General features: G+C 44.8%; 3 protein-coding genes across 9 annotated transcripts in view; 2 read left to right on the forward strand and 1 right to left on the reverse strand.

Moving 5' to 3' along the window:
• Positions 1–1,616: 1,616 nt before the first annotated feature.
• On the forward strand, positions 1,617–18,709 carry DNAJA4 (DnaJ heat shock protein family (Hsp40) member A4). 6 transcript variants are annotated; one of them, XM_084816759.1, is made up of 8 exons: positions 1,617–1,982; positions 7,031–7,168; positions 11,522–11,702; positions 13,581–13,685; positions 14,637–14,864; positions 15,767–15,997; positions 16,919–17,019; positions 18,157–18,709. In XM_084816759.1, exons 2-8 carry the CDS (start codon positions 7,037–7,039, stop codon positions 18,370–18,372), a joined length of 1,194 nt encoding a protein of 397 aa, XP_084672885.1. In that variant the 5' UTR covers positions 1,617–1,982; positions 7,031–7,036; the 3' UTR covers positions 18,373–18,709. The 6 variants fall into 6 exon arrangements, with proteins under 6 accessions (XP_084672885.1, XP_084672887.1, XP_084672884.1 ...); XM_084816761.1 differs by having other exon boundaries at positions 1,617–1,805; XM_084816758.1 differs by having other exon boundaries at positions 1,617–1,644.
• A 721-nt stretch (positions 18,710–19,430) lies between these two features.
• SKIC8 (SKI8 subunit of superkiller complex) lies at positions 19,431–31,146 on the reverse strand. Of its 2 annotated transcripts, XM_084816765.1 has the most exons (12): positions 31,059–31,146; positions 29,997–30,044; positions 28,004–28,049; positions 27,887–27,914; positions 27,178–27,283; positions 26,282–26,454; positions 25,748–25,896; positions 24,501–24,594; positions 24,165–24,258; positions 22,122–22,214; positions 19,843–19,921; positions 19,431–19,748 (listed from the first exon to the last, which is right to left on the reverse strand). In XM_084816765.1, exons 3-12 carry the CDS (start codon positions 28,013–28,015, stop codon positions 19,659–19,661), a joined length of 918 nt encoding a protein of 305 aa, XP_084672891.1. In that variant the 5' UTR covers positions 28,016–28,049; positions 29,997–30,044; positions 31,059–31,146; the 3' UTR covers positions 19,431–19,658. The 2 variants fall into 2 exon arrangements, with proteins under 2 accessions (XP_084672891.1, XP_084672890.1); XM_084816764.1 differs by lacking the exon at positions 29,997–30,044.
• A 31,303-nt stretch (positions 31,147–62,449) lies between these two features.
• CRABP1 (cellular retinoic acid binding protein 1) overlaps positions 62,450–71,277 on the forward strand; it is a 14,103-nt gene continuing 5,275 nt past the window's right edge. Inside the window, exons 1-3 of the mRNA XM_084816769.1 lie at positions 62,450–62,646; positions 63,736–63,914; positions 71,232–71,277. The exon at positions 71,232–71,277 is cut by the window's right edge and continues 68 nt beyond it. Of these exons, the coding sequence (XP_084672895.1) occupies positions 62,577–62,646; positions 63,736–63,914; positions 71,232–71,277 (295 nt within the window). The 5' untranslated portion in view covers positions 62,450–62,576. The remainder of the gene's footprint in view (positions 62,647–63,735; positions 63,915–71,231) is intronic.

Here is a 71,277-nt window from a genome sequence, read left to right on the forward strand (position 1 = left end):
AACTTCAAAAAACCCAAGATTATGGCAACCAGCTTGATTGATAATTGGCAAATAGAGGGAGAAAATGTGGAGGCAGTGACAGACTTTGTCTTTCTAGGCACAAAGATTACTGCAGATGCTGACTGCAGCCAGGAAATCAGAAGACATTTACTTCCTGGGAGGAGAGCAATGACAAATCTTGACAAACTAGTTAAGAGCAGAGACATCACACTGACAACAAAGGTCCGCATAGTTCAAGCAATGGTCTTCCCCGTAGTAACCTATGGCTGCGAGAGCTGGACCATACGGAAGGCTGAGCGAAGGAAGATAGATGCTTTTGAACTGTGGTGCTGGAGGAAAATTCTGAGAGTGCCTTGGACTGCAAGAAGATCAAACCAGTCCATCCTCCAGGAAATGAAGCCAGACTGCTCACTTGAGGGAATGATATTAAAGGCAAAACTGTACTTTGGCCACATCGTGAGAAGACAGGAGACCCTGGAGAAGATGCTGATGCTAGGGAAAGTGGAAGGCAAAAGGAAGCGGGGCCGACCAAGGGCAAGATGGTTGGATGATATTCTGGAGGTGACGGGCTCGACCTTGGGGAAGCTGAGGATGGCGATGGCCAACAGGAAGCTCTGGCGTGGGCTGGTCCATGAAGTCACGAAGAGTCGGAAACGACTGGCCGAATAAACAACAACAGGAAGTTATTACATGTATATCCCACCTTTCTTCCAAAGAGCTCAAGGTGTCACACGTGGTCCCCCACTCCCATTTTATGCGCACAGTAACCCTCTGGCGACATAGGTTGGAGTGGGAAAGAAGTGACTGGCCCAGGGTCTCCAGGGTCATAGCTGGGTGGGATCTGAATGGGAGCCTCTCCAGCCCTAGTTGAGTATGGCATAGGAATTCAGTCTTACGGCCCGATCCTGGGCAGGTTTATTCAGCAGGAGCGTACTAAACTCCACGGGGCGTACTCCAGAGTACACACATGGGGTTGCACAACCCCAAGGTCATATCCCACAACCAGAGAAGTGCAAAACGGCTTGCATTATTATTTTTGAAGCGGTTCGCAAAACACTAATCAATTATAAAGAAACACCCCTTTTAGTTTTCAAATGCTCTGGGGAGAAAAATACTTATTGTGAGTCATGAAAGAATAAGACCGCAGCGCATGGATTCAATATATATTTAATTACGGACTGATGCGGGGGCGGAGGAGCGTCTCATTCGCAGCCACTGGGCGGGCGGCGAGTTACGGGCATCGCGGGCTGTCCTCCAGCGGCGGCTGTTGCACGGGGCGCCTAAGGACGCGAGAGGCCGGGAAGGAGCGCGAGACGCTCGCCGCGGGCCGCCTCCCGACGAGGTCCGAAGCCCCGCCCACTCGCGGTCGGGAGCGGCAGCCGTCGCTCAGCAACGCCCCGCGTCCTGGGCGGGCTCCCCGGGCGGGGGCGGGGGCGGAACTTGGCGCATCCAGCCCCGGCTTCGCCCTTTCGCGCCGAACGCTGATTGGCTCCGTCGCGCCGCCGCCAGCCGGGCCGCGTCCAGATCCTTCTGGAACCTGCCGTGACATCATGGCGGCGGCGTTCCAGAAAGTTCGCGGCGGCTCCTATAAAAGCGCCGGGGCGGCCGGGCGCCGCGCCAATCGCGGGCAGGCTGAGGCGGCGGGTGAGGCTCCGAGGCGGGGCCGGCAGGGGGCGCCTCAGGCGGGCTGGTTCTCCTCAGGCTGGGGACGTGGGGGCGGGCGCGGGGGCCTCCTCGTGAGCGACTCGTCGCTGTCCGCGGTCACTCTGACGGCGTCGCTGGCGCAAGCGTTGGCCGGGCCCGGGGTACGCGCGGCGTCGCGCACTGGCCTCCGGCTGAAGAAAGGCGGGCGCGGGCGGCCGGGCCCTTCCGCAGAGGGAGCGGGACGTCGCCGCCGGCGCGTCGCTGCCCGAACAGGCGGCGCATAGTGGCGCTGGGGGCCTGAGCGCCGCCTGGGACGCGCGCTCCGTTCCGCGGAGTTGGTAACATTTTTAGCAAAAAATACTTGGTAATGTTTATTTACTAATATTTATTTACCAATTTGTTTGGTAATAAAGGGAGTTGGTAACATTTTTAGCAAAAAATACTTGGTAATGTTTATTTACCAATATTTATTTACCAATTTGTTTGGTAATAAAGGGAGTTGGTAACATTTTTAGCAAAAAATACTTGGTAATGTTTATTTACCAATATTTATTTACCAATTTGTTTGGTAATAAAGGGAGTTGGTAACATTTTTAGCAAAAAATACTTGGTAATGTTTATTTACCAATATTTATTTACCAATTTGTTTGGTAATAAAGGGAGTTGGTAACATTTTTAGCAAAAAATACTTGGTAATGTTTATTTACCAATATTTATTTACCAATTTGTTTGGTAATAAAGGGAGTTGGTAACATTTTTAGCAAAAAATACTTGGTAATGTTTATTTACCAATATTTATTTACCAATTTGTTTGGTAATAAAGGGAGTTGGTAATATTTTTAGCAAAAAATACTTGGTAATGTTTATTTACCAATATTTATTTACCAATTTGTTTGGTAATAAAGGGAGTTGGTAATATTTTTAGCAAAAAATACTTGGTAATATTTATTTACCAATTTGTTTGGTAATAAAGGGAGTTGGTAACATTTTTAGCAAAAAATACTTGGTAATATTTATTTACCAATATTTATTTACCAATTTGTTTGGCAATAAAGGGAGTTGGTAATATTTTTAGCAAAAAATACTTGGTAATGTTTATTTACCAATATTTATTTACCAATTTGTTTGGTAATAAAGGGAGTTGGTAATATTTTTAGCAAAAAATACTTGGTAATATTTATTTACCAATTTGTTTGGTAATAAAGGGAGTTGGTAACATTTTTAGCAAAAAATACTTGGTAATATTTATTTACCAATATTTATTTACCAATTTGTTTGGTAATAAAGGGAGTTGGTAACATTTTTAGCAAAAAATACTTGGTAATATTTATTTACCAATATTTATTTACCAATTTGTTTGGTAATAAAGGGAGTTGGTAATATTTTTAGCAAAAAATACTTGGTAATATTTATTTACCAATATTTATTTACCAATTTGTTTGGTAATAAAGGGAGTTGGTAACATTTTTAGCAAAAAATACTTGGTAATATTTATTTACCAATTTGTTTGGTAATAAAGGGAGTTGGTAACATTTTTAGCAAAAAATACTTGGTAATATTTATTTACCAATATTTATTTACCAATTTTTTTGGTAATAAAGGGAGTTGGTAATATTTTTAGCAAAAAACATTTGGTAATATTTATTTACCAATATTTATTTACCAATTTGTTTGGTAGTAAAGGGAGTTGGTAATATTTTTAGCAAAAATAAACATGCAAGTGGAAGTTCGTTTCCTTGTACAGAGAGAGAGAGAAACTCCTTAGTTACCGGATTTTTGCTGTTAATAGCCGTTATATCGTGGTATTAATGGCATAAATGTTGACCAGGATACTAGTTTTATTCAGTGTACTTTTTTAGGGAAAGAAATATTGATGAGAAAGGGCATTGCCTTTTTTAGGAGGAGAGAGAAAGTTCTCAATTAATGAATTGTTGCTCTTATCAGGCATTATGTAATGGTGTTAACGGCATAAATGTTGACAGGGACGCACGTTCTATGCAATATAGTCGGTAAGATTTTTTAACAAAATGAATATCGATGTGGAAGGCTTCCTTTTACGGAGCGAGAGAAACTTCTCAATTAATGAATTATTTCTACTAGTGATTAAATTATAGTAATGGCATAAATACAAGTTCTATTCAGTATTGTTACTAAGATTGTTGTTGTCGTTCAGTCGTGTCCGACTCTTCGTGACCCGATGGACCATAGCACGCCAGGCCTTCCTGTCCTGCACTCTCTCCCGGAGTGTGCTCAAGTCCATATTCATTGCATCGGTTATGCTATCTAGAGTTACTAAGATATTTTAATAAAATTAATATTGGTGAGGAGGGTAGTTTCCTTTTCAGAGAGAGAGGTTTCCCAATTAACGAATTATTGCTGTTAATAGTAATTATATGTGGTAAAAGTCCAAACTGGGCTTGGAGGTCTGTGGCCAGCTGCCCTCCAATTAAGCTCTGGACAAACTGGTAAGATTCAACTCGAGTTTATTCGTGTACAGTGAAGGCAGCTCTGTGTCATAGAATCATAGAATAGTAGGGTTGGAAGGGGCCCACAAGGCCATAGAGTCCAACCCCCTGCTCAATGCAGGAATCCAAGTCAGAGCATCCCTGACAAATGGCTGTCCAGCCTCGTCTTGAAGGCCTCCAGTGTGGGAGAGCCCACCACCTCCCCAGGTAATTGGTTCCATTGTAGTATTGCTCTTACAGTCAGGAAGTTTTTCCTGATGTTCAGCCGGAATCTGGCTTCCTGTAACTTGAGCCCATTCTTCCGTGTCCTGCACTCTGGGATGATCGAGAAGAGATCCTGGCCTTCTCTGTGACAACCTTTCAAGTACTTGAAGAGTGCTATCCTATCTCCCCTCAGTCTTCTCTTCTCAAGGCTAAACATGCCCAGTTCTTTCAGTCTCTCTTCATAGGGCTTTGTTTCCAGTCCCCTGATCATCTTTGTTGCCCTCCTCTGAACCCTCTCCAGTTTGTCCGCATCCTTCTTAAAGTGTGGTGCCCAGAACTGGACACAGTACTCCAGATGAGGCCTAACCAGTGCTGAGTAGAGGGGAACTAGTACTTCCCGGGATTTGGAAGCGATGCTTCTATGAATGCAGCCCAAAATAGCATTTGCCTTTTTTGCAGCCACATCACATTGTTGGCTCATATTCAGCTTGTGATCGACAACAATTCCAAGATCCTTCTTGCTTGTAGTGTGGTTGAGCCACGTATCCCCCATCTTGTAACTGTGCATTTGGTTTCTTTTTCCTAGGTGCAGAACGTGGCATTTATCCCTATTAAATGTCATTCTGTTGTTTTCTGCCCAGCACTCCAGTCTATCCAGATCACTTTGAATTTTGTTTCTGACTTCCAAAGTATTAGCTATCCCGCCCAATTTTGTGTCATCTGCAAATTTGATCAGCATTCCCTGCGTCTCCTCCTCCAAGTCATTCATAAAAATGTTGAAGAGCACTGGGCCCAGGACTGAGCCCTGTGGTACCCCACTCGTTACCTCTCCCCAGTTTGAGAAGTTCCCATTGAGAAGCACTCTTTGAGTCCGATTCTGTAGCCAACTGCGGATCCACCGGATCGTTGTTTCATCTAGCCCACTTTGAGCTAGTTTGCTCATCAGGATATCATGGGGCACTTTGTCGAAAGCTTTGCTGAAGTGGAGGTATATGATGTCTACAGCATTCCCATGGCCTACAAGGGAGGTGACTTGATCCAAAAATGAGTTCAGATTTGTCTGGCAGGACTTGTTTTTGACAAATCCATGTTGGCTTCGAGTAATCACGGCATTGTTGTCAAGGTGCTTCCAGATGGATTGCTTGATCATCTGCTCCAGAATTTCCCCAGGGATTGATGTCAGCCTGACTGGTCTGTAGTTCCCAGGTTCCTCCTTTTTACCCTTTTTGAAGATAGGGACAACATTAGCCCTCCTCTGTCAACCCAGAGGCAGCCCAGGTCAACACTCACCAGTTACATTTATCATCATAATGTGGCTAAATAAGTGACATCAGCCGAGAGATGTTTCTCAATTAACGAATTATTGCTGTTAATAGTAATTATATAATATTAAATATTAATGACATAAACGTCAACAGAGATACAAGGTCTATTCAGTGTTATTTTTTCGGAAAACAAATACAAGGAGGATGGTTTCCTTGGGAGAAAGAAAAACTTTGCAATTAACAAATTATTGTTAATTGTGATTTTATAATAATGGCACAAATGTTAACCATACAAGTTCTATTTGGTATGATTAGTACATAATTTTAGTAAAACATGGATGAAGAAGGTCATTTCAGAAAGTGAGAAACTTCTCAATTAACAAATAGCTAATTGTAATTATATAGAAGTATTAATGGCACAAATGTTAACGATATACATTCCATTTGGGTTAGTTAGACATACTTTTAGTAAAACAATATTGATGACTAAGGTTGTTTCCTTTTCAGAAAAAACAGTTACTTCCCAATTAATGAATTCGTATTATTGTTAATAGGAATTATTATAATGTTACAATGTATTTCAGATAGCGGTGGGGCTAAAGGAAAAGTAACTAAAGGCGCAATCTATTGAGATAAACAGTCACCTCTGACTTCCTCTGAAGTCAGAGGCAACTGCCTGTCCAGCGCAGGGCAGATGAAGCATGGGGGTGGGGATTCCTTCCGTGGTCTGGCTGCCCTGCAGTTTTCTTTAGATGCCTGATTTGGGGCATCTAAGCGTGGTTTCGGGGAGGGGGCAGGAATGGGGCTGGAGCCCGGATAGGAAGCTGTCTAGAACAGCTTCCGCAGTCTCTTCCCCACCCCCGGGAACGCCCCCTTTTTGCCTTGTCTGTGTTATGAGCACGGATGGGCAGCTGCAGTGGTTCTCTCTGCCTGGGGGGGGGGGGGGTGTTTCCTGGCTACGAGCTCAGAAACCGAGAAATCCTATCTCCTGCAGACGCTGTCTAGGGGCCATAGAATTGCTTCCTACGCTAATCTTCGTATTACTTTATATATCATTTTAGAGCATATAAAGTGTTTCACAAATGGTATCTTGTACTCTTTTCAACAACCCAGTAAGGCAGGGCAGTATTGTGGTTAACGGGGACTGAGGGAGCAGTGAATTTGTGACTGAAGCAAAATTCAAACTGGGCATCTTAAATTTTAAACTTGGTGGCTATATGGTCAATTGAAGATTTTCCTGACTATTCGGTGGGGTACATTTTCCATGAAAATGTTTAACTGCTTGACCGGCTGAAGGTTGTAGCCCTGGTTTTTAGAATATAAAACTTAACTTCAGTATAGGTTTGGTGGGAAGCTGTTGGTAGGGATGGAAGAAGAGATCTATGGTGAAGAAAAATGCGTGAGCACTATCCTCTGATTTACTTTATTTTATTGCTTTTCTTATCCTCTCAGGCCACCATGGTGAAGGAGACAGGCTATTACGACACCCTGGGGGTGAAGCCCAGCGCCACCTCAGACGAAATCAAACGTGCCTACCGCAAGTTGGCCCTGAAGTTTCATCCTGACAAGAACCCCAGCGAGGGCGAGCGGGTATGGCCTGAGATTGGGGTGGGTGGGGCTGGGTTCTAGGGAGACAGGTGCATGTGAGTAGGGCAGTGTTGGCCAAAGTGAGACCTGCAAAGAGTCACAATTGACCAGTTTTGCATGCCACCTATTTTATCAAGTGCTTTTGGAAATTGAGCAATATACTATCCCCAAATGCATGTGCTATTCCTCTTATTTATGAATTTTAAAGCATAGGTCACAATCACGTATATAACACAGACAAACCAGTCCAGGTGAGAATCAGGCACTTAAGGGATACGCTTGCAGATTAACATACGTAATCAGCTTACATTGTGTGTCTCGCTGTTTAGATGCCAAGGCCAGCCTCCAACACTTCTGTGACTGGGGAGGAGAATCCAGATTACAGCCCTCCCTTGGACTAATTAACATGGGGCACCATCTAACAGGAAGATCTGCTGCTACTGTGTACTTCAGGGGAGGGCAACTGGTGACCCTGCAGTGAGGGGTTGGCCTACAACTCCCCTCTCCATTGGCTATGCTGGCTAGAGCTGATGGGAGTTGTAGGCCAAAACATCTGAAGGGCCACAACAGCCCCACCCCTAGCATATGTCCACAGCTTCTCTCCATTTCAGCGGAGATTGCACAGGAAAACTTTCTGATTGTTTGGGCCCTGTGAGTCAGATCTGCCTTGTCTCTGAACTGTATTTTATAGCATGCAAAATCTGCCGTCTCACCTTACCTTAATGGAAGATCGATCCCCTTCTGAATAAGTCTACTTGAAATCAGTTAGTATTTTTCAAAGTACAAGTGGTGATGTCGTCATGACATGGCTAAAAAAGTAGTGTTGTGACAACTGAGTTCAGTTATTTTCCAGTAGAGACAAATATGTGTAAGAGGGAGAAACATATGGAATAAGAGCTATTCTTCCCGTATGGTTCTTTCTCATGGAACTTTCAAAGAACAGCATTTGGTAGAGCAGTAGCAGCCGGAACATCTCAGACCTGGGGCATGAACATTTTATGTCATTGTCCCTCCAACAGTCTCCATCAGTCACCACTGATGGTTATTTTAAAAAATACGTTATTATTTTAGAAAATAATGCTACTGTTTACGATATATTAATGTTGCTTGTTAGCCACCTTGGAAGCCTGCATAAATATTAAATTTAATTAATAGGTATCAGACATGAGTAGTAGAATATCCAGTTGGTTTAGAAGGGAGTATGATTTCATAAACTTTGATATTCAGGCCTCTCCTGCTTTAAGAAATCCATGAGGATAACCCCAAAGGGGTTAGTGAAAAAGCAGTAAAAAGATTTTGAGATGGCAAATATGGATGGCACAGTGTCAAGCTTCACCAAAATGGAATCTGTATAAAAACTTAAATTCTGAATTTAGAGTTTTGCGTGAGTTTGGCTTTTCTTTTTCATGCTTTAGGAAGTGAGCCTTCTGTTAGAAATGCTGAAACCTGGAGCAAGGTCACAAAACACAAGTTTTATTTTAGAAAATAATTTTTCTAAACAATGTGCACACAGGTCAGCATTTCCAACATTTGTTTATAACTGAATGAAAAGCTTTCAATTTCAAGTGCATAAAACCTATCAAATCCTGTATGTGTGCATATTTTCATTTCAGCACTGGTTAGGAATGGTTTTTTCTCTAAAAACCACACAGAATTTGTAGAGTAGCCAGGAACATTCCATCCCTGGTGTTTTAGAGAATGATTTTGTGCTTTGCTTTGGCCCCACAAATTACACAGGCAGAAAGGTTTTATTTGAATCAGTTAGTAGTTTTGATACAGTGCTTCAAAACAGAAAAGGTGGACTTGACATGCCCAGATCCGATTGTTGCTTGTTTGGATCAGTGAGCAAAGGTAACAGGCAAGTTTGTGGTATAGTTAAATAGCCGCATCTACAGTGGTAGCTTTGGATTCACTTATCAAGCTTGTCAAACATTGATTGCACATAGTTTTGATTCTGAATTCCCTGCTCCACTTCACCCAGTGGTATGCCATACTTTTGAGTCCTTTTTAATCCTCAGTTACTATGATGCCTCTATTGTGTCCAGTACAGCATTATATAATGCAAATCATCTAATTAGCATTGCTTTTTCAAAATTAGTGATTCCCAAAAGTTTAGTGTTGCCCTTTGAAAGGCTAATTTTCTCCATGCCATACGCACACTGCCGTCCTGCAAATATTACTGAAGGAGATTGAGGAGCTTCCACATTAGGAATATGAGGTTATTGTATATGAGTTCCTCCGCATTTCATTTCCGTGACCCAGATTGTACAGATCCAAAATAAACTTCAATTTGCATTTATTCACTATGAGGAAAGGTGTCAGAATTAACAGAATGTCCTATGATGCCCATACATAAGTTAATCATCAGTTGGAAATAGGTTGGCCCAAAGGTTCAGAGAGAAGGCTGTGCAAACAGGATGTTTGAAAGGAGTACATGCCTGTACAGACAAGAATGATAACAAATACACAGAATGGGGCTTGAGAGTAGAACTAAGCCTAGAAAAGGCAATGTGCACATAGGTCAGCTTTGGGATTGGAAAGGTAAATGGCAGTTTTTAGGGCTGCAGCCAGTTCTTTGGATTTCCACATGCACCTTACCTAGTCAGTTGATTTTATAGCCCACATTATCCACAATTCTCAATATTAAATGTAACAAGATTGGCCCAAGTAGTGCTCCGTGGGTTGTGTTTTGAATTTTTTCCATCTGATGCATATTGGGTTGATTGCACTGTTTCTTAGTGCAGCACAGCATATATCTTTGAAGTTATATTTGAAGGTTAGTTGTTTGCTTAATTGACATGAGTCAGATATTGTCCCTAGCCTATGTGTTGTTGTTTTGAAGTTCTTTAGTAGTGTTGCACATCCAACTGTAAAAGCATAACACTAGATAAGACATAAATGGTTGAGCAACATGATGTGGGTAGTAGAAAATGTAGGCGAACTGGCCAGTTCTACCAGGTCTGCTTAGGACTTGGATACTAAAGTTTATGGGCTATAGAAGCAGTGGAAGTTTCAAATGGAACATAATTAAACATGAACAGCACAAGGTTCTCCAATCACATGGGGGGGGGGGGGTAAGCAGGATTGTAGTATTTTGCCTTCTGGTTCTGTGGAAAACTGCTCTAAAAGTGTGAGAACTCTGCTTGCCTGTAGTTACATTAGTGTTCAGCTACGCTAAAGATTGAGTAGGAGAGAAAACGCTGATTCCTTGTGCTCACAGTGCCTCTACCACAGTTATAAAGTTCAGTTTCTGGGTTTTATCACACTCTAGTATGAATGACCAAGAAAGATAACCCTGTGGGAATTTATAAAACAAGGCAAATGAGCTGTGATGTGTGACCTTGTTGGGAGTAGAGGAAAACCTTGCCCCTGACATTCAAATCGCCAGATACAAGGTTCTCCTCCCCCCCCCCCCCCGGTAGTTTCTCCTATGTAAGCAAATGGCTGCTCTTGTGGGAGGAAATAAAGCGCTGCACTTGAATACTGTTGCAGTGTGGTGCTGAACCTGCCCATATTCCTTGGTGTTTAGTGGCTTGGCTTCCAGCAGTAGGCACCATGTGGGGGAGCGCAGTGTGTGTCTGTAGGGTATACACACAAACACTGCGCACCCCTAAATTTCCTTGCAGTATAGATGACCTCCCTTGCCAATCATGTCTGATATTTTGTTAGTTCCTGGGTTCCATCTCCTTAATTGCCACCAGAAGCAGTATCCTGGAAGGGTAATATGCATGCAGGAATAAGCTGGGTCCTGTGTGGTTCCTGTTAAGTTCTGAGACGCAGAGCATGCTGAAGTTGGCAAGAACTATTAGGGGAAAGAACAGAACCTGTTCTCACATTTCATAGAAATTGAGACCACAAAGAGCTACTTAAATTGTCACACACAATGTCGAGCGCGAACGAACCTTTATTTTCCTCCCATACAAGGGAATGGAAAAAGTAGAATGTTGTATTTGGGGGTGCAGTTATGATAGGGGCAAACATGTTCCCTGTTGGTTGAGCTCCATGAAAAGGGCCCTTACTTGGTTGCATTGTGTCGCTCAACCCACCTGTGTATCTTTGCAATGTATGGACATGTGCATTTTCCTCAGTTAAAAACATTCGTTTATTCTGTATAAAGTAAACAGTGCTCATCATGGTGGTGGATATGTTGCTAGTAACTTATAATTTCCTTTACAGCATTCATTTTGGCTCGCTCTTGGCGTTAACCCCTGCAAAAAAGATTAAAAACTCAGGTTCTACTGTGTGAAGAATGCTGTTTATGCTGTGTATTAGTGATGTAGTCAAGTCTCTTAACTGATGTTCAGAAGTTTTCTTAACTGCTAGCCAGTTATTCAGAGGGTCTCTTTCTCTTCTTAGTTTAAGCTCATATCCCAGGCTTATGAAGTTCTGTCAGACCCAAAGAAAAGGGACCTCTATGACCAGGGTGGGGAACAAGCTATTAAAGAAGGAGGCTTAAGTGGCGGCAATTTCTCTTCACCCATGGACATCTTTGACATGTTCTTTGGTGGTGGAGGCCGAATGAATAGAGAGAGAAGAGGTACGCATGTGTCTTTTTTTTTTTTTAAGTTGCATCAGTTACATTCTAGTGTTGGAGTCAAAAATGTGGAGTGGTATAGTATTGTGTCCAAGCATAAAATATATAGTTGCCTATGGCAGCTGCAATTTAAGATTTCAGTCAAGTGTGGATGGAACCTGACTCTGTCTCAACATGGTACTTACTATTATTAGTGAGTGAGCGGCCTTTTTCTTGGCCTTCTTTTATGTTCCGTTGCATGCCTTGGTTCCATTGTGAGATTAATATGGCAACAGTGTCGCGAAGCATAGTATTACTGCAGTAGTTACACTGGTGCCCTTCTGAAGCACTGTTACTCAAGACTATCTTGGGTAGTGCTTGGATTCAGGTGACAGAAAAAAATAAACATAAAAATAGCCAAGCCAAATACCAGAAGTTCACAGTATTTATTTATTTGAGCATGTATATCCTGCCCTTCTGGTACAAAAGCTCCACTGAAGGCGCCTGATAACATTTAAAAACTAAAACTCTATTAAAAAAAAACCACGCTATATAAAACAATCACTACCTTGGTTTCATTCCCATACAAAACCTTATTTTTGAGGGCTATTGGGTTCCTTTGGATGTGTTTTTATTTTTTTGGAGGGGGTGTGTTTTGCTATTAGAATTGTGTTGGAAATATAAACACTGTAAATATGAACACAGTGTGTTTTAAAAGTAGTAGGGCTAGTTTTGGGGATGCTTCTTATTTCTGTACTACACAGTGTGTTGTGGCTGACCATGTGAATTGGTACAGAATAAATACTAATTTCATTCTAGTCCATAGCTTAGCCTTAGGCTAGTAAATCCTATTCATGCATTAATTGGTTTATGCATGAAGGGGACTATAATCGAGTCTCAAAAATAGTCTCACCACAGTAAGGATGATGCTGCAAGCATGATGAGCAAGAGTTTGTCTTCCAGTTTTAGTGCTGCAGGGATAGCTAAGGATTGTTTGGACAGGTGTTTGGCATTCCCCATCACCTTCATAGGTGGGAGGAAGTTGGTATTGTTTGGCAGCTGTGTGGCCAAGGTGGCCAGAGTATCTTGGCCACACGGGACCAAACAGAGCCCCCCACCTCCCTGGGTCAGCCTTTCCTGCTCTAGAGCAGGACACCACTGCCTGAAGGCACTTGCTAAGTCTTTCAGCTGTGGGCCTCAAGAGCACAGGCTCCTTCCTCAGCCTTTTCCGAGGAAAAAGCAGGGTGGGGGATTCATGACTACAGCTTTTGGCTTAGTCCTTCAAAACTTGTAGATCCCTGGCTATAATCATTGGGAAAACTGGGCGATAACCATATTTTAATTAACATTTTGCTTTGGTTGCAGTCCTGCTTGATTTTCAAGAAAATGACCCTTGAGTAGAGCACATGGTTTACATGCCAAAGCTCCCAGGTTTGATCTCCAGGTAGGATAGGAAAAACTCGTGCCTGAAACCCGGAGAGCTGCTGCCGGTCAGTGTTGACAGTACTGGGCTAGATGGACCAAATGGTCTGACTCAGTCTACATCTACTTCCTATGTTCCTAACTGCAGTAGCATGCCTCTTTGCCTAGAAAAAGGCTACATGATAAAATGAAATAAGGGAGATGTTGTACAGTTTTGTCTGGGTATGGTATTGATGTGCAGAAGGATAAAACTGCCAAAGCTGGATTGGTAGCTCACTTTAGGAACTTCTGGAAAACTAGGTGTATTAGAAAAACAAAACAGTCGTGTTCCAGAAGCAGTTTTCTCTTAGAAACAGTCACATACTACTCTAGGGTGGAGTGTGGCTTGTTTATTTTGAAAGGAGGTAGGCTGAAAAACTTAAGAGTGCACCTTGGAAACTGAGGTCTTGTATTAAGCATCTGAACTCCTCTTTTATTAAGGTAAGAATGTTGTCCATCAGCTGAGTATATCCCTTGAAGACTTGTACAACGGAGCTACAAGGAAGCTAGCACTTCAGAAAAATGTGATTTGCGACAAGTGCAAAGGTAACGACTCTGATTATATACCCGGCAGGACTTGAATGTAGAAATTGGACTGTGGGCCACTCCTGTCACTTCTGGTGAAAATACGGAACATTTCATGCAATGATATTTTAAGGCACCAGCTGTCTTTAATACATTAAAGTCAAGCAGATTAATTTTGTGGATATGAGTCATCAGGAAGTACTTAGACTGCTCACTGACCCATTCTTAAAATGAACCTCAGGAACATGTCACAACTCTATATTATGTCATGTTCCATCTTCACTCCATCTGTGTTACTGTAAACTACCCTGTGTACCCCTCTTCTGGTTAAAGATACCTTTCTCTTTTCAGAGAGCTTTGCATACAAATTTAGGCTAATAACCAGGTTTTGTCATTACAAAAATGATTAGTATAAAGAAAATGAATCCTTGGTAAAAGTAGGCCGTTCTTAATAATGTGTACCCCTCAAGTCTGTGACATGGATCAACAGTGGTTTGATATATTTATACCATAGATTCATCTGATGGGGGGGATTCCCACTAATCTACTTCTCAGACTAGTTGCTTAAATATTTTGCAGTTGTACTAAAGGCCAGGTGGAAGTAAACAGATGACTGGTCAAAATTCAGAGTAAATGAGCTAGAACCTGATAGGCCAGCCTAGGAGTGTTTAATCAAAGAGTTTCCTTGCTCTTTCCCAAACACTGCCTGATTATGCTTAGACCTGTTCATAACTGTGAATAAATTAGAATAACAGCTCTGCAGATCCAAGCAAGCACAAACATAGATACATACAGAAAAATTTGGCATTTGTTTGATGGATAAGGTGTAGTCAGAGTGCTGTTCACATGGTGTAGTCTGATGTGAGAGCATACATTGACATTGAGATTAGTAATCGGAGTTTTGTGAGCTACTGTCTGCCATCAGCAGACATCATGAATTCATATGTGTATGTATATGTGTTTCCTCCCAAGGCTACGGAGGAAAGAAAGGTGCTGTAGAAAAGTGCCCTGTGTGCAAGGGACGAGGAGTGCAAGTGCTCGTTCAACAGATTGGGCCTGGTATGGTGCAGCAAATTCAAACAGTTTGTCCAGACTGTAAAGGCCAAGGCGAACGGATAAATCCCAAAGACAGGTGTACCACCTGCAGTGGCAATAAAGTGGTTAGAGAGAAAAAGATCATAGAAATTCACATTGACAAAGGTAAGAATCCCAACCAGCTAACTTACCCAATTAGCAGACCATGGGGGAATCTTCCTTTCTCCCCAGGTGATGTGGCAATGAAGCCCTACCAGGAACAAGACACTAAGGAGTCTCAGTGATACTCCAAGACTGGGAGTTCCGTTTTTTCACATAACTACATAGTAAAAGCCAGTTTGAGAGACCATGGAAATAGAATCATTTTTATTTTGCTGTTGGTCCATAGGAAACGCAGAGCAGCTTTAAAATAAAAACACAAAACAGCTTTGTAATGCTTCCAGAATTGTCCAAATCTGAATTTCAATTCCACACAGGAATTGCATGTGCATTCCTGAGTATTGGTAGAATACAGCACAGAAACAATTTTGATTTGATCATACGTAAGATTGCATCATTGGTCTTTGTTGTAGTATTTTATCAATACATATGGTGTGCCCATTTTTAAGGGGAAAGGACACAGTGAACTGAAAAAATCCTGGAAGCTGTGGTAAATTGCACTCTCTGCACATAATTAAAATATGAAAAAGTGGTGGATTCTTGATGCATCTGTAATGCTTTGGAATCAACACCAGATAACTTGGAACTCCAAAATCTGGGGAGAAATTTGGCTGAGGAGGGTTTTGGAAGCCTCACCACTAATAATCCTAGGCTAGAAGTTACAGGATGTCTTTTGATCAGTTTGTCACCTGTAAAATAAGAGTATTAATTGGTTGCCTTTGACCAGGGTTTTGTGTGGCTCTGCTGGCCACTTCAAGAGCTTTGTGTTAGAATCTCTGATCTGTAGGAACTCAGATGTAGGTTTGTATATAGAGTTCATGGGGTGCAATAGAGGTTACAGGATATATTTTGACAAATCCTCTAAAAGTGTCTGATCTATTTAGTACTGTAACTTACTGTCTTCATAGGCATGAAAGATGGTCAGAAATTAGTGTTTCATGGAGAAGGTGACCAAGAACCTGACTTAGAGCCTGGAGATGTCATCATTGTGCTAGATCAGAAAGACCACCAAGTGTTTCAGAGAAGAGGCAATGACTTAATTATGAAAATGAAAATTCAGCTGACAGAAGCGTTGTGTGGATTCAAAAAGACCATTAATACACTGGATGACAGAGTCCTTGTTATAACTTCCAAAGCAGGTAGGTTCGGCAGTCTTTGCAGTCATAGAGGTAGGGAAAATGTAATGAATATGGTGGGAAGATGGAAAGGCATGGATTAGTTTTCTAACTCTGAAACATTAAAGCAGCTCCAAGCTAACTTCTCTGAGGTAAGTTTCAGGAAATGTTCATGCCTGATTTTGACTAGCAAAATATAGATTCCACCATCTGTTTTGACTTAGATGGAGATACCAAAAGTCAGGAAGCTCTTTTGTGTTGGTAACTAGTTAAAGAACAGGAAGTGGAGAACAGGAATAAATGGACAGTTCTTACATGATAGAGGTTTATAAAATTATGCATAGTGTTGAGAAAGTGGATAGAGAGAAGTTTTTCTTCCCTCATGATATTAGAATCTGGGGTCATCCAGGAAGTTGATTTAGGGAAGACAAAAGAAAGTACTTCACACAGCATAGTTAAACTATGGAATTTGCTACCACAAGATGTAGTGATGGTCACCAACTTTGATGGGTTTAAAAAGGGATATACGTTCATGGAGGATAAGGCTATCAATGGCTACTCTACTACTATATGCTGCCTATGGGATCAGATTCCGCATGCCTACGTATACCAGTTGCTGGAGTACATGGGCAGGAGGCTGCTATTGCACTCGCGTCCTCCTCGTGGGTTTCCCATGGGCAGCTGGTTGGCCACTGCATGAACAATGCTGGACTAGATAGACCCTTGGTCTGATCCAGCGTGACTCTTCTTACGTTGTGAGCTTCCTAGCGGCATCTGGTTGGCCATTCTGGAAACAGGACGCTGGACTGAATAGGCCTCTGGTTTGATCCAGCAGGGCTCTTATGTTAAGCTGTAATGAAGGTCTCTCCAAGGAAGTAAGATTTGGGGGGAAAGCCGCCTCTTATGGTTACTTAATTTAAGTGTACATAATGATTCTTCCAACAGGTGAAGTGATAAAGCATGGAGATGTCAAATGCATCTTAAATGAAGGAATGCCAATTTACAAATCTCCATTGGAAAAAGGTTCCTTAATCATACAATTCTTGGTAAGTAAGCCAGTTGCTTTTAAAAGGGATACTTCAGACAGAATGTTTGCTAGTGTAGTGAACGGTGGCTTGTTTCTAGCTATCTGTAAACTGCATGAACTGTATTTCTAACTGAGCAGGGCTTGCAGAACCATCAGAATGGGCTTTGCCATCTAACAACCACACAAGCAGACACAAGGCAAAGCATGCTAAATCCTCATCGCACGCACACACACCAGTCACAGAGTGATCAGCAACAAAGGTCTTCACATTGGGTACCTCAGTTGCTCAGTTTTATTTATTTATTTCATTTCTATACCACCCAATAGCCAAAGCTCTCTGGGTGGTTCACAAAAATTAACTAACTTAACAGTTATTTTCTTGTGTCCTTGTTTATGCTTGGGAAGGGGAGTAGCTGAGGTGCATAATAATGGATGGGATCTGCCAGAGCCTCATGCTGTTCACAGCGGACAGGGGTACTGCTGTGTTTTGTGGTGGCACCCAAATTAAGGACTACTTCTGGCATCTTTGCCTGGTGCCTTCATTGATTAAAGTGCTGCGCAAAGTCCATCCTGTTCTCTCATGTTTATAATGGAATCTAAAATGCTTTTATCAGGGTTTTCACCTGCTGGCTCTGCATATAATCTGCTGTCTTAGTGTGTTTGAGGGAGGTGGTATTTATGTATCACTTTATATCAGGGATAGACAACCTGCCCTCCAATATGTTTTGGCCTACATCTCCATCAGCCATAGCCAGTAGTGAGGGATGATGGGAGTTGTAGGCTAAAATATCTGGAAGGCCACAAGTTGCCTGCCCCTTCTTTATATTGTAAGCCACCCTAATGAAAGGCAGACACCCTTTGCCTCTGTGTGAGCTTGGTAGAAAGTAGCTGAGGCACAAAAGTGTGTGTGAGCAAGCTGGCCCTTGATATTAGGTGCTGTGTTTGGCTCCTGGGCCTCTAGTTGCCGACCCCCACTGTAAACCCATGCTAAAGCTGAAAGAATAATTGTGAGAGGATAGATTCATGATGACCCACCAGCCTTTATTTTACAGTAAAAGGCATCTAGTAGATAAAATGTCTAGGTATTACTGTTCTAAATGCTGAGTGTGAGCTTTACTCAGAACTTGCTACTTAAGAATCTGCTTTTCTATCACAGGTTGCATTCCCAGACCACCACTGGCTTTCGAATGACAAGCTACCTCTCTTAGAAGCTCTGCTTCCTCCACGTGAAGAAGTAACGATTTCAGAAGACATGGATCAAGTTGATCTTGTTGAATTTGATCCGAGAGAGCGGCCTTATCATAATCACAGGGAAGCCTATGAAGAGGAAGAGGAAGGCCCTCGAACTGGCGTGCAGTGCCAGACATCTTGAACTGTGAGCTGTAATGGACGTGTAATATGACAGCTTCAAAAGCTTTTAAAAGCTGTTTCTCATACAGCACACCGAGTTGCTGTATTTTCATTTTTGTAACGACTTCATATTTAAGTATTTATGTAAAAATAGATCTGTGTAACTTAAGACTTGAGTGTGCTGCAGGTCAATTGAATTGGCACTTTCAGTTACTTTAAAGATACACAACTTTGAAGAAAGTACATTACTTTTCTAGTGTGCTACTTCCATTAAGCTGAAGTGGTACTGGTGTTTTATGTGATGTTCTCTGAACTTACACTGTAGCAGAGGTATTTCTTCAAATAAAATATAAGGACCATTCTGTGTGCTGTGATCCTTTGTCATAACAATGGGGTTTATGTTTTGTTGCTTTTTCATCCTAGAACAAAGTGAACTCAAAAGACATTGAACTGATCATCTTTGACCTCCAACAGGCCTCTAATGTTTTAAATAAACACCTTCGTATGGGCTCAAAAGGGCTAAGTAAAACACACACACCATTTTGGGGGAATTGAGAGAGAAAAACTTTGGCTAACATTAAAGCATCCCTACTTGTTTATGAAAAGCCAAAGGAAGAAGAGAAATGTAAACTGGCATTCTAGGGGTAAAGTGGGGTGATATTGACTATCTTGTAGAGAAGACTACACATGTTGCCCAGCTCTGCATATAGCAACCCTGCCTTTGCCCCTTCTCCTCCATTTTGGAATGAGGGGCAGTAAGTATGCAAGAGCATAGGGGAGAGAATTCATCCTGCATTATTTGTGATAGATAATGTGCACAAGAATATTCCTAGAAAGGCAGGAGAATTGGAAGCTAGAGCATTAAGAGGGCCATGGAAACTGTCTCAATTTCAGTTATTCACTACCGTTCAAATAAACTGACTTCATCCCTTTTGTTTCCCTCCGGAAGTAAAAAGGTTGAAGTTATCTGTAAAATAGGGGATAATACCTTGCAGTTTGTTTGTGGGTGCAGTCATTTTCCATCAATAATGGCCAGCACTCCCCCCTGCACATCACTAATCAAGGAAATAATACCATAATATCCTACTGGCAATTAAGTAATTTATTTTGTTTTAAAATAACATACATATACAAACACAAAATGGAAAAATTCATATAAATGCAGTTATACTTTGATTATTTTCTTTTGTCAAAATCTAAAGATTTTCTTGACACAAAAAAATAATATTGAATTACCAAATACAGAAACACTTGGTAACAAGCTACACACATAGCCTTCAAAAGCAACCCTGACTGATTCAAGGACATTTAAATTGGACAGTCATAAATGTGGATTTCTTGGTCATCACCAACTGAAACAATTTTTGAGCCATTTCCGTTGTATTGCACACCCCAGACCTGTGAATGAAAAACAAAAACAACCCCCAACAAGGTTAGTAGAAATACACAATGACAAGTATATGCTGACAAAACAGCTGCACAAGTCTCATACCTGGTCTTGATGATCAAAGAAGGTATGAGCACACGTCCTTGAAGGCACGTCCCAAACTTTCACGGTTTTGTCTGATGAACTGGAAAATACATTAAAATACCATTTGTTTCATTCCTATGAGTGCCAAGGATCCAGCAATATAAAATAGCTGCTGCTAACAAATAGTTGCTTCTGCAGGCAGTCTACTCACTTGTGCAGTGTAAAGCACAAACCACAAACTTCTCCCCTTCAGTGAACTGAAACATGGCAAGTTGTGCCTCTTGGTATACATATATCCCCAAGTGTTAATACTATTCAATCACAATTCACAGGTATATTTATCCCCCATAACATTCAGTTCCTAGATGACATCATCTAGTGCAGCAGCCTCTTCCAACTGAGGCCAGGCCGTGGGACTAGATGGCCTCTCAGACTTGGTTTACACATCACCAGTACCCATGGGTTTTTTAAATCATGGGTAGCTGTGAACAAGCCAGACCAAAGAAGCCACCTCCCGAGTGCTCGACCACTTCTGGTTTGCTAAACATCCCCCATTCCCAGGTTGTTTGCCGTGATTGTCCAAACCCAGCACTGGGGGAGAAACCACCCAGAACTGTCGTAACCCAACAACAAACCGTGAATTAAAATGCTGGGTTGTTTCTCCCTCAACAATCCAGAGCACTGGGTTGATACGTCACAGCAAATAACTCAAGGTTGTTTAACAAAGCGGAGGCAGCATGCTCGCTCACCCCTGCGCGGTTATGACTACCAATTGTTTAAACAGCCCATCCATGGTCGTAATGTACAAACCAGGTCTTGGCCTGATGCAGCAGGGCTTCTCCTAGTTTGTGCATGCATGCTCAACACTTAATGAGTGTGCCACCGCAGACAGAACTTCCACATCAAAACACAGTACTTTTCCCTGGAGTCAGTTCACACATTCTACAATATATTTGATGACTAGCAGCTATCAAGTAATGTAAAGGACATGTGAGAAAGCCAGGGCACTGGTTATAATAGATAGCTGTTAAAGATAGCTAAAAGTAAAAAATGCAGAGCTGTGATACAATCCCATCTCAAAATTCTGCACAATCCCACTGAAATAAGTAGGAGTCCTGCTCATTTCTATGTAGCTCTCAGAAAAATTCTAGACGGATTCTAGTGCACCAACAACTGATACCACACTTTCATCCCACATGAATACCACGGTCATGACATCTCCAGCACACCAGTCTTGCAAACAAACTGAAGAAAACATGGACAAGAGCTTAGTTATGCTGGTAACACATCACCATTTATGGGGAAACCATGCATACCAAATAAGCAGAACTCTAGAATGATGGACCACATGGTGGATAAATGAAGGCCAACAGTACTATACAGTAGAAAAAAAATGTTCTGTGAAGCAAGATCAGCCAGGTAGAGAAACAATATACATGAGACTGCTGTTAGGAAGCAATCCTATCAAGATCGATAGTCGCCTCCGACCCCAGGGGCAACTGCCTATCCAGTGCAGTGCGGGAGGAGTAGTGAAGAAAGGATCTCCTCCTCGCTCCCCTCGCCTGGCTTTTGCGGCTAGACAGCCAATTTCAGCTGTCTAGCTGCAGGACCTCGAAGTGTGGGAAGTGGCGGGCGGATGACACATAGGATGCGTCGTACTGGATTTCCGACTTGCCCACCCCTGGGAATACCCCGTTTTCACCACTCCGCACTGCTCATACAAGTACAGAGCCAATCCACACTGCCCACGCAGTGACGTGGGAGGGGGTGGGGGTGGGTTCTCTCGGAACTGACCTATCCTATGGCCGTGTAGCCGCTAACTAGCAGCCACAGGATTACGCCCTTACCTACCTATATTATGAATAATTTCTAACATAGAGTTTTTCTGTCATATACCCCAATAATCACACTCTGTCTAATACTAACATTAATTTGCTAAAGCCACTTAATAAAAAGTATAGAGTAAGAAAATGAATTTACCAATGACCAGATTTGCAACCACATGCATTTATTCCATGAAGTTCTATTTATAAACAGGCTTCCTCTCCGCTACCCATCCCAATGAACAATGATGTTGTAATACACCAATGCAGTGTAACATGGTGTCAGACAAGAATCTGAAAGACCTGAAGTTCACTAGATGACCTTGGACCACTCATCATCATTTAGCCTAACCTAACTTATAAGGTAGTTATGAGGATCACAGTTGGAGATCGTGGGGAAGAGAACAAACAATGTTCCTTGGAGGAAAGGTGGGATAAAATGTAATATAAACAAATAAAACCAGAGAACGTACATACCTGGAAACAAAATGGGTGTCATCGGGACAAAATGCTACATTTAACACCCAAGACGCATGGCCACTAAGTGTCCCCGCCAGGTTTGCATGCTGTCTGTGGAATTGAAAAATAGGTCCTTGTTTAGAAAAATACCTTGTTGCAGTCATCTTCCAACTATAGTGCCAGGAATCCACAAAAGCTTATCAGCACAGAATGAAAAGGTACAGTTTAATGAAAAGGTGCAGAAAAGGACAAACAAAATGATCAAGGGACTTGAGCAACTCACCTATGAGGAAAGGCTGCAGTGCTTGGGGCTTTTTAACTTAGAAAAAGGCAAGATAAGAGTGTGGAGGCCACACATTGTCTTGAGAAAGTGAACAAGGAGGTTTGTCATTTCCTATCTTCCCCTACAATGTAGGTGGGTGCTCAGTACATTTCAGAGCACACTTCATTCAAGGTCCAAGAGGCCAGCATCCAGCTTGAATAAACTGCATGTCCTATGCTGCAACCCATACTTTCCTGCCGTTTAAAGGGGTTCTCATGGCAAACAGCACTCCCCGAGTGAGGAAGTTTGAAAGTCACTTAACGTAATGAAAATGCATCATTCATCATTACTTAGACAAAGAAAACTTGCAAGCCCACAAGAGTAATTCCTTATAGCAGTCACATTAATGGCAAACTTTGACTGATTTGGAAAGTGCAGACAGACCCAAGAGATGCTTCCATGAAGTGAAATGGATGAAGGTCAAGTGTTTCATGGTACAACGTTTGGTACAGGGCTAGATCAGCCTCTACCAACCTGGCGCCCTTCAGATGGGTTGGACTACAACTCCCAACATCCCCCAGTCGCATTCCAATACATCGAGGGCATCAGGTGGGGGAAGTCTGGGCGAGATGGACAAACAGTCCGACCTGGGATACGGCTATTTTCTATAGGATGATGGGCAATCGCTTAGTTGGCTTTAAAAGGGGATTAGATAAACTCATGGAGAAGGAGGAGAGAGTCTCTCAGGAGCTCTTAGCCATGATAGCTACACAGAACTTCCATGTTCACAGGTGGAACACCAAGGTGTGTCAGATTCCTGGAAGCATCTGGCTGGCAACTGTGAACAACAGCATAGATTAAACCTCTGAGCTGATTGACTAGGACAGGGTGGGCAACTTGTGGCCCTCCAGATGTTTTGGCCTACAACTCCCATCATCCCTCACCATTGGCTAGGCTGGCTAGGGCTGATGGCAGTTGTAGGCTAAAACATCTGGAGGGCCATAAGTTGCCCACCCCTGCAGTAGGATGTTCTCAACACACATCCCAGGTAAAGAGAGTGTCTCTTTGTGGGGATTCAGAAAACCCAGAGCATAAGAACATCAGAAGAGCCCTGCTGGATCAGACCAGGAGTCCATCCAGTCCAGCATTCTGTTCACACAGTGGCCAGCCAGCTGTCGACCAGGAATCCACAAGCAGGGCACAAGCACAACAGCACCCTCCTGCCCATGTTTCAACTGGTGTACATGGGTATACTGCCTCTGGTCCTGGAGGTAGCACATAACCATCAAGACTAGTAGCCATTGATAGCCTTCCCCTCCAGGAATTTGTCTAACCCACTTTTACAGCTATCCAAATGGGTAGCCATCACTAGATCTTCTGGTAGCCAATTCTATAGTTTAACTATGAGCTGTGTGAAGGAGTCCTTCCTTTTATCTGTCCTGAATCTCCCACCAATCAGCTTCATGGGATGACCCTGGTTCTAGTATTATGTGAGAGGGAGAAAAAAAGTCTCCCTATTCATGTTCTCCACACCATGCATAATTTTGTGCACCTCTATTATGAGATGTCGTTCTCCTCACTCGCCTTTTTTCCAAGCTAAATGATCTCAGCTGTTGTAAGCAGGGAAGAAGAGATACAAAGGAGGAAAAAGGTGGATAGAGCGAAGTGGAATGCTGTGTTGGTATCGAAGCAGTTGGGAGCACAAAGAAGATGGGTTTTAGAATGACATTACATTTACAGTGAGATTAGCTTTACAATTATGTTACCTTTTTCTCTGCAGAGAAAGGATTCATACTTACACATCATAAATCTTGATGTAGCCATCGTCTGAAGCCGTGACAAGCAATTGGGAGTCAGGGGAAAATGTCAAGGAACGGATAGGCATAGCATGACCTGAAATCAAGAGAAGGCCAGTTTTGTCCATGACAACCTCTACATAGTCACATCTCCTACTGTCCCACTCCTCTGCAAATCTGTCTGACTTCCTTTTTTCCTGAACCGTTTTGCCAGCGTGGGAAAGCAAAGCACAACCTATTCCCCTCCACCATCAGAAGTGCCAGTAAGAGACATGAAAACCAGGAAAGGAGGCAGGGCAGAGATGGGTAACCATCTACTGCAAACATTCAGAGCCTTACCTTCCAGCGTATGCAGAAGTTTTCCGGTCGCAATGTCAAAAATATTGATAATGCCATCTATAGCTCCACTGGCTAGATATTTCCCATCTGGGCTCTGCAAACACCACAGATCGACATTACGATGACTGCCCTCTTCCCCTCGCTCCAGGTACAAGCAGAGGCAAAGGGGCTGCAGGGCAGAATCCAGAAAACGTTAACTACACCTAAGCTTTTTCTACATCGGCGGACTCCGTTCTAGGAGAAGGCGAAAGCTGGCCACCCTTGTACCCTGCGTTACTGAGTATTGCAGAGGTGGGCAATTTGTGCCCCTTCAGCCGTTCTGGCCTACAACTCCCATAATCCCTCACCACTGGCTACACTGGCTAGGGCCAGTGAGATGTGTAGGCCAAAACATCTGGAGGGCGAAGAACTGCCCGCCCCCGCTGTACCGCAAAGGGCAGCGGAGGAACAGCTTGTGGCCACGTCACGCAGATCCACGGATGGGGAAGCCCTCAGGCTGCTGCTTGATATAAGTAAGAGCCGCAGCCGGCGATGGGTCAGACTGGTCACCAGCTTGCTAGCATGACACAAGCTTGCAGAGCACAGGAGTACTGGTGAGACCTCTCTGCACACCATGAGGAACTTTTAGGGAAGGTTCGTCTCGGTTCAATGAAGTTCTGACTTTCCTGCAAGAAAAGCCAGGTATGGACCCATAATCAAGGGCACCATTTGAATGGAGGCCCAAAACATACCAGCGGTTGACTCCAGGATACGTCAGAACATGCCCAAGGATCAAAAGATGGTGGAGACACACCTATACATGCCACAGTAATGATGATGAAGGAATTGATGGTTAATGAGCACACATTCTCATCCCATTCATTTAATCTGGGCTTAACTGCATTTGAATATCTCTGGATTTCCATGCCAATTATTTCCTAGTGTGTATTCCAAAGAGTGCGAGACCATACAATTTTATATATCTCTTTTAGATTTAAACACACACCCTTGTGAACAAAATAAGGAGGGTTTTGTTCCAATGTATCCTTGCTGATCAGTATTTTCCCTCCACTGATGCTACAGCAGAGTGGAGGTCTCAGGCCTGATCATCTCTTCCCTTTGCATTCATGCATGCATAAACAAATAAAAAATAGCTTTTAAAACTCTCATAATTCATTGCAGGGCACCTGGGATGCATTTAGCAAGTGGTGGTAGTAGAGACTGCACCAAGCGCTTCTTAAAAGACCAAAAAAATACAGGTATCTTACATATGCAATACTCAGGATGAATTTGCCTCTAGTGTCCAGGGAATACTCTTTTTTTCCAGTCTCAACACCAAAAATGTTGACTTTCCCTATGTGACTTCCTGTTGCAACATACTGAGAATCCGGTGAAAAAGCCAATGACCAGGCATCAACTGTGTGAAAGGAAAGAGGAAAAAAATGTTAGATTAGATATCTCATATCTATATAGGTTCACTTATTTATACAGTGTGATATTAATGCATGACAGTTATGCAAGAAAGTGGATTAAGATTTGAATGTGTATCCCCATCAAAGAAATAAACTGTTCATAAAGTATCCTCGTTCACATACAATTGCAATTAGTCATGACTAACTTTAACTGGATCAGAGTCATTGTACAGATTGCTCACCATCTAAGTTTTAATTCCATGAGTCACCCCGATACTTTTAGTGGAATAATAAATGAATCCATACAGCTGTAGTTAGTCTACTGATTAAACCTCATACTCCAAGAACAAACAAAGTTTGCATAGGAAACAGAGAATTTTAAGATTTTACCTGGTCCTGCATCTATTGACTTGATCTGTTTGCCTGTGTCTAAATCCCAGATACGTATGTGAGCATCTAAAGAACTAGACGCTGCAATGGTACCAGTGTGACTAATATCCACTGACACCACTCCCAGCTGATGACCTTCTAAAGTCCACTTGAGGTCTAGCTTTTCCTCGTTCCTTTGCAAAATAAAAGGAAAACTTTAATCATAGTCATAATAATGAGGAATTTCCCCCACATGGTACACCAGAAATCACATTCTGAAATTCATTTTTTCACATTTCTCCAGCTCCAAATTTTGCCCTCCCATACTTCAGAACTGCACATGAAAAGGAGCTGAACTTTTAAAAGCTGAGATAATTACACACCACCATGTCCCACAAAGACAATGGGAAGGACCTTAGCTCAGTGGTAAAGGCCTCAGGTTCACTCCTTGGCATCTCCAGGTACAGTTGGGAAAGACTTCTGAGATCCAGGAGAGCTAAGATGGACCAATCACCTGCCGTACTATAAGGCAGCTTCCAGTGTCCCTATTACTTGTAAGCATATCACTGTGAGCAGGACTGTGGACAAAGCACTTTCAAAACCCCAAGTCACTGACTAGGCAAGGAAAATTAACTTCTGTAAAGCTTCCTTGGCCAAAGGAAGGGCATGGCTTAAAAACCAGATGATTAGCTGCATCAAAGTTATATGTGTGTATTTATACAGCATTTACTATAGAGTAAACCAATATATATCATAGCTATATAAAAAAAGCATCAAACAAGTTCACAGAAGACACATATATCAGCAACTACAAGTTATGAGGCCAAATGGACCGATACAAATTTACACTGTGTTCCTGACCTCTAGAGAATTCAGTTTAACCAAAATAAAATATATTACTTCCCCCTGGAACTTACCATTTCCAGACTTTCACCAGGTCATCCAGAGAGCCTGAGATTACAGTCTCCGAGCCATCATTTCTATTTTTCCCCCAAGCGACCGACCAGATGGCATCATCATGTGCTGAGAAACAACAAGTGAATTGACTGCACAATCCTATACATGCCTACGCAGAAGTAAGTCCCATTGAGTTCAATGGTGCTTACACCCAGCCTGAAAAACATGGGTATATTGTTATTTCTTGAGTCTTTCTGGTTTACAGAAAAGCTTCCTCACGGTGGTGTGCCTAGTGTCACAAGGGGCGTACATTTTGCCTGAGCATTAAGTAACCTTTCTTGGACCAAAAAAACAAATGAGCAGTTTTTAGAAGGATATACAGTTCCCCTTTGTTTCTCTCAGACAGTGGGAACAAAAGTCAGACTATCTAGATTACATTAATGTAGAGTGCAAGGGCATGCTTGTATGTGAGATCAGAAATCATGACAGTTTAAGAATTAATCATTTTTTACCCACTTCCTTGTTTTGATCTGTAATTTTATGTCCCTGTATTTTCAAACATATCAGGAATCAAGTTTCTTCTTGCCATTGTTTCTCTCTCTCTTTCTCAATACTTAAGTTAGACTTCTAAGAGAACACAATGAATTCCATCTCCTGCTTATACACATGATTTACTATCTTTTTAAAATCACACACAACATACAGCCTTGAGTAGTTCCATCTCCTTACCTTGTTCTTGCTTAAAAAGAATACTGTACTGAAAAGAAAAATAAATAAATGACTATCTGTTATAAAAAAAAGAAAAGTTAGATGAGAAAATTGTTGTTATGACTCTAGTGTTCTTACTTGAGTAGTCATTTCTTCATACAAGCTGAATATGTATGGAAATAGTCTGCAGGGAAAGAGGAGACATTTGGTTTAGAGATCACACCAAAAGGCAGGGAAAACAAATTCTAAGTAGATACAAAAATACGAATCAAGTTGAATAGAAAATAAAATTGTAAAGCACTCATACAAGGGAAGCCATTACAAAAATCAACAAATGATAAGTAGCAAGGTATTTACATTGTATGCAGCAAAAAATTCCTTACTAAGGCAATAAAGGAATGAGAATGTAGCAGGCAACAGAACAAGCTACAAATCAGTCACAAGAACATAAGAGCCCTCCTGAATCAGACCAAAAGCCTGTCTAGTCCAGCATTCTATTCACACAGTTGCCAACCATCTGCCTGTGGGAAGCCCACAAGCAGGACATGAGTGAAATAGCACCCTCCCGCTCACGTTTCCCAGCAACAGGTACACACAGGCATACTGCTTCTGAAACTGGAGATAATACATATCCAATACTGATAAGTTGCCACTGACAGCCTTAGACCTGGTTCACATGATCAAAAGAAGCCATTCTGGCTTAAATAAGGGTTGTAGAATTATTTGAGGGTTGTTTCCCCCTCAAACAAGCCATGTCGCCTGGGGTTGGACGACACAAACCATGCCCAGGCAGGTAATTAGGGAAATACTGTCCAACATGCACCAGGGCTTAAAACAACCCGTGGTGGCTTCTTTGATCATGCAAACTGGCCCCTCCATTAATTTATCTAATCTCATTTTAAAGCCATCCAGACTGTCACTACATCTTGTGGTAGCGAATTCCACTGTTTATGCGCTGTGTGAAAAAAATACTTCCATCTGTCTGTCCTTAATCACCCACCAATCAGCTTCACTGGATTACCCCATTTTCTAGTGGTATGTCAGAGGGAGAAAACCCTCACCCAACCCATGTCCTCCATGCCATACATAATACCATACACCTCTATCACGGGCCCACCCCCCAGTTCAAATTTCAGCTCTGCTATAAATTCGCAAGATGGCCTTAGGCAAGCCAGTTTCTCACAGCCTCAACACTCCCCACTGCATCTGCAAGAGGGACAGTAATACTGACCTACCTTACAGGGTTGTTTTAAGGGTTACCGAGATAAATTAAATATAGGGATAAAGTAAGTATAGGGATCTGAACACTCTACAGACCTGTATAAATGCTACATATTCTTATCCTTTAAATTAACTATATATTAAAAGTATGAGAAAAAACAGAGGAAGGAGGGGAAATCAGCACTATCAACAGCCCAATTCTGAGAAAGCAATGCCTGCTTTCTCAGAAGTATTTTCATTGTTTTCAATGGGCACCAGGTAAAAGTGATTGCACCTCAAGTGGAAGGTGGGTTCTCCCCCTCCCTGGAGCACCCACTTTGTACAGGTGTGCAAGGGACAGAGTTATGGCAGGTACCATAGGGTGGCTATATGTGTCCTACTTTACAGAGAACACCCCTGTATTTGAAGATGTAGTCTATCTGATGGGCTGTCCAGTCCCAATCTAGGTTAAAGATTAACAAGGAAGAGCATGCAGGCGCCTTGAAATTGCCCATCCATAGTTTGCACCCTGGGTTGTATCCAATGTTAGCCCTACTTAGAGTTGACCCATTGCAATGAATGGAACCTAAGTTCAGGTGCCTGCTGACCTCTTTGAATGTTTAAAGTGGGAATTAAAGACTATTATTCCGGCAGGCTTTCCCTTTTTAGAACTCTCATTCTTCTTTGTTGACTATATACTTCTTTTATGCTCTACTGTTTTTTATTGTGGGATTTCTTATTAAATTGTTTTTAACGCTATATGCCACCTAGAGTACTTTGTATATAGGCAGGTTATAAACTGAATAAATAATAAATAATAATAAGTTAGTCATGACTAACTTAAGTTCCACACATTTGAATGGGTCTACTCTAAGTAAACCTAACATTGGTTCAACCCCTGCTTAGCAGACTGCACAGGCACACAGCTCACCTGATTTGGTCACGGTCTTCCCTGCTATGGGGAGATGGTCTTGTATTTCTATTAAAATTATACAGTAATGATTTCAAAATTTCCACCCACACCGATAAATTAGCACCTGCAAGTTTTCTGCAGATCTGTGTCCTCTTTTTTTGGCAGTGCATAAGTGGCCCACCCTACAGGTGCAGATTATCTCCTCCCCTGCCCTTGCCCCCCCCCCGCCAGTTGTGCTCATTAGTGTGCCCTCCTAGCCAGAATTCCCTGGGGGTGAATCCCAGTGGGCTTGCTCCTGCGTAAACACACAACAGGGTTGCATTACAGCAGCCTTCCCCAACCTGCGGCCCCGCCAGATGTGCTGGACTACAACTCCCAGTATCCGCCAGCCAGCATGTAACCCAACACATCTGGCAGGCCGCAGGTTGGGGAAGGCTGCAGTTCAAGCTCATTAACAAAATGACACGGCAAGCCAGTAAACAAATAAAAGGGAAGGAAGGATAAAGCAAGAAAAGACGAATGGATGCAAGGTTGCCTAGAAGTAGAGAAAATATACTGATTTATCGTCGCCATAAAAAAAAACAGTGACAACCACCACCACCACCGAACACCTCGGGTTGGATCCAGATCTAAGGCGCAATCCTACGCATGTTTAGAGAGAAAAAAGGGCCTTCGACTCCCTGCAGTCATCCTTCCTTGCATCCCTCCAGCGCTTGAGTGGAGGAGGAGAGAGACCACTTGAGGCCATGGCTCAGTGGCAGAGCCCCTGCTTTGCAGGCAGAGGGTCGCGGGTTCGATCCCCGGCATCCCCAAGCAGGGCCGGGAAAATTCCTGCCTGAAGCCCTGGGGAGCTGCTGCCAGCCAGTGTCGACAATACTGGGCGAGATGGACCAGGGGCCTGACTCAGCAGAAGGCCGCGTCCTGCGGCCCCTTCTGACGCCAGAGAAGCAGGCGCGCAGAAGGGGGGCGGCTGTTGCCATGGAGACCCGGCCTAGCAGGCCCAGGCCAGGCCTCCCGGGCCCAACCCCCACCTCTCCGCGCCCCGCCCCGCCCCGCCCCCAATCCGGGGGGCCGCCTCACCGGCCTCTCCTCCGCGCCCCTCATCCAGCGCCCAGCAACGCTCAGCCGCCGCGGAACCCCCTCCTGCCCCGCACATCCGGCGCCTCCTGATGACGACGCGCCACGGCCAGAGCGCCCTCGCGTCGTCTCGGCCCAGGGAAACCATAGAGAAAGGGACGCTCAGATGCGCCTGCGGAAGGGCTCTTTACCGCCACCTGGTGGCAGGGAGGGAGGGTGCGGGGTGCGAGTCCCATTTGCAAGCGGCGGAAAGACTCCCGCGGACTTAGCGGCGAGGACGAGGGGAGGAGGGTGCCGCTGCCTGTTTGTTGCAGGATCCCACCTTCTCGTCGCCCGTTTCGGTCGTTCCTTTGTCTGCCCCACTTTCCGTTCTTTACAAAGTGCATCCAGTGACTGGCATTTTCTTTACTCCGGATTACCGAATCCGGATCAAGTTATTTATCTTCTGGTGCTTTGCCCCGGATCACTGAGTCTGGATTTTTATTTTATTTACTTAAAAATACGTTTAGGCCGCCTTTAAGAGCAAAAGCCCTCTCCACGATAAACATGAGTTTATGTGATAAAATCTTATACAATAAAAGGACAAATATAATACTGTCAAAGGTTCTTTATCTTCTGGTTGTAGATTTGAGATTACTGGATGCAGATTCTTTATCCTATCACCAGCTGAGGCTGGACTCGACCCTATCTGGATGTGGCGGATCTTGCCTTAGTTATTCATGCCTTGGTTACATACAGGCTAGACTACTGCAATGCATTTTATGTGAGGCTCGCTTTGAAGACAGTTCAGAAGCTTCAGCTAATGCAGAATTTGGCAGCCTGGATGCCAGCGCCGGCACAGCATTCACTTCATGCTACACTATTTTGTGCCATTTGCACTGGCTACCTGTTGTTTCCAGGCTGAATTTAAAGCGATGGCTTTTGTTTTTAAAGCCCTGAAGAGGTTGAGACCATGTCACTTAAAGAACCGCCTGCCTTAAGAACCGCATTAAGATCTACTACAGGGGCCCCACTTGTTTACCTACAGTTAGCAGCAACCTCCCCTTCATGGATCACTGCCTTGTTGTGGCGAAGGGGCTTGCGTAACTCAGTGAAGCCATAAGCTATGCCGTGCAGGGCCACCCAAGACAGACAGGTCATGGCAGAGAGTTCTGACAAAATGTGGTCCACTTGAGAAGGACATGGCAACCCACTCCAGTGTTCTTGCCAAGAAAACCCCATGGAACGTATCACAAGGCTAAAAGATATGACGCCGGAAGAGGAGCCCCTCAGGTCGGAAGGTGTCCAATATACTACTGGGGAAGAGCAGAGGGAATTTCCAAGTAGCGCCAGAAAGAGTGAAGCGGCTGGGCCAAAGCCGAAAGGACACTCAGCTGTGGATGCGTCTGGTGGTGAAAAGAAAGTCCGATGCTGTAAAGAACAATATTCTTTAGGAACCTGGAATGTCAGATCAATGAATCAAGGTAAGCTGGAGGTGGTCAAACATGAGATGGCAAGATTGAACATCGACATCTTGGGAATCAGCGAACTAAAATGGACAGGCATGGGCGAATTTAATTCAGGTGACCATCATATCTACTACTGTGGGCAAGAATCCCTTAGAAGAAATAGAGTAGCACTCATAGTCAACAAAAGGGTGGGAAAAGCAGTACTGGGGTACAATCTCAAAAATGATAGAATGATCTCAGTACGAATCCAAGGCAAACCATTCAACATCACAGTAATTCAAGTCTATGCCCCAACCACTGGTGCCAAAGAAGCTGAGGTTGATCGGTTCCATGAAGACCTCCAACACCTTCTAGAACTAACACCAAAAAAAGATGTCCTCTTCATCATAGGGGATTGGAATGCTAAAGTCGGAAGTCAAGAAATCACCGGGATAACAGGCAGGCATGGCCTTGGTGTACAAAATGAAGCAGGACAAAAGCTAATAGAGTTTTGCCAAGAGAACACGCTGATCATAGCAAACACTCTTTTCCAACAGCACAAAAGACGACTCTACACATGGACATCACCAGATGGTCGATATCGAAATCTGATTATGTCCTTTGCAGCCAAAGATGGAGAAGCTCCATACAGTCAGTCAAAACAAGACCTGGAGCTGACTGTGGCTCAGATCATGAGCTGATTCTTGCAAAATTTCAGCTTAAATTGAAGAACGTAGGGAAAAGCACTAAACCATTCAGGTATGACCTAAATCATATCCCTTATGAATATACAGTGGAGGTAAGGAATAGATTTCAGGGATTAGACCTGATAGACAGAGTGCCTGAGGAACTATGGACGGCGGTCCGTAACACTGTTCAGGAGGCAGCAACGGAATCCATCCCAAAGAAAAAGAAGTGCAAGAAAGCAAAGTGGCTGTCTGATGAGGCTTTACAAGTAGCTCACGAAAGAAGGGAAGCGAAAAGCAAGGGAGAAAGGGGAAGATATATCCAACTGAATGCAGAGTTCCAGAGAATTTATTCAAGAGAAAACTCTCTTGAAAAGACCCTGATGCTGGGAAAGACTGAAGGCAAAAGGAGAAGGGGACGGCAGAGGATGAGATGGCTAGATAGTATCACCGATGCAATGTATATGAACTTGAGCACACTCCGGGAGAGAGCGCAGGACAGGAAGGCCTGGCGTGCTATGGTCCATGGGGTCACAAAGAGTCGGATACGACTGAACGACTGAACAACAACACAACAACAATTCTGCCTTTCTCTGCGGAGCTCCAGGGCAATATATGTGGTTCCTCCCACCCCCACGCCACATGCACATTATATCTTCACAACAACCTTGCAAACCTTTGGCTAGAATCCTATACCACTCACCTGAGGTAGGCCCCATTGAATCCAGTGGGACTTAGTTCTGAGTAAACATGCATAGGATTGTGCTATGAATGGCTGTTGTAAGAACCACTGAAGTGAATGAGACCTGCTTCTGAGCTCATATGCATAGGACTGTGCTATGAATGGCTGTTTTATCCGGATTTTATTTGCTGCCTTATTCTGCTATTCTTGCAGCGTTTTAAAGTGTGTTTTCATATATTTAATAGTATTTCAAATTGCTGTTGTTATGAGCCACGTAATAGCCATGGGGCTATTACAAAAGATGGAGCATATATACTGTTAGACAAAGAAAATCAATCAGTTTTGCCTGTGTCAGGGCTCTGCCTGTCAAATGTACATTTTTATCCCACATTTCAAGTGTCAGAAGAGCACTTGTTTTATGAGGGAGGGAGGGAGCCGGAGACGTTCTCCCTGGGTCATGTCACACTATGAGGTTGTGGTCGAACCTGATGTGGCACCTCGCAGAGATGCCACATGCTGCACCAGAGTGGCCTTTACTCTTGAACGTATGAAATCATATGGAAAATTCATGGCTGCGTCTTTCCAAAATGCTTCAGTGCCTGACATTTCAGCAAAGTGCCAGAAAGATCTTTAGGGTAGGTTTGTCTTCATTCGTAGTCCTATTTTCCCCCAGTGAGCTAATGGTCCTGTTCAGATGTCGAAGGGAAGTCATGGCTTCCCATTATGATGAGCCTCCACGACCGGGCAGGGGCTCATATGCGTCCCCCTCCTCCTTGGCATGCGGGAGGAGGAGATCAAACACTTCTGCTTTTGAAATAACCGCCATTCCCCATTGTGTGTGATCTTGGGGAATGGGGGTTAGTTTAAAGTTGTCAGGGTCAAATCATGGTTTGATATCCTGGTTTGTTACCTAATCACAGCTAGAACAAACCACAGTTCCTCAAGGCTGGATGCAAGGGGGAACTATGGTTAGTTCAAAGCAGAGCAGAAGTGAATGCTTTTGATCCCCTCCTCACACAGAGGAGGCCAAGATGCGAGGGCACTGGGAGTCCACAAGCTTTGCAAGTAATGGGTCCCAGGTCTGATCCTTAGCATCACTAGGGAAGGCCGGGAAAGTCTTCTGACCGGAAACCTGGAGAGTCATTGCCAGTCGGCGTAGACCTACTTTCTCCAACCTGGCCCCTCCAGATGCGTTGGACTTCTAACTTCCATCATCCACAGCCAGCACATGCTGTCTGGGGGGGATGGGAGTTGGGACTCCAATGCGTCTGGAGGGAAGACTGGTGCAGAAAACACTGAACTAGGTGGAACTATAGCCAGACTCAGTAGAAGGCTTCCTATGTCCCTAAGTTTGTATGCCATCCATCAATTGAGCATAGAATCATAGAATAGTAGGGTTGGAAGGGGCCTATAAGACCATCGAGTCCAACCCTTATGCTCAGTGCAGAAATCCAAGTCAGAGCATCCCTGACAGATGGCTGTCCAGCTTCATCTTGAATGCCTCCAGTGTGGGAGAGCCCACCACCTCCCTAGGTCATCGGCATCTAAGAAAACAAGGCAATTTGCAAAAATAAGTGCAGGTGATGCTTCTTTTATTGCTGAATGTTAACAGCAAAGGCCAGACTGGGCTCGGTGGACTGATGGCAGCCTCCTGTGTTCCTACGAGCCCAAGGCTCGGGCAGGCACATTCTTGCGAAGACAAGTCCAGTGGTGTAGTGGAGCCAGGGCTTGCAGGGACGCAGCACTGGCATTTTTTTAATCAGCAGGGACTCTGATGTCATGTGCCACCCCCATCAAACTTCCCTGTTTCCTCTGAACATAGCTGCGACCCTCACAGTGACTGGGTTTGCATGATCACGGAGGGGGAAATAAGCCACGGTGGGTTATTTCCCCCCCCTGTGCCTGCCAATCGCATGTTGGGGGGATTTGCATAACTCCCCTCACTGGTACAGCTTGCCTTGTCATGAAGAGCTGGCAAGGGTGGCATGTTGCCATGGTTAACAAAACAAAAAGGACAAAGTCCCCAATAGCAGTATCAGTATGAACACTCCTGGTATAAGAGACCTACAGCACAGCACTGGGCCAGTTGGTTGTTGTTGTTCAGTCGTTAAGTCATGTCCGACTCTTCGTGACCCCATGGACTATAGCACGCCAGGCCTTCCTGTCATGCACTCTCTCCCGGAGTGTGCTCAAGTCCATATTCATTGCATCAGTGATGCTATCCAGCCATCTCATCCTCTGCCGTCCCCTTCTCCTTTTGCCTTCAATCTTTCCCAGCATCAGAGTCTTTTCCAGGGAGTTTTCTCTTCGCATTAGGTGGCCAAAATATTTGAACTTCAGCTTCAGTATCTGTCCTTCCAATGAGCACTCAGGGTTGATTTCCTTTAGGATGGACTGATTCGACCTCCTTGCAGTCCAGGGGACTCGTAAGAGTCTTCTCCAGCACCACAGTTCGAAAGCATCAATTCTTCGGTGCTCAGCCTTCCTTATAGTCCAGCTCTCACAGCCATATGTTACTACTGGGAAAAACATAGCTTTGATTATGCGAACCTTTGTCGGCAAGGTGATATCTCTGCTTCTTACTATGCTGTCTAGGTTTGCCATAGCTTTCCTCCCAAGGAGCAAGCGTCTTTTAATTTCATGGCTGCAGTCACCGTCTGTGGTGATCTTGGAGCCCAAGAAAGTAAAATCTGTCACTGCTTCCATTTCTTCCCCTTCCATATGCCAGGAAGTGATGGGACCAGATGCCATGATCTTAGTTTTTTTAATGTTGAGTTTCAAACCAGCTTTTGCACTCTCCACTTTCATCCTCAACAAGAGGCTCTTTAGATCCTCTTCGCTTTCTGCCATTAGGGTGGTATCATCTGTGTATCTGAGGTTGTTGATAATTCTCCTGGCAATCTTAATTCCGACCTGTGATTCATCCAACCTGGCGTTTCTCATGATGTACTCTGCATATAAGTTAAATAAGCAGGCTGACAATATGCAGCCTTGTCGTACTCCTTTCCCAATTTTGAACCACTCGGTTGTTCCATGTCTGGTTCTTACTGTTGCTTCTTGGCCCTCGTACAGGTTTCTCAGGAGACAGGTAAGGTGGTCTGGTACTCCCATCACTTTAAGAATTTGCCAGAGTTTGTTGTGATCCACACAATCAAAGGCTTTAGCGTAGTCAATGAAGCAGAAATAGACATTTTTCTGGAATTCTCTTGCTTTCTCCATGATCCAGCGAACGTTGGTGATTTGCTATCTAGTTCCTCTGCCTCTTCGAAACCCAGCTTGTACTTCCGGTAGTTGTCGGTTCACATACCGCTGAAGCCTAGCTTGTAGGATTTTGAGCATAACCTTGCTGGCATGTGAAATGAGCACAATTGTGCGGTAGTTTGAACACTCTTTGGCATTGCCCTTCTTTGGAATGGGAATGTAAACTGACCTTTTCCAGTCTTGCGGCCATTGTTGAGTGTTCCAAATTTGTTGGCATATTGAATGCAGCACTTTAACAGCATCATCTTTTAGGATTTTAAATAGCTCGGCTGGAATACTGTCATCTCCGCTAGCTTTGTTGTTACTAATGCTTCCTAAGGCCCACCTGACTTCACTCTCTAGGATGTCCAGCTCAAGTTCAGTGACCGCACTATCATGGCTATCAGGGACATTCAGATCTTTCCTGTATAGTTCTTCTGTGTATTCTTGCCACCTCTTCTTAATCTCCTCTGCTTCTGTTAGGTCCCTGCCTTCTTTGTCCTTTATCATGCCTGTCTTTGCACAAAATGTTCCCTTGATATCTCCGATTTTCTTGAAAAGTTCTCTAGTCTTTCCCATTCTATTGTTTTCCTCAGTTTCTTTGCATTGTTCATTTAAGAAGCCAGTTGGTTACCAGATTAATAATAATAATAATAATAATAATAATAATAATTGCAAGTGCAGTTGTGCTAATTGGTTTACAATGATACACAATCAGTCAGGATTTCAAAGTAACTATATCAGTTATGGTGGTCTATTTAACAACAATTCCATCAGCTATGTCTACAGAACCCCGGTGTATCTCCATTTCGACTAAATGTGGTCTTCATCAGGCATTGCTATAGTTCTGACAAGCTCAGTAACAATTTACAGTAACTGATAACGCTACCCAAAAAAATTCCATTTCCTGAATAAATAATTTCTAACAGTGGTATGCAAGCAGGCCCAGTAACTGGGAGGACATGAATTTTCCCAGTAACAATATCTTGTTCCCGGTTGAAATGCAAAGTATTTTGGGATGGCTCAGTCTTGCGTGGGCAGTTCAGACCCATTCGCTTTACAAAAGAACTGCTCCTGGTGGAAATGAAAACTACTGGAATTGCTTTGTTGGTATGGATCAACACAGCTGCCAGAATTTTGGGACTCACCTGGGGGGGGGAGGGGTGGCTGTGCTATGGGGACTGTCATGATGAATGCCTGCACTTTGAAATTTACTGCTGCAACACTGGATGGGTTGCATGGTTTCCTGTTGCATTTGAACTGGGCAAATGTGTCAAGTGAAGCAAGGTAGCTTGTATTTGCATTTCTAGTAGTTGTGTTCACCCTTCCCCTCTCAAACAGCTGTAAATTATGGGACAGAAACGGCCTTGGTCGCCTTGGTGGATGATATGAGGAGGGCTCTGGATAGGGGTGAATGCTCCTTCCTTGTTCTCCTCGACCTCTCAGCGGCTTTTGATACCGTTGACCACGGTATCCTCCTGGACCGCCTGGAGGGGTTGGGCATTGGAGACACCGTATTGCAGTGGTTCCGGTCCTTCCTCTCCGGCAGGTACCAGAGGGTAGCTCTGGGAGAGGAGGTTTCGGACCCGTGGCCACTTACTTGTGGGGTGCCACAGGGTTCCATCCTCTCCCCGATGCTATTTAACATCTATGTGAAGCCGCTGGGGGCTATCATCAGGAGGTTTGGGGTGCCATGTCATCAATATGCGGATGACACGCAGCTCTACCTCTCATTCAAATCTTCACCAAGGTTGGCCGTAGAATCCCTGTCCAAATGTCTGGAGACGGTGAGTGGCTGGATGGGGAGGAATAAGCTGAAGCTGAACCCTGACAAGACCGAGGTACTTTTGGTGGGAGACAAGAGGAGGCTAGGGGATGTTGACCTGGTGTTGAATGGGGTACGGCTACCCTTGAAAGACCAGGTCCGCAGCCTGGGGGTCATTTTGGACTCCCAGCTGTCCATGGAGGCTCAGGTGTCAGCTGTGAGCCGGACAGCGCTGTACCAACTCCATCTGATACGGCGGCTGCGCCCCTTCCTTCCCGACCATCTGCTCCCATCGGTAGTACATGCCCTGGTCTCCTCTCGTTTAGATTACTGTAATGCACTCTACGTGGGGTTACCCTTGAAGACAGTTCGGAAACTGCAGCTGGTACAGAACGCGGCGGCTCGCCTGATTAAAGGCAGCCGCCGGCAAGATCGCATCACTCCAGTGCTGAAGGAGTTGCACTGGTTACCAGTTGTTTTCCAGGCCAAATTCAAGGTGTTGGTTTTGACCTTTAAAACCCTATATGGTTCCGGCCCAGCCTGTCTTAAGGAGCGCCTCCAGCAGCACCAGACAGGCCGCTTAACAAGATCAGCCTCGGATGGCCTTCTCTCTGTCCCATCAGCCAGGACAGCTAGACTGGTGGGGACGAGGGAGAGGGCCCTTTTCTGTGGTGGCCCCCACTCTGTGGGACTCCCTCCCTAGGGAACTCCGTCATGCCCCCTCTTTAATGAGCTTCCATCGTGCATTAAAAACGTGGTTGTTCAGGCAGGCATTTGGGGTGGGTTAGAGTATTTTAGAAAATGTTTTTATTGTAGAATTTTATTGTTTTAAACTGTTTTATTGTATGTTGTACATCGCCCAGAGTGTCTGGGTGACCAGCCAGATGGGCAATTAATAAATTTAATAATAAATAAAATAAATAAAAAATTACTCCAACAGCAAAGTGTGGAATCTACTTCAGCAAGATGTGGTGATGGCCCCTTACTGAGATGGCTTTTCAAAAGGAATTAGGCAAACTCATGGCAGATGGATTGATTTGGAGCCTCTGGCATACTTCTTTTTGACAAAACGTTTTCAAAGCAGCCTTGCAGAGCAAAATGGGGCAACACTTAAAAAGTCTGAACTTAATTCTTCTCAATTCGTCTTAATTCTGACACTTTGGCTACAGTTTCAGCCATGCTCTCCTTTGGGTCTTGTAGGCCTCACGGGCAAATTATTACAGTAATTTCTGTCATTTGGAACCTATAGCGGAGGCAGCTTTTGGCCACACTGGGTCAACAAGGATACAGAGAGTCCTCTCACCAGCTTTTGGTCTTGATGAATAAAAGAAACCCTCCTGTATAGAGGCAATACACCTTTTAATACCGGGTTCCGGGGCAAACAAGAAGGGAACAGCCATTGTCTTGTCAGCCACTCTTGGAAACAAGATGTATCATTGGTCTGATCCAACAAAAATTCTTCTTCTTATAGATAAAGACCTCAGCCATTTTGAATGAATGCTTTGGCTTAGAGGATACACCAGCCAGGAAGCAAGACAAGAATTTTCAACAAGAACAGGAGAGCCACAGGAAACTCCAGATTCCAACCAGATACTATGAAGTCCAATGCCACCTCACCGTGTAGCAACCTTATGATCCTGCTCTTGCCATCCCTGCTATGAACATCAGCTCCCACCCTTATCAAGAACAGTCCTGTGGTTCAAGGATCAGGAAGAGCAGGCTAGTCAGAGCTGTCCAGCAGAGAGCACAGTGAGAAAGGTGTTGCTTTAGCAAGGAGTAGAGGCCAAGTGAGTAGCTGTATAGCGAATGCTGATGTCCCACCCCTTCCTGACTTGACATTAGGGCCCTGATCCAGAGCAAGTTTCCTCCTCATGAATAGGGCTCAATGATATCTGACATTCTGCCAGACTGGTACTGCATCTTCAGCTCTGGGCCTCTGGCCTGATACAATGCTGCCTTTGTTCCTGGGGACCTGGGCGTGATCCTGCTGGCTCTGAAGCAAGGGGATGGGACCAGTGCAAGTGCTTAGGTTCTTTTAATCCCTCCACCTCCTTGCCTGGGGCATTGCTCCCAGTGGAAAGGCTATCAGCATCCTCTAACTTCCACCAACAACCACTAGGAATGTTGGCAGGATCCTCCTCCTCTTCCAAGGCCTCTTCAAGTTCCAGGCTTGTCCCACCAGGAAGGTGGTGGGTCACGACTCCTATTCACATGCGTATGGAATAAAGGCTTACAGGCATCAAATTTTGAAGCTCAGATGTTAGATTTCCCCACTCTTACAGCAATACCGAATAAAAATGTAGAGCAGCCTTCCCCAACCTGGTGCCTTCCAGATGTGTTGGACTACAACTCCCATAATCCCCCAACCAGCATAGCTGAGGAGTTGTATTGTGAGAGTTGTAATCCAACACTTCTGGAAGGCACCAGGTTGGGGAATCTGGGGTGGAGTTTAGGCATCTAAATGTCAATCGTCGTGTTAGTTTTGGGATTGTAGGGAAAGATACAGTTCAAGAAATTAATAATCCTCATGCAGACTGTCCTTTGGAATGGCTCACCATCATTCGTCTTATTCGCTTCTATAGTCTGAACACCTGTGTCGCTTCATATAAAACAAGTACACTGTCTTTGCTTCTACCACGCTGGAGGATGTTACCAGATCCTGCCTCAGTGCAGCCAGGAGCAAAATCTCCATCCCACTACCCTTGGCCCAATAAGCCAGTTGACATCTCTTTGTTGGAGCTCTCTTCTTTTCCTTCCTTTCACCCACCCCAGCTGCTTAGTTTTCCACTGGCTAATTGTAGTCATTCATGGTAATAGCGGGGCTATCTCCAGAAAAATGAGCATTAACGATCCATTCCATTCATTAAGTGCCATCGAAAGAGTCCATGGCAGCAGCCCTTATGGCCCTTGTGTAGCCAATGAATGCTGAGGGGTTATTAGGAGGAACCATTCTTACCGAGGGATAAACATTCCTATGAGACTGGTTCCTCTAGGCCTTAGTGAAATTGCCTATGAAGGACTCTGTGTTCTTTATCCCTCTGTGCCCATTTTGTTCTTCGCTCCTGTGCAATTTCATGAGCTCCAGCTGAACCTATTGACCCTGGACAACCCCTATTTCTTCTTCCTTGGAAGTCACTGTCCATATTTTACCTGGGGGATGTGCACACAGGCACTAAGTTTGCGTCTCTCCCTGCCAGCCCTGTGCCAGCGCCCTCGCCTCGGTCCGTCAAGACAGCTGTCGCCGTCGTTGTCCAATCTGTGTGCCCTCTTGGCATGGCTGGATCTCTCTTGCCAGGAAGGCAGATGACAAGTCAGAGGTGTCTGATGTCCTCAGCACGAGAGTGCTGCACATTCTCCAGTTCCAAGGCCCGAGGAGTGATGCACTGTCACTCTCTTCCCCCACCCCCTGGCATTTCTTTCTGCATCTGTCATTCACTTGCTCTTGCTGTTTGCCCCAGGTTGGAAAAGCCCTAGTCACCCCTCACGGACTTCCCCTAGAAAGGAATACGGCCTCTTGGTGGGCTAGGCTCAGTTCGTATCCACCTTTCTGGCCACCGGCTGCTCTTCCCTGCACAATATGTCCTAGCAGGCAAGGCATTGCACTTTGGTCCATTCATTCCCCTTTCTTTCTTTCTTTCTTTCTTTCTTTCTTTCTTTCTTTCTTTCTTTCTTTCGTAGGTCCTTCATTTAGATAACCAATGTAACTATGCCCAAGGTCCATGGCCACTCCCCAGGCAGCTCTTCCCTACAGAAGCACTCGTTGGCATGTATTGGCTCAAGAACTACCAGAGGTCCTGCCTGGCAGAGTTGCTGTGTCTCCCTGCCTCTGTCAGAAGACCCCTGAGAGCTGGAGATCCTCGGGGATCACCAAACGCATAAACTGGATAATGATGGGCACTTGCTACACTCTCAGTTCCTCCAGTTCCCTTGAATCAGTTTTTTAGTTAAAACCTGTATGAAATTTGGCAGGAGTGGTGTGGCCAAACCCCCCCCCCCCAAAACATTAGAATATAACATACATACAAAATATTCATTCAGTGTGTGCTTGAAATAAAACAAAAACAGATCACTAAAAAAACAACAACAACCTCTTCCAGCCTGCCTGCCAGGCAATGTGTGCATTCAGCCATAGAGAGGCTGAGCCGGTGATTCCTCTGAATAAGGGTTGTTTTGCACTTCAAAGAAACCTGCAGCAGAGCTTAGGGATAGTGACCTCCGCTTCAACACACTTTCCCTTCTGAATTTGGTCTGAGTTTGTGGGAATATCAAAATCAACCTGCACCTAGCACACAAGCCAGTGGGCCAAACTGCCTGGACTTTGGTGGGTGGGATGCCCTCGAGGGGGGCTGGGTGGGGCCAAGGTTTCACACACGTCTGTGGAAACAGGGAAAAGTTATAGCTCTTTGCTTTGGAGTTTTTGTGGAAAAACTCAAATTTCATCTGCACCTAGCACCTAGTGGGCCAAACTGCCTGAACTTTGGCAGGTGTGATGCCCTTTAGGGGGGCTGGAAGGTCCCATTTTTCATGTCTGTATCATAAAAACTAGAAAAGTTATGGCTGTTTGTGTTTTCCCATGCAAGTCAATGGGAAAATGGCAAAAACTAGTGATCCGGACATCCAAATCTGGCTTCAGATTCGGCTCTGAGTCAAAGTGGAAGGGGTCCGAGTCAGTCCAAAGTGGAAAAGGGTCACTTCGGAAGATCTGAAGCAGCATCCAAAGCAGAGCAGGGAGTCCATGAATAGCCCCACTTTTGACCATCCTGCACATAATTCAAAGGGCTGGTTATAACCTATAAAGCCCTAGACAGCTTGGAACAAGGCTGTTTGAAAAGCCACATTCTCCCATATGAGCATGTCCAGATTTTTAGAGAATTGGGAGAGGCCCTTCTGTGCATCCCTATCAGAGTAATATTGGATGGGAACACAAGAAGGGGCCTTTTTGGTGGCAGCCCCCAATCTTTTGAGCTTCCTGCCTGGGGCTCCCTGCCTGGAGCTTTTCTGGAGCTCCATCTCTGTTGTTCTTCTGCCAGCAGGCAAAGACATTTCTATTCAGGCAGGATTTTAGCATCAGTCTAAACTGATTTGCTTACCAAATTGTGTTTTTAATTTGGTGGATGCCATTCATTCTTTCTTATTGATGTACACGCATTTGTCTTTTATTTTTAGTTGTGTTTTATTTGATACGGTTTTACTGGATGTTTTTGACTGATGAGTTTTAATGCTTTAATTATAACTTTGTCATTTCTGCCCTTCTCCATTTTTTAAAACTGTTACTGAATGCATTTGCTTTTTGAAATGTGCTTTGCTCATTGTATTTTATGTTGTGAAGCCATTCAGGGTCTCTATGGGGAGAAGAATGGGACATACATAATTGAATGATTTGATTGACTGAAAAATGGGGGGGGGGGCAGAAGAAATAAGAAACAATACATATAATGCCAAAACCTTTTCAGTCTTGCTCTGCCAATTCCCAGTTACTCCCCCATCTCTTTATTTAGGCTATAATCCTAAATGGCACACACTTACCTGGGAGTAAGTCCTACTAAAAACAATGGGACTTACTTCTCTGAGAAGACATGTATAGAATTGCACTGTCCATTATCTAGACAGCTGTTTCCCTCTATATCTCTGCTTCTCTCCTCTCTCTTTCTCCCATTCTTTGGAACCACCTCTTCAAGCCCTTCCTTAATGCCAATGAGAAAACAGAATTCTGGCAAAAGCTGTATTTCTTAAGTTGTCCATGACCTGTAATACTACTCAGTGTTTTGCTTTTAATTAAGAATAAAAACGTTTATATTGTATTCATTTTAAAATATATTATTGCAGAAATCCATATTTACAATTGTTTTGCTAGACTCCAGAGCGTGGAGAGGATCCCAGGACTTAGAAAGTGGTCCCATACAAGTTTTCCCCCTGGTTTGATGCTAGGCTCCTTTTTCCACACCAAACAGCTAAGCTCCTTTTTCCACACCAAACAATGATGGTCTAACTGATCACTCCCACCTTCTCTCAGTGATGTCTAGAGATGACAAAGAATCTGTCAAACAGACGGGCAGCACGGCAACCAACCCTCTCTAAATCACCTTCCCCTTTCTGTGGCCACTGATGCAACAGGGGTCAACCTTTGGCCTGATCCATCAGGGCTCGGCTCATGTTGTTTTCCACACCTGGGCCTCTGAAAGGAGTAGCCCTCGTCATGAGGTTGTGGGGCAGGAGAGCTCAGGGTGAAGCAAACACTGGCATTTCTATGCCTGGCTGGAAAGAAACAAGGTGTGTTTAAAAGGGATACTGGAAACCATGGACTCATTTGACATGGAACTGCCCCCACCAGCTCAGGCCACAAACATTACACCCACCCATTGGCAGGGCGGGTGAAATTGCAAGGGATTTTGCTGCCTGAGATGGAGTGGCCAAGTGTCTTCTTTTACAGTGGATCCTCCTCAATTCAAAGAGCTGCCAGAGGGCCCTCTCTACTTGAAGGTGTCCTCTATTGGATGGACTGTCCTGTCCAAGTCTGGTTTAAAAATAAAGAACACTAGGAAGATAAAGTGGGGGCTCCGAGGTTGGTCCCTAGCATAGTCAGTACAGGTTAGGAAGTAAGTCAAGTCAGTACAGTCAAATTAGCACACGTCACATTAGTACAGTTAGTACACGTTGAGTTAGTACAGTTAGTACACATCACATTGTACATGTCACATTAGTACAGTTAATACACGTCATGTTAATACAGTTAGTACATGTCACGTTAGTACAGTTAATACACGTCATGTTAATACAGTTAGTACATGTCACGTTAGTACAGTTAGTACACGACATGTTAATACAGTTAGTACATGTCACATTAGTTGGACTCAATGGTCTTATAGGCCCCTTCCAACCCTACTATTCTATGATCTACTATTCTATGATTCTAGTACATGTCACGTTAGTACAGTTAGTACATGTCATGTTAGTAATGTTAGTACACGTCAAGTTAGTACAGTTACACTATGGTGGGACATGGGAGGGGGCCTTCTCTGCTGTGGCACCCCGGGTTGCAGAATGCCTTCCCCTTAGAGGCCTGATTGGCACGTACATTGGTTTCATTTCAGTGCCAAGTAAGAACATGGCTTTTTACCAAAGTCTTTGAGAGCTAAGTGCATTCCCTAAAGTAGCACATGGTTTTAACTGTTTTATTGTTTTAGATTTTAATTGGTATTAGCTTGTTTAATATTTAAAATGTTTTTATTATTTAAATTATTTATTGTTTTATACTGTTTATACTGATTTTATCTGTATGCCACCCTGAGATCTTAATGATATAGGGCAGGATACAAATGTTTTAAATACAATACATAAAATAATAAATAATGTTAGTACACATCATGTTAGTACAGTTCGTACCTAGACAGCAGGCTCACAGGTCACCTGGTCACTCTTCCCCACTATGAAATTGCATTTCTATTTAAATTATCGTAATGGTTTCTAATTGTGCATTTATATGTGTAAATTAGCATATGCAAATTTTATGCAAATCCACACCCTCCTCTTCGGTGACGCCTAGGCGGCCACCCTGACCTGAGGCACAGAACAGGATGGTGCCCCCTCCCCTCCCATGCACAAAAGCCAACTGGACTGGCCGTTGGGCTAGTCCTGTGTCCTCTTTGCCCACAGTATCCTGAGGGATGCTCAAATAGACCTGATGGATGCCCAGTGTCCCATTGGATGCCTCCAGGAAACTCACAGGCAGGGCATGAAGGCAAACAGCTTCTTCCACAGTTGCTTCCCCAACAACCGGTATTCCATTATAACTGCCTTGGAACATGGAGGTTCTATCTAGGTAGCCATCATGTCTAATATCGACTGATGGACCTTTCCTTCTCTACAAATTTGCCCAATTGCCTTTTAAAGACATCCTGGCTAGTGGCCATCACTACGTAGGCTGTAGGGGCCGTAGCTCAGTGGCAGAGCTCCTGCTTTGCATGCAGAAGGCCCCAGGTTCAGTCCTGGTTTCTCCAGGTAGGGCTGGGAAAAAAAACCTGCTTGAAACCCTGGAGAGTCTTTGCTGCCAGTCAGTGTTGAGAATACTGGGCTAGATAGACCAAGGGTCTGACTGTGAGCTTTTTCTATTCGAGGCTGTTAATCTGCTGTATCTCCTTTCAATTTGTTCACAGAACTGAGATCTGAGCACTACGCGAAGAGCGTTTCCTTTCCTGCTTTTCTGCTACATAACCTCTAGGTGGCACTGTGGTGTAGCGGAATAGCGCAATTACACAAATGGAAGAAGCATTTTCTTTCACTTTCAGAAATAACACCGCATTTTCTTTACTCTAAAAAAACCTCACCAAAAATTCTGATTGCAAACAGAAGAGAAACCGGAGGGTCGTGACATCGTCTAAAGAACCTGTAAGCAACTGTGAGTAGCGAATGACGAGCGCACAACAAATGCCTCATATAGAAAAGTTCTCAGTATAAGGCAACTTCCAGTGTTCCCCTATCTTGTGGCAATGAAAATACAGTCAGTGGCCACTCACTTAGATGGCAACGCTCTAAAAAACAACCCAAGTGACAAAGGCCCAAGCTGATGGAAACAAGTGCTTTCTTATCTCTGCATATGGCAGATTTCTAATACAATGGCCAACATCAAACCTAGTGGTCACCATCTTTAGAATAAAAATGTGGAAAGTTTTCTGAAGTTAGTGAAGATAAGTTCGTTGCCCCAGTCACTGCCCAAATCAGATTATGTATTGAACACCGAGGTTTACATAGGTGTACTTCAAATATGCTTTTAATACTTCTTGAATGGGTTGGGGTGTGTGTGTGTGTGTGTGTGTGTTTTAAAGGCATTCTTCCCTCCCTCTGGGGTGCATCAGATCTTTCCTAATGTGCAATAATTGAGATAATTGGCTGATGTGGTTCCTAATTAGGATGGGAGGATCAACTAACCTTTCAGTGACAAACCTCATTTATAGATGTCAAGGCCATTTGGCATCAGAACCGCTTTTACACGGGGGGTTGGCCTGTTTCATATCTACACTGTGCATGGGCATTCTGCCACTGCTGCTGCTGTAAACAGACAAATGTAACAACATTCAGAACTCCACTTAACGTTAGGACTGTAAACTAACGAAATGTGAGTTTGGGTTGTTTAGTCATCTGTCTTTTAATTAATTGATGAATTAAAGTGCTTAGGGAGATATCAAAGGAAGTGTAAGCTAACTTGCCATTTGTTAAGCTACCATGCATTGCTGTCAGTGAAAGCCATCATTTTATTTTCTTGTTATTATAGTAACCCACCTGGACCTAAAGAGCTTCAGAACAAACAAGTGTACTTTTAAATGGCCTCAGCCACTTAAAAAACTAACACTTTAGTTAAGTAATCTACCAATTAAAACTTGCAGCCCTACTTGATGCAAAAAATAAAAATAAAAGTGCAAACCTAGGAGAGATAGAGGCTTGGAGAGCCAGGGGTTCATCACACGGAGCTTTTATCCTGCTATTGAGATGGCTCTCTCTCAGAAGTTTACGGGCTCTTTAGATGACCTCCTGCCATTTCCTCCAGCCTATCTCGTGTTTTCTCCAAATGCAAAAAATGTGGTATTTTTTCCAACCCACGGAACAGGAGCGCCACGACCTCCCCGTGAAATTCTCCAATAGTGGAAGAAACCTCTGTGTCTGCCTGCTGCGGGCGTCTATTTTCAGTTGTTGGGGGCACAGTCAGGATGAGATTTGACAGGAGCGAGGGCAAGAATCACCTGCTGATCACGTCTCCTGCCTCTGCATTTCTCAACTGGAGGGAGAAGAGGGTAAAATGCCTCCCTGCAACAATGGGAGACACATCTGATCCCCCACCCCACCAAGCTCAGAAGCAACGTCCTCTGTTGTTTCAGAGCACCCAGTTCAATGGGGTTTACTCCTGAGTAAGTGTGCTGAGGGTTGCAGACTTACAGGCTGATCCTATCTACTCAGAAGTAAGTCCCATTGAGTTCAATGCGGCTTACTCCCACATAAGTGTGCCAAGGGTGCAGACTTACAGCACAATCTTACATTTCATGTCTACTCAGAAGTAAGTCAGAGGTTTCCTGGGGGCTGCGAGTAAACAGTACAGCAGAAGTTAAGCTACGAAAACAAGACTCCCCCCCCCCTTTGCACACATGCCAGGGAGGGAGGAAGGCACTCCCTCAGTTCAAACCGCGTGGCTGCTTTGTAAAGAAGCCCTTCCTAATCCTGCAAAGAAACCGAAAACAGGAAGCTCTGGAAAGGATGTGGGTTTTTGCTTGGTTTTTGCTTAATGTAGAAACACCCCCATTTTAAAAACCTGCCCAGCTTTATCAGTACAGCCTGTTATCTCCAAGAGATCTATACTGATCTCCTTGTTGTTGTTTATTCATTCAGTCGCTTCCGACTTTTCGTGACTTCATGGACCAGCCCACGCCAGAGCTTCCTGTTGGCCATCGCCACCCCCAGCTCCCCCAAGGTCGAGTCCGTCACCTCCTAGAGTCTCCTAGAGGCTTAGAAATGCACCTTGGTGGGACAGTCCCAGCTGAGTGAGCACCTGCGGAATTCACCAGCAGTGCAACTGCTGTCCATCCAGAGGAAGGTGAGCAAGACATCCAAAAAAGAGCCCGCACCAAACGTAAGCTATTCAAAGAAACAACCTCACTATGAAAATATTATTTGCACGTGTCGTGGTGATGTCCAGATATCTACATTTTCTGGAGACAACTTAAAAGAGCTATAAACAGAATACCTGGATATGATTTAACCCATGGTCTGAGAACATACATACATCTGCAATTTTTATAAGTACTTGGTTTAAAAAAACAATTTAAATTTTTAAAAATTCTGCCTAATTAATTAGGGCACATTAGGGAAATAATGATCTATCTATTTAAGTCGGATTGTTACTGAACGCGGAAAGGCTACACAACAGGGGGATTGTGGGTTTTTTCTTTAATGTAAAGGCAGTCCTCATTTCCGGATCTTTTTGAGATGGAATAACCAGGAAATACCTCTGGATGTGTCCTGGAGGCTGACGACGTCACGAAAAGGACCCACAAACATCCGTGAATAAGCAATCTCAATAGCAGGATAAAAGCTCCGTGTGAAGAAGGTCTATATATTTTAAGCCACATACTGGCAACCCCTTAATATCAGTGCGCCTCTGAGTCAGCTCCAATCAGGCCCATGATCTACAATGGGCGAACAGAAAGGATTCCACCTATTCCTATGAACGTGAGTTCCAGGAAGTAATTCACTACAACTGACAGAACACAGAGGAGATGCTTAAGATGTTTTGCTTCTTGTTTCCCTCCAAGCCTCAAGTGTTTTGACATACTGCATACATACACTGGAAAAAAGAACTCATAATATTGAACCAAATTTATGAAGTCATACATGCCTTTCAGTAAGATGCTGATGTCTCCATCTCTCCAGCTGGGGACATACAAACAGAGCAAACTTCCCTCAGGTCTGATCTAGTGTCTTTACATCACCAAGCATTTGAGCTAAGAATTCAGCCTGAACTAGCACAAGGCCACTGATTTTTTTTCTAGTCTGCACGTAAACTGGAGAATATTTTGCGAAATATTTTGTTGGTCCTGTAGTCTCACCCCTTCTCCTTTGGCCACACCCATTTTAGTCTGCCCATCCCGTCTTTGGCCACGCCCTGTCTTTAAAAGAACAGATACGCAATGAACATCATAGATATGAATTGTGAACTCTGGTGCTGTGTTATGATGGTTATGTAGGCAAAACAGGGCTACTAAAAAAACAAGAGGGGTATCAGCATTTTCAGGGGAACCCCAAGGTTTGCAGAAGTAGAACACAAATGTTTAGGGGGAACAACAGAGGGGGCAAATAACCACACACACACACCCTCAAACAGCCCAGTCTGGACTGAGCAGGCTCAGTGGCACAGGATGCTGAATATCTGTTGTGGAGGGAAACAGAAAACTGGGGTGGGGGGTTACTAGTCCAGGCTACTAGTCCTGATGGCTATACGCTACCTCCAGTATCAGAGGCAGGATGCCTATGTACCCCAGTTGCTGGGGAACATGGGTGGGAGGGTGCTGTCACGCTCATGCCGTGCTTGTGGGTTCCTGGTCGACAGCTGGTTGCCCGCTGTGTGAACAGAATGCTGGACTGGATGGACCTTCAGTCTGACTTTTCCAGCATGACTTTTCTTATGTTCTTATGAATGGAGTTTCTTGGAAAAAGGCATGACTGGCTGGAATCCTGAACAGAAACTCTGCACAGCATGACACGTTGTTGCAGATCCTACATGTATTATATAATACAGAAATCTCTCTCCCATCAGGCCTTAGCTAGGGCCAGGCTGCAGGGAGTCACGTTCTGAGACCTGGAGGGGGTGGGCAGCACTTTTTAAATCGAATACTAATCACATACACTGCAGTTAAGCCATCATTTAAAACAAAGAAAGCAATGGAATGTATTTGAAAATGATTCCAATTGAACAAAACAATATGAAATTGTCTTTAGAATTGTGTATAGTACAGGGGAATAACTATGCATCAGAGGTGACCCCCAGCATTAATTCATATGCAGTCTTTTAACCCCTTCATGTCATTTTGTATTCCTTCAACCACAAATGTCCTGGAGGTACAAATGTTTTTTTAAAAAATGAATAAGTAATTAATTGGTTAATGTGGTGCCCCCTTATCTTAACTGCTTAAGTAGCTCTTGAGACATTAAATGAGAATTTTGACTCTGTGATGATCATTTAGACACAAACCCACCCCAATATTACAGGTATGAATACTTTAATTTCCGTCTCATTTGCTTTAATTGGGGTCTAATCAACCCCAATGCCTTTTTAGTGAACCCATCAATTAAAAACAACAATCCACCATTTTGAAGAACAGGAAGAGGAGTTGAAATGGCACAGAACAATTTGTTGAATGATTTGTAGGAGATCATACATGGCATGAAATGGGAAAGTTAATAACAGCAGCAGCCGCAGGAAGGATGAAAAAATACAATAAAAGGGAGAAATATGACATTTGGGCGACGCCCATTACACACAGGTGACCCTGAATGTGCTTCATGGACCATATGCAAGATCACTGCAAAAGGGAAAAAGATGAACATCAGTTCTCCCTCCCTGTCCCGTCCCCACCCCGCAACCTTGCAGTCCATTTTGGCACGTCTCAAGACACATCATTATGGGTAGTAAATTGTGTTTAAACGTATACAGTGTCATGGATATTCCCCTGTCAGTGAAGGGGCAGCTGAATAGAGCAGGTGGTCCCTTTTCATCTGCAGTTTGTTCTGGGAATATTGGGGGTCCCTTCCTTCCTTACTGGGAGAGGAGATGGAAAGGCTGTGAGGATCATATTTGGGATTACAAGAGCCCAAAGGAGGTTGGAGCTTCACTATAGGCTCCCCTGTCTGTTAGTTTATTGCACCATTTCAAACGGATGAGCTCTTTGCCATTGCTGTTCTAGCAAAGCATTGCTCCTGATGTGCAAACATATATGCAGTAACAATGCCGTTGTTGTTTATTAAAGTTGACGTGTAAGGATCTTCTGAGACTGTGGGGGTGGGTGGGTGGGAAGCGATTCCTCCCGTATTTTAGCACAAGGGGCCTGCTCTGGCAGTTGCCTCAAATGCAAAACCTAATGATGCAGTGACATTTTAATGAGTGTCTAATAGACAATACAAGGCGAGAGCATGGAAATGTTCTTCCTTCCGCCCCCGTCGGGTTACATTTCACCCATTGTCACGTTGGGAGACCCGCTGTCAATTTAATTTGGCAGCTAAATTTACGGCTGCCATTTGCCTTCCAGATCTATAATTTATTTGTGTCACAGGCCATTCATTAAATTCTCTTCCAGAGCCATCTTTGTCTTCATCTCTGCCCCCGCTACGGCTCCCGTTTGCCAGCACCTTAGCAGCTCCCATGTATTGTTTTCTTCCGACCCCGCAACAGTCTTCTGCCACTCCACGACAGTCAGTCAATAAACACAGGGGGATACTTTGGGTCCCATTATTGGTTCGCTGATTTGGATGGATGATTGAGCGGCCCTGGCTCCATCTGTACATATGTTACTCTCCTTTGTCTTCGAGACACTTTTGGAAAGATGGATGAGATCCATCTGCAGAGGGAAAGGATGGCCTTAGGGGATTCAGGTAAATAAAAGAAAGAACTGCTGTAGAGGGACGGTTTCTGGAAAGCCCAGCGTTTGTAGGGAAAGTGGAAGGAAACCCTAGACCAAATTGCGGACCCACATATAGAACGGCACCTTGCCTCCAACACTGAGCATATCGATTTTAGGAACGGATATTCAAAAGAGAAAGGTTGATCTCTTTGGATTCCATTCCCCACAAGTAAACAACAGTCCTGAAGAATGGGGACAAAGCATCGAAGTGCCAACCCTTTGAAGGGAACCAGACACCATGCCAGTGAAGCAGAGTTCCAGAACTTCAGGCCCGGGGCCCAAATCTGGCTCTCCTGGGTTCTAAGTACAGCCCTCTGGGTTTCGCCAGAGACCATGTCCCCTTTCCCGGGCCCCACCCTTTTCCCCCCCAACCACCGATCATTTGGTGGTTTCCCGGCTTCTTGTGCAGTTTTTTCTCCACTCTAAAAGGTCACAGCCTCTCCTAAGGCTGAGGTACTGGCAGGAAGAGCTCTAAGCTGAAATAGGGGGGTATTTTTGGCCCTGTCTGTCAGGATCTGCTCTACCTGGGAAACTCTGCAGTGCCACCTGGTGGCCAGGTAAAGAAGACAGCCTGGTCCACACTGCAGTATTTGCAGGATTAGGCCCTCACCCTGCAGGTGCTCGCAGGACCTCTAATGCAGAGGAGCTGGGAGCCTCAGGAATCCCTATAAAGAGCGTCCTCTTCCCTCCAAGTTTTGCCCCAGTAACAGGAGTCTTTGTGGTGGCAGCATTGTGCTCCAGTCGCTCGTTCCTGACCTTTGCCACACCTTGCTGGATCTCAGCCTCTGCCTGTTTGGACTCTGCTTTTGCCTCTGGCCCGGACATGCCTTGTTCATGTCTGTCCCTTGCCCAGGGAACCTCAGCTCTCCGCCCGCCTCCATCACTCCTGGGCCTGGTGTTCTAGCCAAGGGTGCCTGCCATTCACACCCCGGACCTGACACTGTCCCCTTTGCCTTCGGGCCTGCCCACCGCTGGAATGCAGCCCCTGAGAGCTTCTCTGGCATGGAATCCAGCCCTCGGGCTGAAGGAGGTTGAACGCTCCTGCCATAAAGAACTGTGGGTATATTGGGGGCTCAAAAGCCAGATTCCGGAGCCTCCATGCTGCTGGGGAAGTTCATCTCCTTACTGCTACCGTTAGGATTGCAGCTAAGCTCCACGAGAGCAGGAAATTCCGAAGGGGGCAGCAGATGATATCAGCATCCCAGTTAATAAATAAGTCCCAGGGCTGCGCCCCAGAGACCCTGTGCTCCGCTGTGCCACTGGCTGACTCTGAAGGTCATCAAGCACCAGGAAGCATCTCGGAAAGTTGTTGCTCTGTTGGTCCAAAGAAAGGAGAGGACTGTAACACCATGGCTTGTTGCATGAGGATTTGGCTGCGGCTCGATGAGTTCAAATCTCCCCCTCTAACACGGACCAAGGCCTGATTTGCACAAGTTCCCACCTCTGGCTGCTGACTTCATTACCGCCTGTTCCTGTTAATTGCTCTGTTCTTCCCAGCCATCATCTCCATCATCTCAGCAAATCTTCTGACTTTCAGGAGACGTCCTGTTTAATTAATGGAGGTCTCACAGTCACAGGGCTTTTAACGTTCTGCATGGGCAGGGATGAGCGTTAGCCGGCCCAGTGAAAAGCTCTTTAATTACGGCCAACAAGGACCATCGTTAGTCATGGAATCATGATTCCATAATCAGATGCCAGGGATTGGATGCTTGAATGATATTTCATTCAAGCAACCTCCCTGTTCGTGAAATTAATTTCCCTGCCTTCCCTTCTGTATCTTTTTTGTCTGTCTGTCTGTCTGTCTGTCTCTGTTTAGAACCTGGATGAAAACATCTTTGTTCAAGAAGCATTTGTGGCCTGAAGATGATCTGTTAGACCCTGCTGGTCTTTCTTAATTTGGACTGGTCTTGATTCATGTGGTTCATATGGTTGTTTTTGCTTCTACTTCATTTTAAACGTGTGTGTGCGTAATATATATTTTAATTCTTTGTTAGCTACATTGAAGATCCATTTTTGGACTGTAAGCCAGATACAAATTTTAAAATAAGTAGGAGTGCTTCTTATGATGATAAGTTGCGTGAAAGCATCATTGTCCCGTGCTAGTTTAACAGCCAGAATTTGCAAGCTGCTTAGGGGCCACATTTTCCAAAGGTCTTTGTTTCCTTGTACATAGTTGTACAGGTCATGGACGCGAGTGCAGTGCAGGAGTTAAGACCATTTGCCTAGGACTGAAAAGACCCAGATTCAACTTCCCGACTCACGAAGCTGTCCAGGTGACTTTAGAGCAGTCACTACCTCTCAGCCTAACCTACCACACAGGGTTGTTGTTGTGATGATAACAATGGGATGGGGGGACCACCTCCTTGAGCTCCCGGGAGGAATGGCAGGATATAAATGTAAAATAACTCTAATATATGTCTTGTGTCACTTTTTGAAAAAATAGCTAAAATGAATTTTGGGGGAAATTGGTAACCATTGATACAGAAATCAATACAGACGATTCTGAAAAATTGTTTATTCATTTATGTCAACCAATTTGCACTGAAATTATTATTAATACAGTCAATGGACATTATAAAGACATAGGGGTTCCTTTTGCTATTCTGTTTATCAATGACTGGTTGAAAACTATTCTCTGTGATTATGGAACATAATTCATAGCATCAATCCTTTGATGATGATGATGATAATGGAAAATTAATAAAGACATGACATTTGAAATGCATGCTTATCCTTCTAACAGTAGATGTAGTTTAGCCAAAAACATTCCTAACCCAATTCCCCAGCTCAGTCCAGGTTCTCCATTCCTTATGTCTCCTTCCCCTGGCACATGCCATGTTGTTTGGCTGCAATTGCTTTAAACCAGAATAAGTAATAAACAAGAGCTTCGGCTATTGGGCGGTATAGAAATTAAATAAATAAATAAACAAGAGCTCCGCTTGCTGACATCTAAAGAACTGATCATACAAAGCACTTCAATGCACTTTGTTGTTGTTGTTGTTGTTCAGTCGTTCAGTCGTGTCCGACTCTTCGTGACCCCATGGACCATAGCACACCAGGCCTTCCTGTCCTGCGCTCTCTCCCGGAGCGTGCTCAAGTTCATATTCATTGCATCCGTGATGCTATCTAGCCATCTCATCCTCTGCCGTCCCCTTCTCCTTTTGCCTTCAGTCTTTCCCAGCATCAGGGTCTTTTCCAGGGAGTTTTCTCTTCGCATTAGGTGGCCAAAATATTGGAGCTTCAGCTTCATTATCTGTCCTTCCAATGAGCACTCAGGCTTGATTTCCTTTAGGATGGACTGATTTGACCTCCTTGCAGTCCAGGGGACTCGTAAGAGTCTTCTCCAGCACCACAGTTCGAAAGCATCAATTCTTCGGCGCTCAGCCTTCCTTATAGTCCAGCTCTCACAGCCATACATTACTACTGGGAAAACCATAGCTTTGATTAGACGGACCTTTGTTGGCAAGGTGATGTCTCTGCTTCTTACTATGCTGTCTAGGTTGGCCATAGCTTTCCTCCCAAGGAGCAAGCGTCTTTTAATTTCATGGCTACAGTCACCATCTGCGGTGATCTTGGAGCCCAAGAAAGTAAAATCTGTCACTGCTTCCAGTTCTTCCCCTTCTATATGCCAGGAAGTGATAGGGCCAGATGACATGATCTTAGTTTTTTTAATGTTGAGTTTCAAACCAGCTTTTGCACTCTCCTCTTTCACCCTCAACAAGAGGCTCTTGAGATCCTCTTCGCTTTCTGCCATTAGGGTGGTATCGTCTGCATATCGGAGGTTGTTGATAATTCTCCCAGCAATCTTAATTCCGACCTCTGATTCATCCAACCCGGCATTTCTCATGATGTACTCTGCATATAAGTTAAATAAGCAGGGTGACAATATGCAGCCTTGTCGTACTCCTTTCCCAATTTTGAACCGATCGGTTGTTCCATCTCTGGTTCTGACTGTTGCTTCTTGACCCTCGTACAGGTTTCTCAGGAGACAGGTAAGGTGGTCTGGTACTCCCATCACTTTAAGAATTTGCCACAGTTTGTTGTGATCCACACAATCAAAGGCTTTAGCGTAGTCAATGAAGCAGAGATAGACGTTTTTCTGGAATTCTCTTGCTTTCTCCATGATGCAGCGAATGTTGGCGATTTGATCTCTAGTTCCTCTGCCTCTTCTAAACCCAGCTTGTTCTTCCGGTAGTTCTCGGTTCGCATACTGCTGAAGCCTAGCTTGTAGGATTTTGAGCATCACCTTGCTGGCATGTGAAATGAGCGCAATTGTGCGGTAGTTTGAACACTCTTTGGCATTGCCCTTCTTTGGAATTGGAATGTAAACTGACCTTTTCCAGTCTTGTGGCCACTGTTGAGTGTTCCAGATTTGTTGGCATATTGAATGCAGCACTTTAACAGCATCATCTTTTAGGATTTTAAATAGCTCGGCTGGAATACTGTCATCTCCGCTAGCTTTGTTGTTACTAATGCTTCCTAAGGCCCACTTGACTTCACTCTCTAGGATGTCCGGCTCAAGTTCAGTGACCGCACTATCATGGCTATCAGGGACATTCAGATCTTTCCTGTATAGTTCTTCTGTGTATTCTTGCCACCTATTCTTAATTTCATCTGCTTCTGTTAGGTCCCTGCCTTCTTTGTCCTTTATCATGCCTGTCTTTGCACAAAACGTTCCCTTGAGATCTCCAATTTTCTTGAAGAGATCTCTAGTCTTTCCCATTCTGTTGTTTTCCTCGATTTCTTTGCATTGTTCATTTAAGAAGGCCTTCTTGTCTCTCCTTGCTATTCTCTGGAACTCTGCATTCAGTTGGGTATATCTTCCCCTTTCTCCCTTGCTTTTCGCTTCCCTTCTTTCGTGAGCTACTTGTAAAGCCTCATCAGACAGCCACTTTGCTTTCTTGCATTTCTTTTTCTTTGGGATGGATTTCGTTGCTGCCTCCTGAACAATGTTACGGACCTCCGTCCATAGTTCCTCAGGCACTCTGTCTATCAGGTCTAATCCCTGAAATCTATTCCTCACCTCCACTGTATATTCATCAGGGATATGATTTAGGTCATACCTGAACGGTTTAGTGGTTTTCCCGACGTTCTTCAATTTAAGCCGAAATTTTGCAAGAAGCAGCTCATGATCTGAGCCACAGTCAGCTCCAGGTCTTGTTTTGACTGACTGTATGGAGCTTCTCCATCTTTGGCTGCAAAGGACATAATCAATCTGATTTCGATATTGACCATCTGGTGACGTCCATGTGTAGAGTCGCCTCTTGTGCTGTTGGAAAAGAGTGTTTGCTATGATCAGCATGTTCTCTTGGCAAAACTCTATTAGCTTTTGTCCTGCTTCATTTTGTACACCAAGGCCATGCCTGCCTGTTATCCCGGTGATTTCTTGACTTCCTACTTTAGCATTCCAATCCCCTATGATGAAGAGGACATCTTTTTTTGGTGTTAGTTCTAGAAGGTGTTTGAGGTCTTCATAGAACCAATCAACCTCAGCTTCTTCGGCCTCAGTGGTTGGGGCATAGACTTGAATTACTGTGATGTTGAATGGTTTGCCTTGGATTCGTACTGAGATCATTCTATCATTTTTAAGATTGTACCCCAGTACTGCTTTTCCCACCCTTTTGTTGACTATGAGTGCTACTCCATTTCTTCTAAGGGATTCTTGCCCACAATAGTAGATATGATGATCACCTGAATTAAATTCGCCCATGCCTGTCCATTTTAGTTCGCTGATTCCCAAGATGTCGATGTTCAATCTTGCCATCTCATGTTTGACCACCTCCAGCTTACCTTGATTCATTGATCTGACATTCCAGGTTCCTAAACAATATTGTTCTTTACAGCATCGGATTTTCTTTTCACCACCAGACGCATCCACAGCTGAGTGTCCTTTCGGGTTTGGCCCAGCCGCTTCACTCTTTCTGGCGCTACTTGGAAATACCCTCTGCTCTTCCCCAGTAGCATATTGGACACCTTCCGACCTGAGGGGCTCATCTTCCGGCGTCATCTCTTTTAGCCTTGTGATACGTTCCATGGGGTTTTCTTGGCAAGAATACTGGAGTGGGTTGCCATTTCCTTCTCCAGTGGACCACATTTTGTCAGAACTCTCTGCCATGACCTGTCCGTCTTGGGTGGCCCTGCACAGCATAGCTTATGGCTTCACTGAGTTACGCAAGCCCCTTCGCCACAACAAGGCAGTGATCCATGAAGGGGTCAATGCACTTTAGTGATGTTCAATTTGGGTGAAACACTGAATCCAAATCCCCAAAGCATGAGCTCCTAACTACACTGGCTGGATGGGGAAGTATTGTTTCTTTGTTCCCCCCTTTTTAAAGTGTCACTGGACGTGTGCTTCAGCCCAGGAAAGGGGAGCTGCACAGCTTCTGAAAAAGTAAAATTGCACAGAGCATGTGACTGACATGAATCCATCTGATAGATCATTCACAAAATCAAGAATGCAGAGGAAAGAATCCTTGGTGTTCCTGCCACTGTTGTTTATTCGCTCAGTCGCTTCCGACTCTTCATGACTTCATGGACCAGCCCGCGCCAGAGCTCCCTGTCGGCCATCGCCACCCCCAGCTCCCCCAAGGTCGAGTCCGTCACCTCCAGAATATCATCCATCCATCTTGCCCTTGGTCGGCCCCTCTTCCTTTTGCCTTCCACTTTCCCTAGCATCAGCACCTTCTCCAGGGTATCCTGTCTTCTCATGATGTGGCCAAACTACTTCAGTTTTGCCTTTAATATCATTCCCTCAAGTGAGCAGTCTGGCTTTCTTTCCTGGAGGATGGACTGGTTTGATCTTCTTGCAGTCCAAGGCACTCTCAGAATTTTCCTCCAGCACCACAGTTCAAAAGCATCTATCTTCCTTCGCTCAGCCTTCCTTATGGTCCAGCTCTCGCAGCCATAGGTTACTACGGGGAATACCATTGCTTGAACTATGCGGACCTTTGTTGTCAGTGTGATGTCTCTGCTCTTAACTATTTTATCAAGATTTGTCATTGCTCTACTCCCAGGAAGTAAATGTCTTCTGATTTCCTGGCTGCAGTCAGCATCTGCAGTAATCTTTGCGCCTAGAAAGACAGTCTGTCACTGCCTCCACGTTTTCTCCCTCTATTTGCCAATTATCAATCAAGCTGGTTGCCATAATCTTGGTTTTTTTGAGGTTTAACTGCAACCCAGCTTTTGCACTTTCTTCCTGCCACTGGGGGTGGGGGATATATTAAAAATTAAATATAACTTTTAAAAGAAAAATCAGGAAAGGAGAGCTGCCTCCCTTTTCACTCATAACATTGAGGGGAATATCCAGTATGTGTCCACTTCTCTTGCATGACTACATTTCACTTAGCAACACATACATGACTAGTGGATATGCTATCTGAAAAATTGGGGACAAATTCTCAGATGCACAGAAAACTGGACTATGCCTGTGAGGGAAGCACAATTTCAACAGAAGGGCATCATTCTGGGCAACACCCCATGGGTTGCATGCAAGGGGTCTCAGATCTGATAACTGCCGTCAAACTAAAAGGATCTTAGATATCAGGGGCTGAATCACCCCTGCCCGAGTCCTTGGAGAGCCACTGGCAGTATGAATAGACTGGGTGGACCCACTGATGGGGCAGAGCATGAAGAGATCCACAGGCCGTGCTTGTTACACTCACCTTGTAATGATACCTTTCTTCTAAGTTCCCAGGTGATGGACAGCTTTAGAATTCTTGCACACACTGTGAGGCTTGGATATGCTTTAGCACAGGGGTGGGGAACCTGGGCTCTCCAGGGGTTGCTCAACTACAACTCCCATCAGCCCCATTCAGCATGGCCAATGGGAGTTGTAGTCCAGCAGCATCTGGAGGGCCATGGGTTCTCCAGCCCTGCCGTAACATTTTGTTTCAACAGCCCTGCCCATGGTTCCTGATACAATCCCTGTCCTCAAAGAGATTTAGGGTGCAATCCTATGCATGTTTAGACAGAAAAAAGTCCTACATACAAGGACCTCCTCTCAAGACTTATATGTGGACAGCTCACTGGGTGAAAGGTGCTGCTCAAATGGCCTTTAGTGATGGCTGGTGGCTACTAGCTGCTGCATAATTACCCCCTGCCTGCTTGGGCTGTGGGGTGCAGAGAAATGGGCTTGGCAGTTTTGAACGTAACCAGCAAAGGTGACAAGATACCAGATTTATTCATTTATTATATTTCTGTATTGCCCAATACCTAAAGCTCTATGGGCATTTTACAAAGATTAAAATCTTTAAAATACCTTATAAAACCACTTGCATATAAATGTATAAATGGCCAGGACACAGAGAGGCACACATATATTGAAAACAATTTCAAACCATCAATTATAAGAGCGTTGTGCAAGAGCTAAAATCAGACGCAAGACCCAGTGAGTTCAGCACACATTGTCTAACAGTGGCCAGCCAGAGGCCTCCTTTGGGAAGTTTACAAGCAGGGCACAAAGGCAGCACAAGCATCTGATATTCAGAGATAACCTGCCTGTGAATATGGAAGCTCCATTTAGCTCTTGGTCCTAATAACCTTGGATAGTTCTATCCTCCGTTAATATGTTAGAAGCCGTGAGGCGATGGTATGAAGAGCCCTGCTGGATCAGACTAAAGGCCTGCCGAGAGGGGCATCCTGCTTCCCATAGCGGCAAACCAAATGCACCAGCAGGACACAAGGGGGTAACAGCCCGCTCTTGCTGCTGCTCCCCTGCATACTGCTTCTGATCCTGGGGATAGCCTACAGGCATCATCGTGGCTAGCAGTAATTCATCAGCCTTCCACAACCTCCAGGTGGCTTGGGCTACCTCTCCCATCACCCCCAGCTATGGGGATGCTGGGGGCTGTAGTCTGGCTGGGCGTGATGGGGGAGTTGGTAGTCCCACACAACTAGGAAGTTGCGGGAAGACTGCTCTATGAATTTGTCTAATCCCCCTTTAAAGCCACCCGAGTTGGTGGTCATCACAGCATCCTTCAACAGCAAGCCCTCGGCCCAGCCCGCGGGGGAAGGAGAACGCGGAGCCCCCATCCTCTTGGTTATTATCCGCGCTCCCCGTCAGCTCATGAATCTCCCTCGAAGCGTCTCTCCCAGCTGCAAAGCGAGGTGCCGTGGCGGGGGGGGGGGCACAGAGGGAATCTCCTTTGGGGAGCGGGGGAAACCCCTGGCGGGAGCTGGCCGGCCGAAGGGCAGAAGGCGGCAGTGATGGATGGGGTGGCCGATTCTGGAAATGGAGCGCGCGGACGTGCGCGGCCGGGTGATGGATGGCAGGGTCGGGGACGGCGCGGGGGGCGGGTGCCGGGAAGAGAAGACGCAGATGGATGGATGGATGGATGGGAGCCCGCGTTCTCCGCGGGGGCGGGGGCGGGGGCGGGAGGAGATGCAGGGATGGGAGGGGACGCGCGGGTCCTTCCTCGGGCAGCTCGCAAGGTGCGCGAGCAGACGGAGGAGGGCAGCTCCCGCTCGGCCGCGCCGCCCTCGCTCTCCTGCCTCGGGTCGCCTCTCCGCCGCCTCGCTCTCGGGCTGCTGGTTGCTTTGGCGTTTCCTTCCCCCGCAGCCAGCCATGCCCAACTTCGCCGGGACTTGGAAGATGAAAAGCAGCGAGAATTTCGACGAGCTCCTCAAAGTGTTGGGTAAGGCGGGGGGGGGGGGGAGAGCGCGCGCGCGTACGTTTTCATTTGGGCATCGGGTGGCTGCTGGTATGTTTTTGTTGTTTTTCTGCAAGGCGCTAGGCAGCATGAGGCGAGCCGGCGCACGTTGGCTCGGGAGGCGCTGCCGCGGCGGCGGCCCGTGCGCGAGGCTCCTCCTTGAGGCGCCCCGACGACTGCGGGAGGATCCTCTCCTGAGCGCTTTTACTCGCGAGTCGGCGCCGCTTTGGTTCGTGGGACTTGCTCCCAGGGAAATGCGGCGTTGATCTCGCACAGGATTGCAGCCGACTACACGGAGGGCGTTCAGTCGAGAATCGGGGCGTTGATGTTCCCTGGGGGCTGACTCACACGGGTAAACTGGGCGTGGGCCCGGGATCGCAGCCGGATCCCGAGGCCGCTGATCCGCTAGGAAGAACCACTGGGGCTTAGTCCCAGGTGCACAGCATTGTGGCCGGATCCGGAACAAGTTTACTCCGGAGTAGGTGCTGTGTTCAGCGGGGCTTCCTCCCAGACAAACGTGAGTGAGGTGCGCTCGGGATGGTAGGTTAACTGCGTTTACTCGAGAGTAAGCCCCTCCAAAGTTTCAGAAGCATTAAACGATTCTCATGCGCACTACTACATACATTTACACCCTGCTCCACCTGCAAGAAAGTCAGGGTACAGGATCGAGCCTATAGATTATCGTCAATGAATGAATGAATGAATGAATAAAATGACTTCACGATGATTCGGTGCACGGTGGAGGCTGCAGCCATGGTCCCCTAACATTCAACCTGGGAGTGAGCCCCACGAAACGCAGCAGCACTTACTCCCAAGTCAGCATGCTCAGCCTCTCTAGCAGGTGGGGCTGTCCAAATGAATCAGTTGGCATCCTAGGTGCTGTGTGGACAGGACTTTGGGGGGGGGGGAGACCAGGGCTCCACTCGGCACAAAAAGCAGGGGGGCCAGACGCAGCATCAGAGCTGGCTTACCTCATTTTGAAGTAAGCGGAGGAGTACACATTTAGACCAAGAAGTCCAGAATGCACATCCCTTCTGGTGGGCATCACCGTCCCTTGCCGCTCTTTGCCCACAGGGGTCAATGCCATGCTCAGGAAGGTGGCTGTGGCGGCCGCCTCCAAACCACACGTGGAAATCCGCCAAGATGGGGACCAATTCTACATCAAAACTTCCACCACTGTGCGCACCACCGAGATCAACTTCAAAGTCGGGGAGAGCTTCGAGGAGGAAACGGTGGACGGGCGGAAATGCCGGGTAAGAAATGGCTGCCTTTACAGGAGGGCATGGTGTAGGCTATTTTTCTAAAAGAAAAATAGCCCACTCAAAAATTGACAGGATTCATAGGCTGTCTGCTGAGTTCCTGGGTGCCTCTTGTTTTCAAGGAGATCCCTTAATGAAGAACAAGAGGGCTTTCTGGAACATGGTGAAGTTTCCATCTAGCAGATTCTCCTAGCTTCCTAGAACTGAGAGACAGTGTTATGTAGTGGTAAGAGTGCTGGATTAAGACTGGGGAGACCCGGGTTCTAGTCCCCCCTCGGCCATGAAGCTCACTGAGTGACTTTGGGCCAGTCACTGACTCTCAGCCTAACCTACCTCACAGGGTTGTTGAGAGGATAACAGTGGAGAGGAAGAGGATCACATATGCTACCTTGGCCTCCTTGGAAGAAAAGCAAGATATAAATGTAATCAATCAATCAGTCAAATAACTCTGCTGAGGAAAACACCTCATGCCTCATACTTTCCTGATCTGGTATCCTCCAATGACCATGCTGGCTGGGGAGTATGGGAGTTGTGTTTGGAGGGCACCAGGTTGGGGAAGGCTTGTCCTACAGTATGTCTCTAAGAGCCAGAAAACATGTTACGAACGCCATGCAGACTGTTGGAAACAGTTTTGGTGTAATGACTTTTCCCCATAATGGGTAATGCCAGCCATCAGATCACTGTGGTCTCTGGAGTAAGTGTCCGTCCGCCTCCTAACAGTTCTGAAAATGCGCGCATCCTCACATTTGGCAAAGAGGCAGCATCCTCACATTTGGCAAAGAAGAGAATTTGCACTACAGCAGGCCAGTAGTGCAAATTAATATTGTTGTAGCAGTATACAACATGCTGTACACATTTAGAAATAAATTAAAATCACGAGTTCCCTTGCCCTTACCAAGAGCCCCAAAATATGGGCTGGTGTTTCTTTTGTTGTATTTATGGGTCTTTTAGGCTTGGGACTGATTTGGGACTCTTCTTCTTTGTTTTGATTCTGGAGCAAATAACGGACTGTAAAACTGTTGTTGATCTGGATCTTTCTAATCTGGATCCTCTGGGAAAGGCTTCTCAGCACTGCTACATATTTGATGTTTTTAAATCTGTTAGCTCCTTTGTGGGGAGGGGTGATGTCCCATTATCAGAGAGGTTTTACAACCTCAAATTGACACATCCAGGACTTCATCACCCCAGATGTTGTCTTAGCTCCCCCCACGGTAATAGCAAAGTGTCCAGTGAATTGGGACAATGGAATACCCCACCCTCCCCTTGCCGGTTGCTTCTGTCATCCCAGCGTCATCCATCATGTCCCCAATGTCTCTTGTTTGCGCGTCAGAAATCCCTTTCCATCTGGCCTTTTGTTTTGTTGTTGTTGAGTCAAGTTGATATATTAAAAGAGAAAAGTTGGGGAAGACAGTCGCAGATGAATCCCAACGCTCACAAGGCCGTTTACTAGGTTTTTCTTCTTCTAGGGTTTATATGAAGACATTTCACTTGGTCCTTGGGAGCATTTATTCACCACCACATTTTTGTATTTAGCTTACAGTGTTACAACAAGCATTGTGTGTTCTATGGCAATACAACTTGATAATCAGTATTAAGTTGTGCTGTGAGGGATTTATAGTGCAATTCTACACATGCTTGCTCAGAAGTAAGTCTCACTGAGTTCAATGGGCCATACTCCCAGGCAAGTAGGGACAGGATTGCAGCCTTAGAGAAGCAACCTTAGCCAAGCCCATCCACAAACTATCTCAACCCAAATCCTTGCATTTAAACAAACTACTATCCTAATAATCCTAAACAAAGAGATGGTCAGCCAGAGCTCCATGCAAGCAAGGGGTTACCATGATTGGTTACAGCAGACAGAGCTTCCTTTTTTGCAGCTAGCAATGGGGAAGCCCATAATCACATTTATGAACAAAATCTGCTGGATCATGACCATTACACGGAAAGAAATCCCACCCTGACCTCACTGGGACTTTTTTGTGTGTTATGCCATTATTAACACCCTGATCCTAAATATGTTTACTTAAAAATTAAGTATCAGGTTCAATGGAACTTATTTTTTTGTAAGATTGCTCAGGCTTTCAAGAGTTGAGCCTATTTGCATCTGCGGAGTAAACAGCATTCCTGGTTTGACCCAGTGGTCATCAGTACAGAAACAGATTAGGGATTTATCTCAATTTAAATGGAACTGAAAGCAAATGAGCAAAGAATCCAGCTGAAAATAGCATTGCGTTTAGTTGCTAAAAAGTTATTTAGTCTAGGTTGGCTTCAGATCCTAAAAAACCCTCATCAAGCTCTGTCTGGAAGAAAGATATTCCTCTTTGTATCTTTCATGTAAGGAGATGCTCTGCCTGAGTGACATAAACTCCAAAGAACATTATGACACATCTAAGGGAAGAACCACACATGACATCAACAAACCTGTATTGTCAATGCCCCATGTAATACTGGGAAATCACAGTGGAGAGAGGGAGGTGTTTAACCCTTCCTGCAACCACCGACCCCTACAAAACCCCCACATTATGAAGCAAATATGTTGGGAATCCCATTGTTTGTCTTGTAAAACATTTCATTTTGTGTTGACTTTTTGGGTGCAAAAGACATCCCTTAAGGAAGTGATTCAGTTGTTTAGCACCTTGCATGACCCAGAAAGGTCTGTCACATTGATCTGGTTGCAACTTGTTCTCTAACTTGCTCTCTGAACTGATGTTATATCTCCATCGCAGCAGCAGCAGGCAATGTCAACAGCAGTTTTGATGTAGCATCTTATTTATTTATGTATTTATTATTTAAAACATTTGTATCCCGCCATATATCATTAAGATATCAGGATAGCACCCTGATCTTTGCACATCATCATTTACCCATTATGGAAACTGTGTAAGGTCATAATCAGAGGCGGGAGGCAGAGAATCATGTTGCAGAGCACTGAAGGTGACACTGTGTTAGAAGAACAGTGTCCCAGGGTGTGGGATGGTACACACTCAGGCTGCACAACCATATGCACACTAATCAGGGCCTAATTAGTGTGCATAGGACTGCAACCTGAGCGAGTCCCATGTTGAAGAACCCCAGGGCTCTTCAGCATTTTTTTTTATTAATGACTTGGATGAGGAGGTGCAGGGAATGCTTATCAGATTTGCAGATGACACAAAAGTGGGTGGGATAGCTAATACCCTGGAAGACAGAAACAAAATTCAAAGTGATCTTGATAGGCTGGAGCACTGGGCAGAAAACAACAGAATGAAAGTTCATGGGGATAAATGCCAAGTTCTGCACCTAGGAAAAAGAAACCAGATGGCGGGTACTTGGCTCAACAATACAACAAGTGAGAAGGATTTTGGAATTGTTGTCGATCACACGCTGAATATGGGCCAACAATGTGGCTGTAAAAAAGGCAAATGCTATTTTGGGCTGCATTAATAGAAGCATAGCTTCCAAATCCCAGGAAGTACTAGTTCCCCTCTACTCAGCACTGGTTAGGCCTCATCTGGAGTACTGAGTCCAGTTCTGGGCACCACACTTTAAGAAGGATGCAGACAAGCTGGAGGGGGTTCAGAGGAGGGCAACAAAGATGATCAGGGGACTGGAAACAAAGCCCTATGAGGAGAGACTGGAAGAACTGGGCGTGTTTAGCGTTGAGAACACTGAGCGGAGATAGGATAGCGCTCTTCAAGTACTTGAAAGGTTGTCACAGAGAGGAAGGCCAAGATCTCTTCTCCATCATCCCAGAGCGCAGGACACGGAAGAATGGGCTCAAGTTACAGGAAGCCAGATTCCGGCTGAACATCAGGAAAAACTTCCTGACTGTAAGAGCAATACGACAATGGAACCAATTACCTGGGGAGGTGGTGGGCTCTCCCACACTGGAGGCATTCAAGATGAAGCTGGACAGCCATCTGTCAGAGATGCTCTGACTTGAATTCCTGCACTGAGCAGGAGGTTAGACCCAATGGTCTTATAGGCCCCTTCCAACCCTACTATTCTATGATTCTATGACATGTTTCTTTGATCACGCTGTCACCTTCAACTTCCTAATTCGAGGCTGGTGAACCTGTTGACTTCCAAATGCTGTTAGACTTCAGCTCCCATTAGTCCGAGTCAGCATGGCCAGTGGTCTGGGGTGATGGGAACTGCAGTCCAACATCATCTGGGGGGCTGCAGTTTCCCCTGCCCTGAATTAGGGAGTATGTCCTGCCAGATGCAGTGGGACTTACTTCTGAACAAGCATACACAGGGCATGCGCAGGCTGTGCACCACTCGTCAAACAGGGTTTGTGTTTCTGAAGCACTACACTAGCCTTCATCAACCTGGTGCCCTCCAGATGTGTTGGACTACAACTCCAAGAATCCCCTAGCCAGCAGAACCCAAATATGCCAACCAAATATGATAGATCTGCAATCTACTCCTACCAAGTCAAAAGCCTCCAATCTGCATTCCACGGTGTTTGTAAGCAGTGAGGCTTCTGACACCAACTGGCTGAGTGGATGGAATGCTGATGAACATTTTGTGACATCACAACTGCTCAGGGAATGAGCAGCAACAGAATGGCTGCCATGCAGCTTCTATGAGGGAATGGAGTGTTGTACATCTGGCTGGGAATAAAGACTCCCAGGCTGTAGGGAGAAGACAGTCTGTGCTGAGGGCAAGCCAACAACTGAGAAACTGAAAGACAATCAAAATAGCAAGGAAGCTATGGGGCAGAAATCTCAGAGATAGGGTGGCTGAATAGTCAGGAATGGTAGTGAGTAGTAGACTGAAATATAGGAATCTGAGGAATGAGTAGGTGAAGGAAAGGAGGGGCTAAATGAGAGGACGTGCTGTGAAAAGTATCCACAGGGGCAAGAAGCAATGGGGTTAGGGGAGATGATCCTACCATAAGTGCAGTGGCTCCAGATGTTTGGGACTTGAGCTCCCAGAACCCCGGGGTAGCATGGCCAATGGTCAGGAACTCTGGGAGTTGAAGCCCCAAACACCTGGAGATCTACTTTCTGCCCACCCCTGCAATACACTGTTGACTAGGGTTAGTTTAGTTAAGACTGTAGATGTGAAATTAGAAGTGGAAGTTAATTGTTTCTGATGTTCTTAAAAAGCATTTTCACGAACTGAGAACTGCCCAGGTAGGTCCTTGTCTGAAGGCATTGAATATGGCAGAAATTCTCTCTGCAAAGGTCAGCATTTGTTTACTGAATCTGATTTGACACAATGTGGCGTTAAATGCATTTTTATGATAAAATGCCATGATGGGATGCATGCATGATCCAGGGAGACAGTGCATTCAGGGAGATCTAGAACCTTTCATAGGAATGCAGGAAGCTGCCTTGTACTGATTCACACCACTGCCTCATCTAGATGAGGATTGCCTTCATTGATTGGTAACAGCTCTCTAGGTTTTCAGACAGGAGTTTTTCCAGCCCTTCATGGAGATGCCAGGGATCAAACCTGCGACCTTCTGCATCCAAAGCAGGTGATCTATCACTGAGCTACAGTCCCTCCCTTTCAGATTATCCCACTGAGACAGGAAATGAAGTTTTGCATCAGTATGAAACTGGGGGAAAGCTGAGAATTCAAATCTGACTCTTCATAGATTTTACCTTTCCATATTTTGGTTTTGAGATGTTGTCTTTTCCACAAACACTCAAGGATGTTAAAGTATCAGCTTGCTAAATGTCATGTTTTTAACACCTTGTTTTCTCTCTCCCATAGAATCCCTAGATCAAACAGCATCATTAACTGGTAGTACCTTAAAAACAAACAAACAAAACCAGAGAATATAAAATTCAAATGTTTTTAAGCAAGCAAACGAGCTAGGAGAATTAAGGAATACATTACAATTCTAATGGCATCATTAATGTCTTTTAATGTCTTATATTTCACAAATGATGCTTTTCACTGTTAAAACATCCCACCCCCCAAACAGTGAAGAATTAAATCCCTTGACAGTTGATTTCTATGAACTTAAGCACTTTTAAATATGTGTATTGTTGAAATCTGCAGGCATGTAGGGATAAATTCAGACTGCAGTGTAATTTATCAGTAACCTGCATTTGCCAATAAAAATAAAATCCATGATTATACATCTTTAACTCTTCCCACAAATGAGCTGAGGAGAGCATACAGCTTTCTTCCCCCTAATACTTCATCTTCACAATAGCGCTGTGAGATAACTTGGGCTAAGAGATGGTGACTGGCTCTAAGAGGACCCAGTGAGCTTCATGGCTGAATGGGGATTAGAACTCAAGTCACTCTGTTACTTCTCATAAGAGGGGCTGTAGCTCAGTGGTAGAGCCCCTGCTTTGCATGCAGAAGGCCCCAGGTTCAATTCCCAGCATCTCCAGGTAGGGCTGGAAAAACACCTGCCTGAAACCCTGGAGAGCTGCTGCCAGTCAGTGTTGACAATACTGGGCTAGATGGACCCAGGGTCTGACTCGGTATAAGGCAGCTTCCTATGTTCCCATATTCCCCAACATGTTAACCATTATACAACACTGCCAGTGAATTGATTGCACAGGAAAACTGGATGCTAGAAACAGAGAGGCATTCAGCTCTTCCTATGCCTGTTGATTGTCTCCTTAAATGCTCCTCAGAGATCAATTCTCCCTCGCAGAAGCTGGGCTTTCTTTCAGTTACGGGCCCTGGCTGGGGGTGGGTGGTGAATGATTAAAAACAGTCTGAGGAAGGATCAGCAACTGAGAGAAGGGATAAGCACAGAACCCCATTTTCCCCCTCAGAATGCCCCGTTTTGCTCTCTAAGCAATCCAGTTTATCCCAAGCTGCATACAATCATTCGTGCTGTTTTCTCCACTTTGGTGCCCTACAGATGTGCTAGACTGCAACACCCATCACTCCTATACTGGCTGGGAATTATGGGACTTGCAGTCCAACACATCTGGGTGGGACCGCTTCAGTAGCCCTAGAAGGGTTGCCCATGACCATCCAAAGACACATCCAGCCAATTCCATGAGGAACGGAGGAGGATGTCAGATGTGGATCTGTACTTACTCCTCCAGATGTGAATCTGTGCTTACTCCTGCTGATGGAGGCTCGCTTCCTTGCTGCTGAATATAAATTCTCCCCAACTCAACCGATATATTACTAGAGGTGTAGAGGGGGGGGGATTTGCATCTTTGACTTTACCACTCAGTAATTTTGTCCTTTTCCCCTTCTGCCTTATGTTATCCCTTTACTGCAGCCATTATCAGTTCCAGCATCTGCTGTTGTCAGACTTGCAGAAATGTAATTAGGGCAGCTAATTCCTTTTTCTTCCTCCCCTCCAATGGGGGCGGGAGGGGGATTGCTCTTTGCTTGCAGAGTTTAGCCACTTGGGAGACTGAAAACAAGATCTATTGCAAACAAA

The sequence above is a fragment of the Heloderma suspectum genome, chromosome 11, assembly GCF_057233095.1.
Source record: "Heloderma suspectum isolate Gila_16-S chromosome 11, 16-S_ref, whole genome shotgun sequence".
NCBI lineage: Eukaryota > Metazoa > Chordata > Lepidosauria > Squamata > Helodermatidae > Heloderma > Heloderma suspectum.

Coding starts and splice junctions, on each gene's coding strand:
- DNAJA4 (XM_084816759.1), top strand. CDS start 7,037: ATGGTGAAGGAGACAGGCTATTACGACACCCTGGGGGTGAAGCCCAGC. Junction 7,169..11,521: donor ACCCCAGCGAGGGCGAGCGG/GTATGGCCTGAG, acceptor TTCTCTTCTTAG/TTTAAGCTCATATCCCAGGC. Junction 13,686..14,636: donor GATTTGCGACAAGTGCAAAG/GTAACGACTCTG, acceptor TTTCCTCCCAAG/GCTACGGAGGAAAGAAAGGT.
- SKIC8 (XM_084816764.1), bottom strand. Junction 25,897..26,281: donor GTCAATAGATGCAGGACCAG/GTAAAATCTTAA, acceptor CCTTTCACACAG/TTGATGCCTGGTCATTGGCT. Junction 22,215..24,164: donor TACATCAAGATTTATGATGT/GTAAGTATGAAT, acceptor TCAATTCCACAG/ACAGCATGCAAACCTGGCGG.